Genomic DNA, 72,089 nt, shown 5'->3' on the forward strand with positions numbered 1-72,089 from the left:
CAACGACTAAAACGAAGTCATTAAAAACTGTTGAATCAGGCAGACAATTTAATCTTTGAAAAACACCTTGGATGACAGAAACTATTTAAAGCTCAAAAAGCGTTTCGCAAAGACTAGAAGGTACCAAATTCAACCTGTGGAATTGAATTGCCCATCACAGCAAATTCATTCACACCTCAAATGATGAGGTGAGAATTTCAAATGTTCTTTCATCTCAAGAAAATCTAAAACTTAAACCTCACCGTTATTTCCAACTAAAGTTGTCATTTCATTTGAAGCGGTTTAAACACATTATAAACCATCATAAGAGTACTAGTATTGGACTAATCAAATTCATCTTTAAATTTTGATGAAAAGTACATATTTTTCATATATCTAAAACTTCCTTATCTATAATTCCACATTGGATTAGCTATTGAATTCATCAAAATAATAATATAATATTATTTTTTTTAATAATAATATTTTATTTTTTTTCATATTTTATAATTACACTAATCATATATTAATTAATAATTTAATTTTATTCTTACATTATTATTACAAGATGGTTGGAGATTGAACGTGAATAAAAAAGACCATTAGAGATTAAAAGTGAATAAAAATATATTTGATGAGTGAACAGGAGCTCTTCAAATTTGAAGAAACATATCCATTTACTGTAGCTCAAAGTTTCATACTTCTCTCTTTGGCTAATTCAATGCAGCTCTTTTTTGATGAAATTCATCATATTTTACATTTGGCTAAGCTTTTGATGAAGCAAATGCCAATGCTCTAAGTGGCTACAATGTAGCCATTCAAACTCCATCAAATGGGCGAATACGCGCCGAATTAAACATCAGATTCATGTGATGTCCAAACATGCAATACTTCAATTACGTTTGTTTTCTTTTATTTAGTACATTGATTACAACGGCTTCTCTTTTTTGTTTCTATATTTCAATAATCATCTTTTCAACAGTATCTTGCACAACAAAGGGGGAAAAGTCAAATCCAGCATCTTATCGGGTACATTTTGAGTGAAGAAATAAAAAGTTAAGAAATTCTGATCAGAAGATGAAAGGTAAAACTAACCTCTGGTAATAGCTCTGTGTCCAAGGAATGGAGATCGAGCAAACCGGGGCTGAACTCACTGGCGGAGACTTGATCGTCGCCATTCTTTCTCAAGCTCGAGGACCGCGATCCGGTAGGAGTCGAAGGGTCCGCCACGAGGCTCCTGCTCATTCTCGAGCCCTGAACTCCGCCATAGAAACCAAAGTCCTGCACAAGAAATGACTCGTTTTTATGGAAAACATAAGCGCCGCAATCGCAGGTACCATGAGGATCAGTAAGTTTTCAAAAAAGGAAATAAAATGGAGCACCTGAGAGAGACTCGACGATTGAAGCCACTTATTAGAAGACGCCGTCTCGATGAAGTGGTCGGAGTACTGACGCTGGTGGTGCGACGACGAACTAGATCGGGACATCTGTCTCCCCACTACGTTCATCTTCCTCAACAGAACTCTTTCTACTACGATCTAACCGATGGGTTTTTGCTTCAACAAAATCACAACACTGCCGGCCGAGCACTGAAGATAAAAGAAAAGTTGTTGTCTTTTCTGCAGATTTAGCTTGAAGATTTTCTTGAGTGCTGGGAACAAAATGTATGAGAAGCTGGGTGTGTGACACTGTGAGCCCCTGAGGGAGGTGTTGGTTGGAGGATATATCGTCTAAATGAAAGGTACTAGAGAGAGAAAGAGCAGGAAAAGCAGCGAGAGAGAGGGAGAGAGAGAGAGAGAGAGAGAGAGGAAATGATTTTGAAACTTTGAAAAGAAAGACCGGGGACGGGGGGGAAGTGGAGGGGGCAATTCTCAAGGCGCGTATGTTCGTGTACACGTAGCAGGAAAGGTACCGGCGCGTGTCTCCCACTCGTTAATGGGGGCAGTAGGAGGAGCCAGTGGCGGGGCCTAAAGGGATTTTCCACGGCTTTTATATCATATCTTCTTACTGAAGTAGCTTGATATTAATGTTCATTGGATTTAAAAAAATTATTAAACAGTTAATTAAATTTTGTACGATAGATTCCTGTGTTTCCTTGTAGATATTTTTTCATGTCCGTTGGATGGAATACTAACGTGGCGAGACTCGAGTCTTGTCCATTGGGAAAACTTTACTTATCATGCCAGCCATTGTGTACTTCTTGGAAACACAAACCACTTTATTTTATTTCAAAATTTTTAATAATTTATTTCTTAAATATTGCTTTAATATAAATATTTTTCAATTTTTAATTTTTAATTTTTTCATCTAATAATCATCTAATTATTATAATTTTCTCAAACTCCAAAACAAAACACAAAAAAAATATAATTTTTTTTTAAATTTAAAACAAAAATAATATTAAAAAACTATATACAATTTTTTTCTCTCTTATTTTTCAAAACCCAATAAATTATTTTAACTCAAACTATTTTACTATTATTTACAAATTATTTCATTATTATTCACATAGTTCTCATCTCTTCGCATTCTCCAAATAACCTCACCACTATTATATCACTATTATGAGTTGACGTTATTCATCAATCTTTAAAATCTTTCTTTTGAAACATAAGAGATGGTCTAAGGATAATAGAAAGTGTCACATTTATAAAAGAAAATAGAACAGCTACAAACAGAAAAAGATTACACAAAAGTAGAAATGTGGTAGGTCGAAAAATCGTTGAACGCTTCAACTTGACCACTAGAGAAGGCGAAGGCTAGGCGTGGCGACCGTTGTAGTGCGATACCCTTTTGTAAAGGACCCGACACTAGTCTTCGAGGTCTAAGATAGCTCGAGTCAAACACATTGAAGAAGTGAAAGAATTTAACAAAATCATAAAAGATCTTAAACAGAACGGACTCGGGCTCTATTGATGAATGAAAGAGAGGGTTCATGAGCCCTACCATGATCAATATAGGTGTTCTTGGATTTCTTGTTTGGGCTTATCATATGTTTACTGTGGGCTTAGACGTTGATACCCGTTCTTTTTTGGAACACATAGGAGATTACAAACGCATCATAAAACACTTTGCAAAGTTGTAAAAGTGAAAGTTCAACCTTAGGATGTGATGAGTCGACATCGAGGTGCCAAGCGTAAGATGATTCCACATATCGAGGTTGAAATGGGATCGGTTGTTTTCACGTCTCACTATTGAAACTGACTCACCCCTGTCTTTCCTATTTCTCTTCGTGTTTTGTGTTGTGTTTACTTTGTTCATGACTTGAGCCCTCTAAAAAACAAACTTGATTATAAGTCAAATGTGTCTTTGTTGGGTATTTGACCCCATTAAAGACAAACACAATCCAAAAAAAAATATCATCACCTTGGTACTGAATACAGTCCCCTAGTCCATGTCGTGATAATAGAAAAAGTACAGCCTGGATGCAAATGTAGTTAGTCTAGCACTTCGCCCCCCAAAGAAGCTGGTGAACCAGGGCTCTGATCAAAACTAGGTTCTATTTTATTCAATCGAAATTGGTGTTGAGTCTGCCGAAAAAAAGAAAAGAAAATATAAGACTATAATTATCATCTACGCTAGAAAACTACAAGCAACTACATCAACAACTTCTTCTTATTGCCACAAACGATACAATCACTCTTTTATTTTATAGCCTGCCTCGTTATTCTATTCGGATATATTCTAAAGTTTGCACGTCACCTTTACCCATTTTTGTTTAAGGGAATGAATGGGAGGGAGTCCGGGAGCTATGAGTCGACGAGAAGGTTCTATTCCCTCTATGTCCCAATACCTTTCACTTCCCTCCGAAAGAAAATGCTAATGTCAACTCTACTTTCTAGCTAATGTAGCTAAGTTAGTGTGTAGGTGGCATGTTGCAATTAGGACCATACATCGGGCGAGTTTTCCCCTAATCGATAGCCAGTCGGAATGCTATCTCTTTTCTCCTTCGTCATTCATACATTAAAATATAGTATATAGTTTACATTATCTTTTTTTATATATATACAAGAAACTATACTGAACCACGTATCTATTTATTCTTTAACATTGTCCCGACTAATCAGCATCACTTAGGCCTTCATTATTGAGACTTTGCTAGGATCTACAACGCTTCAGTAGGCCCTAGGCACTGATGTGAGGTTAAAGTTTTCACCAATGCTTAATATTATCTAGTCTAAATTGCACTCCCATAATAATAAGTCAATAAAGCAGAAAAACAAGTACAAACATCTTATCCGGGATTCCTTTGGTGGTCTATCGTACATAAGATAAGATTACGGCTACATTTAGGTGTCATCTCAATCTAAATTGTTTGAAGAGGAATTATTCCCTAAAGCATCAGCCAAACTAACATATCAAGTTCATCCCGAAACAACGGATTCCTCACCCTCAGGAGCCCGAAGTAACTCATCCTCATCAGCCCCAAGCCAAGTAACAAATATGAATGCATATCTCCAGCCAAATTCATTTCATAAGACTTATCAAAAGAAGCAATTGGATAAAAATCATGCTCTGAATGAGCAGATGAGTCGATCGACGGTTCGAAGGAGATGCTTACACAAATGACCAGAACCTAACTCTACTTTTTTTTTCTTTCTCCTGCTGCTATCCTCTCAACAAGTTAGTCAATATCAGTAATGGAAAAAGTAGAGTAGTCCCTTGCCATCAAATTGTAATTGAATAATGCCAGTAGTGGCCCTCTTGCTTAGCGAAGTTAGCCTTTAATGGACAATGATAGGCAGACCAAAGCTTTCACATTGCAGTCTAAGCGTGCTTGCGCACCGGCACAATATAATTAGAATTCGCTGGCTCAAATGAGTGGTTCACTTCCTTGAGAGGGCGCTTATGGGGGTAACGATCCGATCTAATATCTAACCAACAAGCTACGAGTTCCAGTCAAGCTTGTAACTTAATGAATTAATGAGTTCGATCTTTAATTAGTATAGGAATATGTAACTGCATCTTTCTTGACCACTTTGACATATTAGCCCGGATTACACTTTCAAATCAATAGTTCATTGACCTCCATACCCCCTCCCCTCCCAAAAAAAAATGGGAGATAGCAGAGGAAGAACTAAGTATAAACACCTCTCATAGGTTCACCAGTGATAGCATTAGATATAGCCTTTTTTTTACAAATAAGAAAGGACCGATACTAAACTAGTAGATACGGTTGAGTCAGTTGTAGATCCAAAAGTAAAGAGGAAAAGGCATGACCATAAGAATTGTGTGAAATAAGTGAATTTATCCAGTTGAGGTACAACATTTATGACTTAATGGATGCACTAATGGATTGGGGGTCGCGTGGGCAATTCCTAAATATCGATAGAACGTTGATCATTATTTAGGAAAAGGCATCTCAGGTAATTCAGTCTTATGGTTCTTCATTATTTGCATATGGCCTAGGTGGTGCATGGTTGTCGTTAGCTCGTGCCGTAAGGTGTTGGGTTAAGTCCCAACGAGTGCAACCCTCGATCGATTGATTGGATTGAAGGACGAAGGAATAGAGCAAGAGATGCCCTTCTTGATGAATACAGTTTAATGAAAACAGTTTACATGGGGCTATTGTCGATTTGTAACTGCCCAAGTCACTTTTTTTTTTTCCATATATAAGGGATTCCTTCTCTTATCCTCTATTTAGCTCGTCTTTGGTCTCGGCCTTAGTCTTGGATTGATCTCACACTCAAATCCCAAGTTTGTTTATGAAGAGAATATGAAAAATAGGCAAGGGGTGGAATACCACAAAATACCATTCGGGGATGTCAATCAGGGCATTCCAGGAGACAGCAAGTGGGTTGGGACCAAAGCTTGCTATGCCGCATTTTGGAATGCACGGGAAAGTTCTGCCAAATAGATAGAATGGCAAGCTTCATTACCATTCAATAAATCCCATCGGTTGTTGGTTAATAAAAATAGGAATTTCGATAGGGCGAAGGATTGATACTATAAGTAGGACAAACGTAGTGAGGGAACTCCTCTATTTTTAGCTTAATATCTCAACCAACGACACTTGGTCTGAATTAGAGCAGCAGTGTTGACCTTGCACAGATGATCCTTACCTGTGAAGGCAGAAACAATACCTGTTGTTAACAAAATGGAATCTCAAAAACTCAATTATTGTATTTTCAAGCAGAGCACCAGTAATAGACCTAAAGGCCTATGAAAGTCATGTTTTACTTAAGAAAGATGGTGCCTTTGCAAGGATGTATTTAATCAGCCAATGCCAAGGCAACAAAGGTAGCATCAAACTTACCTGCCCTTTAATTCCTACAATCCCCGATGATAGAAGAAATATAAGCTAAAATGGGAGCTGGAGAGCCAAGAAGAAAGATTCTCACTTGGACAGGAGATGTAGATGAGTTTTGGTTTAGCTCCAAGAAGCCTGGGAGAGAAGGATGCAAGGCTAAACCTAAACATATGCATGGTTGAAAAGGACAAAAGGCCCATTCCCTGTGTTGCTTGAGAATTTGTTAATCCTTTTTATCTTTATCCTGGTGGCACTCTCTTACTAACTATTTGTTTTGGTGCTTTAGCCAGCCGTACCATCTATGAGACAGATGAGAGAGTGGGAAAGTGCGATGTCATGACTTTTTCCTTGAAAGACATCCTCTACTGATGAATCAATTTGTAGCCTACGATTCCCCTTAGAATGGTTGTGGAAAAGGATTCCAAATCAGGCTTTACTCACTTGAGCAAAAAGCTTTTCAGAAAGGAGGATATTCTAAACCAAGCACAAGCAATTTGTAGTCTCAAAGAGTAATGAAGTTGGATCAAGAAGACCGAAATCCAGACAGTAAAGCTCACGTTGTCGACACCTCAAAGTGGTGGATCGAACTTCAATCATGTCACGAGAGTGGATTCAGCTAGTTTCATCAGTCATTCTGTGAACCTGACAACTATCACTTACTAGTCAATGCAAGCAGGGTCAGTTTCAATCTTCTTTGGAGCTTGAAAGTAAAAGTCTCGTATATTTTCTTATGGAATTATTGCTTCAAATAATCATCCTCAAGAATTACAACATTGGCTTCTTACTTATCAATGGCTCTAGTCTTTATAAAACAAAAAGAACAATCTAATGACGAACATCTTGCATCATTGCTTAAGCTCGTTCCCTGTAGTGTTTGGCATGTAGCTCCTTGCCTTTAGGTTTAGAGCAACAAATACTGAATTAGAAGGAATGTAGCTCCTTGGTTGCCCGATTCCGATGTTGAGTGAGGCCAATAGGATCCCCTTCCTTGTTTAGTAGGGAACGAAGAATACATAGGGAATAAAGTAAATTAATCTCTTTATGTAGTCCCCCAGGAATACAAAGGAAATCAAGCTTCTTCCTTTCGCTTCACCTTCTCCTTAGTTTAGGGAATTAAGCAACCCGATCTTAAGTCCTTTATGTTGTAACCGCTGCTATTGCCCATAGCCTTAGTTGAGGGAAAGCAAACCGGAAAGAGAATTAAGCAATTTATGTAGCTGTTATTGGTCTTAGGGAATCAATAAATGGAGTTGAAGCACCAGACAGAGTACTAATGCCAATTAGACATAGAGAGAAGTAACTTATTTTTGTGTTTCTAAGTCCCTTATCCTTGTATGCACGCCTCCAACGAAGAAGGTAGATGACCTAATGAGCATGTTTAGCTTCAAAAATTCCTGGAATCCTACGACATTCTCACAAAAAAAAAAAAAAACAAGGCTAGTAGATAACTATTTTGTTATTGTAGAGAGCAATCAGTTCTACCGATCTTATTGAAGCTGGGAAAGGTAAGGTTTCCTTTATCCATTCCAGAAGTGGAGGAGCCTATGTAGAAGAAGTTGTAGAAGAGCACATCACGGTTCAGGTCCTGACACATGGGGTGGCTCTTGTGTGCCTCATTTTTGCGGGTGTCATATTGTACTGTATTGTGCTGAACACTAACAAAAGCCATGGCCTTCCACTATGTTAGACCTTCCCCTGGGCCCGCCCTGTGAGGCCAGAGTGGGCTCAGCAGTTAGGTCGGCCCCCATTCAAATTACATTACACAGCTTGATCTCAACCTTATTTTAATTTATTGAACTTGAAGACGCTACAAATCATAATAGAATAACTTCCGAGACAATGCCCAAATCGTTATGCCTTTCGTGCAGGTCGGAACTCCCGATAAGGAATTTTGCTACCTTAGGACTGTTATAGTTATGACCACCATTCGTTGAGGCTTCGGTCGCCAGCTCCCCTGTCATTAGGTCACCAACTTCCTAGACCTTTTAGCACTGGGTAGGTGTCAGCCCCCATACATGGTCTTACGACTTTGCAGAGGCCTATGTTTTTTGTAAACAGTCGCCCGTCTTTCCTCTGCCGAAAGATGCTTAGCCAAAAGTGACAAGGGGGGCTGAGGAAGGCCGACGACTAGATGAAGGGGAAGTTGCCGTATAAGCTTTGCCCCTTGCTTTACAAAGGGATCTTTATAGGCAACCAGTCTTTACTTAACTTAGTCCAAACAATGCCCAAAGACTCCCATGCCTTTCTTAGTTGGACCAACCTAACCGGTGATTTTCATCGTCCGAAATTAGAAGAGCATGAACAAGGCTCTCCTTATTATTATTTTTTTTTGGGGGGGGGGGGGGGGGGGAGCAGAGCAATCAAAGAATGAAGCAAACCAAATGATTGTTCTAGAATGGCTATTCCTCACAATTATTGTTGTTGATCTCTCCTAGGTAGAAGAATACAAAAGGCTGGGCCTAGATCAGAAAGAAAAGAGATGTTAAAGAATAAATTTGAATCATCCTAGAGAAAGGAAATTTTTAGGCCTTCAAGAGAGACCGTACGATTATTCTCGTTAGGTGGGCACTAGCTTCCTCAAGCAAGGCAACAGTTGATTGAATTAGATAGAGAGCTTACTGCCCTGCCCTTTATAGTTGCAATTGCTGTCATAGAAACAAAAGTCCACAGGTCGCTCCTCTAGTTGAAGTTTTAGACTCTTTTTTCGTTGCCCAGGTTACACCTTCGGAATACCCCAGAAGGGAATTTTGCTCTACTTCGCATTTCACTAGCCTGGACCCACTTTCTCTTGGGCAACAATGACCATTTACTTTCATTTTGACTTTACTAGTAGAGCAAGGAATTTAGAACCATGCACAATGAGGTTGCCTTAGACCATAAATTGTCCTATTTAGTTTACAAACACGTGTAGAAACCCACAAACTGATGTGGCTTGATAAAATCCGTTAGATCTTTTTTATAATAAAATTAACTTTATAATCTGATGTGCCATATCAAATACGTCAGTTTGTGGATTAAATTTTGTGTAATTTATTTGTAGTTAAAATATTTCTCAAAAGAAAAAAATGTTACATCCCCAAAGTAACCTCACAAAAATTTAAACTCACAAACTAATATAGCTTAATGTGATATATCAAATCTACATTTCAATAAAAAAAACTTTACAATTTGATGTACTATATTAAGCCACATAAATTTATAAATTTACTTTTCGTGAGATACTTTGTGGATGAAACATCTGACTTTATAAAATTAGATGAAAATAGGATAATAGTACAGTTTGTAGCATTACTCTTATTGAAATTTTTCTTAAAAAAAATCTTTTTTATTGTACATTAGGTATCCAAGAACAAAGTCTAGGCTAATCCTAGAGGTGCACAGGCTCTCGGCAGAAGTTTTTTACAAGTGCACTTCAAGTAACTTAAAAGAAAATCTCTCAATCTAATAGTCTCTAGAAATTATTTGCACATTAGATGATTATGGTACCACATCAATACAAAGAGATACATATGAGTATAGTATATAATATTTTATTTTTATTTCATTTAATGTGATAACATAATGCATAAGAACTATACACATATTAATTGCATGCATTCAGAGTTGATTTCAGTATCAGACAAATTTCATTGCATGCATTAAAATAATTTGATTTTAGCCGTATGGATTTAGAGTTTATTTCAATTTATCTAATCATTACAACTTTATCAAATTATAATTTAATTTTTTTTAATTTTAAAACAATAATAATATTAAAAAATAATATTTTTAATATATTTTATTTAACTTTTAACTTTTATCTCATTTTAAGTCATTATCCAAATCTCACATTAATCATTCCTCAATCAAAATTCAAAAGTAAGAGTTAAATGAATAAAATTAACATCCTCTCCTCTTTTTTAAAATTGAAGATTCCTCCCATTTTTGAACTAAAATATATACATGGTTTGAAACGGGATCCGTTGAACCACGCACATGGGATAGGCGGGTGTGTCCAAGCGCGCGTGAATTGTGGTGCTTTGAGATCTGACCGAAATGGTCCAAATTTTATTATGTATAGAGTGTTTGGTAAAGCATGGAAAGGGCCCGTGGGAGGGTGGGCGCAGAGCAGCAGGAGAGTTGGTGTTGGCCCGCACGTCGCCGAGTGCCGTGGCCCCGCGCTTTGAGTAGATCGCGGGCTGTGCGCTCTGCCTCTGCGTTGTGTGCACGATCTTTAGGCTTTGCTCAAGAGTTTCATTTTTTGGGTGGAGCCCACGTGCTGTTCTTTATGTTGGCAAACCAGTCGCGATTCACTCATTATAATTTGGTTTTTTTGGAGTCAGAATTTATTTTTTCAAGTCTTTGCTCCTTGCCTTCTTTTATAAGAGTGGGAAAATTCAATTTGAATTGAGTATTGCTGGTGGGAGCTTTCATTGTTTGTGACTTTGATAGCCAAATACAAAGTGATGGCAAAATAGATCATTGGTCATTCTTCTAAAATTTGGATGATAAATATTTTAACCACAGAGTAATTTTATAAAAATAAATTCACAAACTGACATCGTTTGAAGTGATACCTCATATTATAAAATATTTTTTATTATAAAATAAATCTAACAGAAATACAATATAGAGATCCACAATTGGTGGAAATTGGTGACATATAGAAAAACAAAATTCTAAGAAAAAAACTCCATAGATAACTAATTAGTAAGGTACAATGCAAGTCATAAAGATGGCAATGAAAGAATCCAGTAGCAAGTCGCCGTCCGTCGTCTAACGTCCCGCCATCCGTAGACTCTTCAGGATCATCAAGTACAAAGATTGTAAAACAATGAACAACGACACAGACATGAATCATGCGTGCATGGAATCTTGAGAAACATCAACATGCATGCTGGTTGTTAACTGTAGTGAACAGTCTTTGAAGGATTTTTATCGATAGAATGGAAAATGGTTACTGGGATACACATTATCATAAGAAGCCCTGTTCTGTAGGAAAGATGCATTTCTTTTGGGTTGGTGGTTGAACCGGTTGAGGGTTTTCATTGGACTTGGATAGCCTACGCAATTACATCCTAATGCTAGGAACCTGTTTAACTCATGAAATCTCAACTTCTACAATTCTTGTGCTTCTTGATCGGAAGTTGCGAGCATCCTCGTTAGTTTAATTAAATAAGAAGAATACTTAAAATTTATATAATTTGTGGCAAAAAGACCCCACATTGAGTTGGGCATATCTAAAATAATTTGGATTTCAGCTATAGTACTTAACCAAAAATAGAAGACTATTGTTAGTTCATCAAGCATTAAAATACTAGTTTCTTACTCTAAGCAAAAATACTATTTAGTTTGTAATTAAGAAATTTAGATAGAAATTTAAATGAGTTTAATAAAAAATATTTTTTTTATTAGAATTAAATGACTTTTAAAAATATGATTTTTTAATATTAATTTAATTAGAATATAATTATTATTAACATTTAATTGGCAGAATTATAAAATGTGATAAAAATAAATTAAATAAAAAAATTATTAAATTAATAATATTTTATTATTATATAAATAGTGAATGAATAATTCAACGTAGGAATTGAATTTAAATAGAATAGACAAATATAAAGAAGTGTGATATTAATTAAATTTTAAAAATAAATTTAACCAATCCAACGAAGATGCTCGTTCCAAACTATTTTGCTCTGTCCTAATGGCTTCCTTTATCTTTGGTGCATGAAGAAGACTTTTTCTTTAATAATATATATAGAAGTTATTATTGGAAGTATCCATTTTGTATAGATGATGTGGTATCATCTAGACCACACATCTCCTAAGTGAGTATTGAAAACAATCAACTATAAGCAGTTATATAGTGAGTGTAAAGTATACACTGTTATAATAACTCCTATCTAACATTACTCATATAAAAAAATAAAAAATAATTACTATTTCATAGCGAAGCTATGAAAAGAACAAAATTTTTGTGCCATCAATTATTTACACCATCGGCAAAATTCGACGCGAACCTGACACGTAATAATAGGATTAGAATTCAGGTTAATTTGAATCCACCCGAAATTGGTTTGATTAATAATTAAATTTAAGCTTTAGTATGCAATATGTATCTTAATATTAACCAATGCCTCTGCTCTCATATAGTACTATATTTTTATTTTTTCAGAAGTTTAAATTGAGATAAATTTAATAAAATAATTTAATGGATTTTTTTAGCAACTTTCTTATATAAAATGTTAATAAACAAATAGGTTAATAAAAATATGCCACGTAAGACTAGAAGAAATCTAAAAAATTATTCATTGATACCATGCAGCCATCTGTGACTGAGGTCGGTTGAGAGCATGTTTGGATATAGAAACGGTTTTATCTTATCTTATTATTATAATTTTTTAAATTTATATATAAAATATAATAAATAATTTAAATTTTTTAAATATAAAAATAATAATAATATTAAAAAATAATATTCTAATAATATTTTATTTAATTTTTAATTTTTATTTAAAATTATTTCATTTCATTTTATCATTCAAGTAAAACTAGTGTGGGCCGGAAAGGGTTAAAAAAAAAATAAGTTGAAGAAAAGAAAATTTAAAAAAGGAAACATAAAAAGGGTGAAATTTTGGGTCAGAATCGTAAATAAATAGAGTAGAGAGGCGGTTGGGGTATTTGTATCTCCGGTCCGGAGTCGGAGTGAGAAGGCAGGCGTTGAGAGATAGAGAAGAAAAAATGAATATGGCTTCCATTTGTCTCTCAATTCCCTCCTCCAAAACCCTAGCCAGCCCCTCTCCGTCATCATCTTCGTCTCCATCTTCCTCTTCATCTTCTTTTTCGTTTCCAGCTGCTGCGAGGGCTCACACATGCCGTCTCCTTCGATGTAGATGCTCTTTGCTCACCGTTCCTACGTTCCATTCTCTGCGCATCGTTCCAAGTAACCGCGGGAGGGCGAAGAAGCTGCAGGTGGTCCGTATGGCCCCCGACGAAGAGAAACTCACTCGCCGCAATCCTCTCGATTTCCCCATCGTATATCTCTCTCCCTGTCTGATTTGATGAATTCCTTCTATTTTATACTTAATCTTCGTTAATACTCGATGTTACATTACTGTGGATGATGATTCCCTGCTGAAACTCTACCTGGCATGTCTCAGACTCCAAAATATATTTAAAAAGTGAAATTCTTTCGTTAGAAATCTGTGGAATCCTTTAGAAGCAGCAATTGGAAGTTAATGCTATGATGCACAAAACTATAACCCGCAATTTTAGTTGTCTGTAAAATGTCTTGATGGTCAGAAACATTGGCAAAACTTCATATGATTATGCATAATTTTTTTTACAAGTATTTGATTATGCAATTTTAGAAAATCAGCTTTGAATTTTACCCCAGTCAAAGGACTTAGCTGATGTTGGAGCTTGAAATTAAGTAAAAAAATTTAGAATTGTGTCCATTAACAGTTGGTGCATCTCTACCTTTTAAAGAGAGATTACGTGATGGTTGTATTTGCACACAATCACTCTGCTCAGTGGTGATGTCAATTGAATGTTGGTTCTACTTGAACGATCACGTCTACTATTAAAAGAAATGCATTGTCATGTTGGCGATGAATTGCAAAGTTCCTATTCATTTAACTTATTTAGAAACTTGTTGCAGTTGGTCTATATTCGCTATGAATATTTTTTTGAGGATGGAGATCTGATAAATCACGCACTTTGATCTGCATGGCAGGAGTGGGATAGACCAAAGCCAGGGCGTAGACCTGATATATTTCCCCAATTCAGTCCTATGAAAACACCATTACCACCTCCGTTGCCATATGATCCTCCAGAAGAAGATGAAGAAGAGGACGAGAAGAAAGAGGAAGAGGAGGAAGATCCTGAAAAGGAAGAGCCAGAGCAGCCTGAGAAGCAGTAGAGCTCTGTCTGGCAAAGACATCGGCCTTTAACCTCTTTCAAAATTTTGTTTTTGTTTTTCTAGTTCATGTTACCTTATGCTTTATGTAGTGCAAATACATGATGGATAATAAGGTAATAGTCATTTAGTTAGAATGCTGCTTCAGTGATGTTATCGAAGTTTAGTCACACACAAGTGTTGTTGTGAAGTAGTTTCAATTCCTGTTTTGGTAAAACTTTAAAGTGACATAAGAGATTGGATTCAATGAATGATTGCTTCTGATATGGGAGTTGGGTTGACTGTTTTCGTTTTGGACTCTGTTTGTATCTTTACTCGTTTGGTACCCTCATTTCGGTTTCCCTCAACAACTTCAAAAGCTAGGATCGTTTTTCATAAGATAACTACGAGATGTAATGGCTTTGGATTGCATGTGCTTAATTACCTATTTGAATGTAAATGGTGTCCAGTGGATGAAAGGATTATGCAAAGCTCGTACTGGGGACTTTTTGCAGGCAAATTTTGAAGGGCAGGTTTCAATTTCTGTTCTGGTAAATCTTTCAAGTAATTGCTACACGTGTGAGGGAGCTTGCAATGTTCTCTCTCTCTCAAAGTTGTTTAGTCCATGTAGCAGATAAGTTGTTGTTTAAATTACCTATAGATCATTACACCAAGAGATGGACATTTTCATACCAAATTCTTTTTTGAAAAAGGGAAAGTGTTATCTAGTGAAACAAATTCAGTCTGATGAAAAGCCTGGGATTTAGAAAATGAAGGGCCTGGCTCTTAAGTCTTAACCATTGAAAAGGTAATTATTGCTTTTATTACTTTCATTTGGGTCTAGAATGAGAATAGAAAAAATCGCTAGGTTGCATGTAACACGATTTCTGCCTAAAGAGTTTTAAGGTTCCCGAATTTTTCAGGGGGATGCAAGAAAACTAACAGTATCTCTATCTTGCTTCCATTACAGATATGGATACACAATTTACCGAATTAAAGACCAACTTTCCATCAGGTAATGTTGAACCTGCTTCACTTCTGCCAATAGAATATGCGGGTTGTTTTGGTTCAGGTAGGAACATCCCCTCATTGGTGAACATGGGGATGATATCTGACATAGTTGGTCTATCTGCTGCACTTTCCTGCACACATAGGAGACCAACATGGATGTATCTGAAAACTTCAGCTCTGGGACATGAGGAGTCCAGATATGGGTCTATAAACTCAAGAATATCACCTTGCTTCCACAAATCCCATGCCTGAAATTATTTTCATTGTTTGTGCAAAATGTGAGTTATGATATAATTTAAAAAGAAAATTATTCAATTGTGACTGGAATAGGTATAAGGTTTATTCGAATTCTAACTTGTTCTATAAGGGCGAGAATGCCCGATGAGGAGAAGATTGTGTTCTTCCTACCACTCACAATCTCCAGCAATAGGACCCCAAAACTGTAAACGTCAGACTTGACAGAGAAAATTCCATTCATGGCATACTCGGGGGACATATAGCCACTGTATTAGAAAAAAGAAAGTTCAGAGATGGAAATCAAATTTTAAAAATCAGATATTTGCAAATTCACAAAATGACATGTTTGTGTGTATTCGTGCATTCGAAATGTAATCTTTACTCACTATGTCCCAACAACCCTCTTTGTATTTGCTCTGGACTCATTCTCCCCAAAAATTCTAGCCATGCCAAAATCTGATATTTTAGGGTTCATATCATTGCCAAGTAAGATGTTACTTGCTTTTAAGTCTCTGTGTATTATTTTCAATCTGGAATACTTATGAAGATAAAGAAGTCCTTGTGCAACCCCTTCAATAATGCCAGTGCGCATTCTCCAATCCAAAAGTTTCTTTTTGGTGGGATCTGTCATGAAGTAAAATGCAGAGGTGGTCAGTGGTCCCTGTTATGATCATACTCCAAGTAAATGAAAATTCAGGGTTTATTTTCAATTTTGCATGAGAGAAACTTATCAACAAACCGAAATTTATTTTCAATTTTGCATGAGAGAAACTTATCAACAAACCGAAAATAAAGGAGTCCAAGCTTTTATTGGGCATGTATTCGTAGATCAGTATCTTCTCGTTTTCGTGAATGCAACAACCCAAGAGCGTAACGAGATTCACATGTTGAAGTTCAGCTATTAGTGTAATCTCATTCATGAATTCCTCAAGCCCTTGTCCTGAATTTCTTGCGAGTCTTTTCACTGCAACATGTTGTCCATCTAGTAACACACCCTATACATCAATTTTCTCAATGTTAGAGAACAATTGTCTGCGATAAGCCTGATTCAATAATTTCAATAGCTGACCTTGTAAACTGGTCCAAAACCACCCTCTCCTAGCTTGTTGGACAATGAGAAGCTCTCTGTTAAAGCCGAAATTTCAGAAAAACTATATAACTGAAAGTTGTGGCCCTTGTCTGTGCCTCTTTTGATCTTATCCTTGAGTCTGAAGAGTGGCAGGGATCTTAACTCGATTAACGCCTTGTCTTGGCTTGTTTCTCCTTCTACTGATGAGTACAGAAATATACAAACTTGAGTTACCTATACATGCAACTGATAAATTATATGCCAACCGTGAATTACCTCGTACTTACCATTGTTTTGCTTTATCCTTCTTTTGTAGCAGAAGTAACCCACAAATAGCATTGCTAGAGCAGGTGCAATAACAACGATCCACCACAAATGCTTTATACTTCTCCCTGAATCTTCCTCTGTGCCTCCTGTAGGTGTACCCTCTGATACACAATCACAAAAATCAGCTCTAAGATCGTTGGACCAGTTGGTGATGGAATTTGTGCTCGAGACACATCTATATATCAGATAAGACAGTCATAAGCTTGTTTTAGGCAGTGTTTGAAATCATTACACAAACCCGTTATACATTTCTACCATTTGATATCATTCATCGCATGCAAGACCAGACCATTTATTGCGCACCATGTTTATTTGCTGTTGTTTGTTACATGGTTCACATTTAGATGTTCACATGATTTTGCAACTGCTGTTACTGATGAGATTTAGACACTCAGGTTCTTAGAGGGCCACTTAGCATTCAATAAAACCAGACGATAGAATGGCTAAAATGATAGAATAAAACGATTGGAGAAGGAAAATTGCAGAAGATGCACAATGTGAGATTCAGTAGCAATTGAAGGTAAATTGTAGCAAAGTCATACGTACCTGTACTATTTCCTTGCGATAAGATGTAAACAGCATTGAAGTTCGGATTCCGGATGAAACTTGCTCCCTTACTCCAAAATTCACATCCAGTCCCATTGTCAAAATGAGTTCCATAGGCAATGCAGGAGCAATTATTCCAGCAGCTAGTGTGACAATCACTGAGAGCCAAGCTGGAATTAGAGTTAGAAAAAACTAATTGCTGTTCTTTATAATAACCTATTGCTGGCACAAACAACTCAGAACTGTTTCTGCATTCTGTGGGATTCTGTTGTATGCAAACCGCATTTGGATGGTTCACATTGAATTTGCATGGACTGGTAGTAGTGTTTTGCCATGTAGTACCATCCGAAGCTAAAGTGAACTGCAAGATCTGCCCCCAAGAATTCAGCTCCCACCTTGAAATAGTAGAATTGTCCTTAACAGAATACGAGAAGTACTTTTCATCCTCATTTGACACAAAGCTAAATTCATATGTTCTTGAATCAGGGGCCATATTCTGAAAGCGCCCATTATTCCAGACTACACTAGTCCAGTATATATCCTCTCGCTTCCAGATGATCAATTGATTGGCACTACCGGGGTCCACACCGAGCCTGAAAGCTCCTGGTGCTGGAATTTGGTCACTTAACCATGAATTTAGTGCCCAACTATATCCACTCATTGGGTTCATGCCTAGTCTCATTCCAGGAAGTAGTGTATTGGTTGGATAATTAAAGCTTTCCCACAATACTCGCCCTACAGTGCCATTAGAATCTACCTCTTCTATCACTAAGTTCCCAGAATCCAAGAGGGTGGCAGTCACATTACTTGAGACTGCCTGGTTGGGATTTATCACAATTGCTTGCCCTCCATTTCGTGCTATCTTCAACAATCCTTGGTCGTCCAAGGTAAGAACCCCAGATGAATCAGTGATCGGATCATCCTGGTTTGCCACCCACACTGATTCTGGATGATGTGGTAGTTTGCTGTACCATATTCCTAAGTAATAGTAACTTGAAGAGCCAGGCTTGAAGAAGCCTAATTTGAAGAGACCTGCTGCAGAAAGTAGATGCTCCCCAACCCTGATCTGTTGGCCTTGCTTTAGAGTAAGTAAATATTCTTGACAAGAAGAGTATGGATATTCTATGCAAAGACATGAGATAAGGAAGAGCATGAGGCTTCTGAGTTTAGCCATTAGCAAATATTTTATCACCACAAATCTTGTAACAAAAATTTCCTGCAACTTTGTAGGTTTTTTCTTGGGATGGAAACTGGTTTGAACTTCAAACAAAAAGGCTAGTCATAAGGCAAATTGGACATTGAGGCATGCTAAAAGCGACTTCCCTAAAAAAATCAAAGACCAAGTTTTTTTTTTCTTTGTTTTGCTTAAAAACATAAAAACAAAAACAAAAAAACAAAGCACGTTTAAAGTTTTGGACTGATGACATGAGGGTAGGTTGACTTTTGCACTCTCTTTGAAAATCACTATAACATTGATCGTCAGACGATGTTTTATTTTAAATGCAAACAGATTCCGTAATCTGATTGCCCACAATTGGCCGGAGCCTCCAAAGACTCAATTTTTATTCAACTTTGAAGAATACTGTACAATTGTATAGTACATAAGTATTATGTAGTCGTTTTGAAAAAAAATAGAATTTATTATTAAAAAATTATTATTTATTTAATTTTTTCAAAGTGATTGTACGGCACTTGCATACTTATAACTGCAATTAAAATTTCTTTACTATTAAATATAATATATATATATATATATCAACTTTTACATCTTTTTGATTAGTAAGATAAAGTGAAATGTGAACTTCTTTATTTTATTTAGTTAAATAAAAAATTGAAAAAATGAGTATTTATGATTAAATTTTAACTTAACTTCAAATACGATAACCTCAATTCTAAGTTTTCGACCCTAAGGTATGACACTATCTAGTGCTACTTTTCGTGTATAAATCATTTCCCTTATTATAATAATTTGTAATCATCTTCATTTGCATTTATTTAAATGTTAATTGCTAAATTAGTACTCAAGTTTTTACCTTTTTACAATCCAAGGCCGTAGTTTTTTTTTCCTTTTTAAATTGATTGTTGAGAAAAAATTTAGTTGATTGACATATTCTTATAAAAATCTGTGTAAAATTGAGTTGTAACAAGTGTTGAAACGGTGAAACATGAAAAAGATTGAAGTGTGCTCAACACGACTCAACTGGCGCTCGAGCAGAACCTTCCAGAGAGGTTCGCTCGATGAAGTGCTTGAGCGGAACCCATCTAGAGAGGTTCGCTCGATGTGCGCTCGACGTGGCGCTCGAGCAAAACTCTTCCAGAGAGGTTCGCTTGTTGTACGCTCGACATAGCTCTCGAGCTGAACCTATCTAGAGAGGTTTGCTCGATGTGTGCTCGACTCAGCGCTCGAGCAGAACTCTTCCATAGAGGTTCGCTCATTATGCGCTCGACTTGTCGCTCAAGCTGTTCCTGAAAGACAACGTGCGCTAGACTTGCGCTTGACACCTCGATCGAGCCAATGTTCAAGACAACTTAAAATTCAGGGTTTTGAGCGCTATGATCAGTTAGGACTATAAAAAGAACAGCTTATTTCTGTTCTGTGGTGTGGAGAAACAGAACAAAAACCCTAGTTGCTTCAAGAGCCATAGAGAGAAAGCTTTCCTCACCTTGTGAATCTCTCTTGGACAAACACATCTCCACCACACCACACTCAAGATCAAATCTTATTCAAAGTTCATTGAAGTTGACATTTTGACTGGCCGGAAGAGTCCGGAGCTGCTGTTGATGCAGAAATCGAGAGGTTCTCGTGGGAAACTATAGAAAGGTTAGAGTTTCGGCACTACATGCTTGTAGAGATAGAGTGGGTCACTTGTGATGTTGCAAGCCAAGTTTAGCTACTAAAACGGTTTTGTGAGTGTCTCTAAATTGGTTGTAATAAACTTTTTCTATAGTGGATTTTAGGTGGTGCCTTACACTCGGAGTGGTTTTAGAATTTGAAGAAGTTCTTCAAATGAGTTTTCACTTCGTGACCAAAATCATTGTGTTTGATTATTTGTGGTAATTGATTAACTGTTTGTTTGTCTCTATTTTTTTAAAAGACTATCAAAATTGGATTACACCTATTCACCCCCTCTAGGTGTAGTGATTGGTAGAACCACTACTTTTCAGTTGGTATCAGAGCGGGTTCACTCCGCTGGAATTAAATTCCTAAGTGTGATCCTATTGTAATGGTTCAAATGGATAATTCTGAATCTCTCACATCGCCACCATATTTTGATGGAAACAACTACGCTTATTGGAAAGTTAGAATGAGAGCATTTATAAAATCTATAGATGAACGAGTGTGGGTTTCTATAACAAAATGATGGAGAGAACCAGATACTATCATTGAAGGAGTTCAAACCCCAAAAGTGTGGATAATTACTCTAGGGATGAAATAAATGAGTGTGGTTGGAATAACAAATGCCTGAATGGGATTTTCATGGCTCTTAGGAGGAGTTCAAGCGAATCTCCATGTGTGAGAATTGCAAAGAAGTTTGGGACATTCTTGAGGTTACCCATGAAGGTACCAAGGCTGTAAAGAATTCTAAGATTCAAATGCTAACTACAAGTTTTGAAGAACTTAGAATGAAGGATGATGAAACATTTGATGCTTTTTATGCCAAACTAAATGATGTTGTCAATTCTCGTTTTAATTTAGGGGACAGAATTCCTAAGAACAGAATTGTGAGAAAAGTCCTCAGATCTCTTCCTGAGAGGTTTCGCCCTAAAGTTACTGCTATTGAAGAAAGTAAAGATTTGGACAGTATGAGAATTGAAGAGTTGGTGGGCTCTCTACAAACATATGAACATACTATTCCTGTGGATAAGAAACACAAGTTCATAGCCCTCAATACCATTAGAGAGGAGTCAAATGAGTCATCCGATGAGTCGGCTATGATTGACAGAAAAATAGCATTTTATGCTAAGAAGTTCAGGAACATGTGTGTGGCTAGAAACAACAAGAACCAGAGGCTAGAGAAGAAAAAGTTTAAAAGGTATAATAGAGGCTCAAGTTCAGGGAACAAGGAGAAAAGCACTGAGAAGTATACTAGAGCAAATAAAGACAAGGTACAATCAAGGGTGTAGTGTCATGAATGTCATGGATTTGGACACATTCGTCTGGAATGTGCAAACTACAAAAAGGCAAAAGAAAGAGTTAAGATTGCATCTCTAAGTGAGAGTAAGTCAGAGTCGAGTGAATCATTAGATAACTCTTCTCCAATGGCGTTCACTGCCTCTGTTAGCAGCAAAAGTCAATGTAGTGAACCAGTGTCTGATGATGGGAGCATATTTGGAAATGAATCTGGGTATGAAGATCAGTTGCAAAAAGTCTACGAGAAGCTGTACAAGGAATGTGTTAAATTGAGAAAACGCAACAAAGCACACATTGAGGAGATAGACTTCAGTAAACAAGAAAATGAAGGGCTCCAAGGCAAATTAAATGAAGCCATTGGTCTAGCTGATCAGTTGAAAATGAGGAATGTTTCTCTAAAAGAAGAATTAAAAAATCAAGAAAGTGAGATGATTTTGCTGAAGGATAAACTGAAATCTTTGTCTATTGGGAAAGATTAGCTGAATGAAATCTTGAGGTCAGGAAAGCCTCCTGGTGACAAGAGTGGGCTAGGATATGATGCGGAGAAATCTGATGCAGCTACTACCTCAAAAGTCTCCTATAAAAATGGGAGGAAAACTGTGTTTGTTCGTGAATCAACCGCAAATGGGAATGCTAACCCATTTGACAAGGGTAAGAAATCCTCACATGTAAAAATGGGTATTCAGTCTCACGAGAAGTCAAGAGTTCGAAATACAAGCCCTGTTTGTCACCACTGTGATAAGACTGGTCATGTTGTAGTAGATTTTTTTAAATTAAAGAGATACACCATGTATGATCATACACGCTTTCAAAGTAGAAGTGTGTACTCTCCAAAAATGGGTAAAAATCCCATAACTGCTCCTAAGTATGCCTCATCTTTTAGGGGATAAAGAGATCGCAAAGAGAACTACGTGTGCCATAATTGTGGTAAGGCTGGTCACATTCGACCAAACTGCTATGAGTTTAGGAGGAATCCCATGAGAGATGGAAATAACGAATTAAGAAGAGGCCATTTGAATCTTTGGAGTCAAGTCAGAGCCTTAACTAGACAAAATGAGATGCTCAATGTCAAGATAGACCAACTGTCAACTAGCAAAAAGGACAGCTCTCCAAAAGTTAGAAACATGTGGATCAGAACTAGAGAAAGACACACGTGCCATGTGGCACACATTGCTCTAAAGACCAGAGACGCCTATATATGATACCTTGATAGCGGATGTTCTCACCACATGTCAGGTGATAAAAGTCTATTTAAAACGTTGAAGAGTACAAGTGTGGAACAATAACATTTGAAGATAGTGGAAAAACTGATATAATAGGAAAGGGTGAAATTGAAATACCTGGACTGCCCGTCTTGAGAGAAGTCCTGTTTGTTGATGGATTAAATGCAAATCTCCTCAGTATAAGCCAAATGTGTGAGAATGGTGTAGAAGTCCGTTTTTCAAAAGATATGTGCATTGTTTCAGATAATAATGGAAATTGCATGATGCTGGGAACAATGACATCTGATAATTGTTATGGCATCGCCCCTAGACCTCAGTACAGTTGCAATAGTGCTAAGAGTGAGGCTACTGACCTTTGGCATCAAAGACTTGGACATGTGAATCATAAAAATCTGTCTAAGATTGTCAAGAAAGAGATGGTGGTTGGATTGCCTGAGCTGGGTAAAGTAGAGACTCCTATGTGTGGGTCATGTCAATTGGGAAAACAAGTTAGAATAGCTCACAAGAACACAATGGTTATCCTGACCGAACGACCATTAGAGTTGTTGCACATTGATCTTATGGGACCCTCTAGAACTGAGAGCCTGAGGGGAAAGAAATACATACTGGTAATAGTAGATGATTTCACCAGATACTCCTGGGTAGAATTTTTGAGAGAAAAAGGTGAAGCTCCTAATGTGATTAGAACTTTGTGCAAGAAACTTCAGAATGAGCAAGGGAAAACAATAGTCAGAATTAGAGGTGATCATGGAAGAGAGTTTGAAAACTCAAATCTTGAGAGTTTCTGTGATGAAGAAGGTATCAGTCAAGAATTTTCTACCCCTATCACTCCACAACAAAATGGAGTGGTCGAAAGGAAGAATAGAGTTATTCAAGAAATGGCACGAGTCATGATACACAGTAAAGATACAATAGTTATTCAAGAAACGTCCGCTCGAGCGAAAACGTTTTAAAAGCCCTCGTCGTTTCCTTTTTTCCTCATTTCTTTTTCTTCCTGCGCCGTTTCCTCTCCTCTCTTCGTGCGATTTCTTCTCCTCTCTATTCTGTGTGCTTTCCACTCGTTTTCTCTCAAGAAAGCTTCTTTTAATCACGGTAAGTTTCTCATCTTCATTTCTTCTCAATCATTTTTGGTTTTTAATTTCATTTCCATCATGCATTTCCATAAGCATGTATTTCGGTGATTGGGGATTTGTTTTTGGATTTTAAAATGGAGATTTTATTTTGGGTATTTGTTGATTGGTGATTTAGGTGTAGAGTATGATTTTCTCACTCTTGTATTGAGGAGGTTCATGGAACTCCCATGGAGTTTTCATTTGGTTTTTGCTTGGATGCACTCCAAGTGCTTGGTGAAATGCCTCAATGGTGTTTTGGTTTCACTTTTTCATCATGCATTATCATAGGATTGTTCCCATGCTCATTTCATGTCTATCCTAGTGTTGGGAGGGTGTTTGCCATAAAATTGATTTGTGTTTAAAGATGGTTTGTGTTTAGGATGGCCATGGGACTTCCATTGGGTTTAAAACCCAACCTTGGCATTGTTTTTGGGCATGTGCATTATGCATTTGACGTGTGCATTGGTTTATATTGGGCATGTGCATTGTGCATTTTGAAATGTGTTTGGTAAAGGACATTTGACATGTACATTGGTTTACATTAGGCATGTGCATTAGATCATGCATTGGGCATTTTGCATTTTGGACATGCATACATCGGGTTTTAAATACCTTTAGCCTTGTCTAACGGTCACTGATTTTGTCCACAGCAAAAGTCATGTCTCGACGTGTTCGTCCGTGCCAAAATTCTCATGCCCCCGCTCAAGCACATTTCCACAACCCTCGGGCACGAGAGCTTTACACTCAAAACTTCTTTCACCGTTCGCCTATTGTTGAGCGTGAAGTCTCCCTTGGTGAGCTTATTGAGACTTTTATTCCACGTATTTTTGAGTCTCGCCAGTGGCAGGCCTTGACCACTGGTCATCCCACTCCTTCTGTGGAGTTGGTTCAGGAGTTTTACTTCAATATTTATGTCATCTCTGATGATGGCTCTTTCGATGTTAGTCTCTGGAATATCGTCTTCCGGGTGACTCCAGGGATGTTAGCAGACTTGCTAAATGCCCCGCGTGTGTCAAATCCTGTCCCTATACACGGACATCTATTCCCAGTCCGCTAGTCATTGCTCAATGTTTGTATGGTACGCCTACTAGTTGGGATGGTAAGTCACCACTTCTAACTGTGAGATTTCTACCTGAATATCTCATTCTAAGTAAGATTGTCCTTACAAATCTTTATCCTATTGGTCATCAGAGTGATGTGGGTTTTGACCGCGCCACTCTTCTGTATGCACTGATTAACGATGTCTCCATGGATCTGGGGAGTCATCTGTGCCGGGTTTTGCTTGAGGCTTTTAATTCTCCTAAAACACGGACTGGTTTGCTTTTTGCCTGCCTCATCACTTGGTTAGCCGTCTCCCAGTCAGTTGCGTTTCTTCCACATGAGCCTAGAGTCCCTCTTAAGGCTCCTATTGGCCGTAGGACCATGCAGTTTAGTCGTGCTCACATTACCCCTCACCCTCTGAGTGTTGAGCATCCTCCTCCCTCATCTCAGCCATCCAGCTCTCTGCCATCCAGCTCACAGCCTCATAGCATGGCACCATCCACAACGGCACCTGGTTTGACCGAGCCCAGCCTTCAGTAGGTCTTGAAGTACCTTGCTCGCCTTGAAGCCCGGTTTGATAGCCTTGATGCTAAAGTTGAGAGTTTGCAGCAGCTTGTGACTCAACGATATAGAGGAGCGCCTTGATGATGATGGTGGCAGTCAGAGTGATGGTGATACTTTAGACTCTTGGCTTGTCGTGACAAAAATGGGGAGTAGTATATATTTAGAGGGAGTGATATAGATGTAGGGGGAGTAGCAAGAAAGCTGTAGGGGCGGCTTTTGTTTTTTTAGTAACACATTGTTTTGTGGGGGAGCAACTTTTGTTTTTGTATCACATGCTGCTCATGCTGCTATTGTTTGTCATATTGAACTCAATGTCTGATTAATTTCTTAATGAAAAGTCTTTTATGAATACTATGCTACAGACATTGTTTATGCTTATGAGATTATTTCTTGCATATTTTTGTTGGTACGTTTAGCCGTTTGCTAAGTGTTTGCAGAAATATCTCAACGTGTTCAAGACTATACCTGAATCATGGGAATCCTATTTAAGGTGTGTCAGGATTAGGTCCTATGTATAGGTTAGAGGTTTTGTCACATAAATGCCAAAGGGGGAGATTGTTGAGGGAAAATTTAGTTGATTGGCATATTCTTGTGAAAACCTGTGTAAAATTGAGTTGTAACAAGTGTTGAAGCTGTGTAACATGAAAAAGATTGAAGTGTGCTCAGCACGGCTCGATTGGCGCTCAACTAGCGCTCGAGCGGAACCTTCCAGAGAGATTCGCTCAATGAAGCGCTCGAGCGGAACCCATCCAGAGAAGTTTGTTCTATGTGCGCTCGACGTGGCGCTCGAGCAGAACCCATCCAAAGAGGTTCACTCGATGTGCGCTCCATGTGGCGCTCGAGCAGAACCCATCCAGAGAAGTTCGCTCTATGTGCGCTCGACATGGCGCTCGAGCAGAACCTTCCAGAGAGGTTCGCTCGTTGTGCGCTCGACGTAGTGCTCGAGCTGAACCCATCTAAAGAGGTTCGCTCGATGTGCGCTCGACTCAGAGCTCGAGCATAACTCTTCTAGAGAGGTTCGCTCGATGTGCGCTCGACGTGTCGCTCGAGCTGTTCCTGAAAGACAACGTGCGCTAGACTTGCGCTCGACACCTCGGTCAAGCCAATGTTCAAGACAACTTAAAATTCAAGGTTTTGAGCGCCGTGATCGGTTGGGACTATAAATAGAACAGCTTATTTCGATTCTATGATGTGGAGAAACAGAGCAAAAATCCTAGTTGCTTCAAGAGCCATAGAGAGAAAGTTTTCCTCACCTTGTGAATTTCTCTTGGACAAACATATCTCCACCACACCACACTCAAAATCAAATCTTATTCAAAGTTCATTGAAGTGGACATTTTGACTGGCCGGAAGAGTCCGGAGCTGCTGTTGATGCAGAAATCGAGAGGTTCTCGTGGGAAGCTATAGAAAGGTCGGAGTTCCGGCACTACATGATTGTAGAGATAGAGTGGGTCACTTGTGATGTTGCAAGTCAAGTTTAGCCACTACAAAGGTTTTGTGAGTGTCTCTAAATTGGTTGTAATAAACTTTTTCTATAGTGAATTTTAGGTGGTGCTTTACCCCCGGAGTGGTTTTAGAATTTGAAGAAGTTTTTTAAATGAGTTTCCATTTCGTGACCAAAATCATTGTGTTGATTATTTGTGATAATTGATTAACTGTTTGTTTGTCTCTATTTTTTAAAAGACCATCAAAATTGGATTACACCTATTCACCCCCCTCTAGGTGTAGTGATTGGTAGAACCACTACTTTTTCATTGATATTTTAAGAATTTCGTCAATTTATCATTAAAAATTGAGAGGGAGATAACGTGTCAATCTTTGATAAGATTGACTGACACGTAGCCTTAGGCCCTGTTTGGATATAGTGATATTTTCATCTCATCTCATCATTACAATTTTCTCAAATTATTATATAAAATATAATAAACAATTCAATTTTTTCAAATTCTAAAGCAATAATAATATTAAAAAAATAATATTCTGATAATATTTTATTCAACTCATCTAAAACTATCTCATCTCACTATCCAAACGAGCCCTTAATATTCACATCAGGTAATTGAAGGCTGGCATGTAACATACTATACTAGGGGCCAATTCTATGATTTTCTAAAGCCAAATTAATGAATGTAATTAAGTTTATGTATTAGTTTTATAAAAGTTGAAAACCAAATTGTTAATACCTGAAGATTTAATTACTAATTTTGCATTTAACTCTTTATTTAAAAGAAAAAAAAAAAGAAAAAAAACAAGTTAAGGAAAGAGCGCTGAACCTGTTTGATTTTTTTTACGCGGCATTCTCTGGTCATTTTTTTTTACCTTCATGAGTTATATATGCAGGCGATTGTGTTAAATATTTTAATATGAACCTTAATAATTGGATCTTTGATTTTCTATGATCCACAATAATAAAATAATGATAATTAAATACGTACCTTTCTCCGTCTGTTTGATGAAAAATTTAATCTGACTATGAAAAAATGATCACCTTAGCAACTTAGCCTCACAAGTGTCTCCCGATGGCTAGAGGCACTCTAATGTTGTATGTGAGAACCCTTAACCCCTCAGTACTATTTATAGACTTCTGGCCATTAAGAAATCTAAGATTTTGTATTTGACTGTGATTAGAGATATAGAGTTAATCTTATCTTTTAAGAGTTTTGTTATCCCATTATAACTCATCTATTAACTGATAAGTTTTGATATATTACAAACTCTATCAAGATGGATGTGTGGAATATTGAGTTTAAATAAAACTCTTACATTCTTCCACTTGGTCCATATGTCCATAAAATAATATTTTCATTTCATGGGTTTATTACAGGAAATTAACCATACTGCGCAAACTCATATCCATGAAACATTTATAGCTCAAAATACATTTCATGAGTTTCGTAATATCAATGCTAAACTAGCTACTAATGTGAGTCGTGGAGGTCCTCTGTTATATAATCAACAAATTCCCTTCCATGTACCACAACACCAGTAACTTAATTTAACACGATCTTTAATTGGGACAATTAAGGCTACTACTGTAATACCTTGGGTTCTAATTCATGTCTATTGTAGACATTATCTTGTCATCATTTATTCTCACAATTTAATGTATATATAAAATGGAAAGACAAGAAAACCGAAACAAAACAATTATAATAGATATCATTAATTGTCCAAATAGAATTAAAAAACATCCATGAGCTCATTAACATGTTCACATCATAAGACCCATTCTATCAACATGTTCTTTAAACTGTTTCGCTATTAGACCTTTCGTTAATGGGTTTGCTATCATAAGCGCAGTACTAATATGTTCTATGGACACTGTTTGTTTCCCATGAGATCGCTCCACCAGTCAACAGGAAAACATAACCTGAAGTAGATTTCTTGCTATCAGAGCAACTAGCAAAACCAGAGTCTGAGCACCCAGTTACCTCAAAACTGTCAGTTCTTCTGAAGGTCAGATGGTAATCTTTAGTTCTTTACAAGTATCGCAATGCCCTCTTTGCTCCTTTCCAATGAGACATCCCTGTGTTACTTTGGTAACACCCAAGCATGCCAACTGCAAAACTAATGTCTGGCCTCGTGCAAATTTGTGCATATATCAAACTCCCCACAACAGAAGTACATGGGATTTTTGCCATCTCTTTACGCTCCCACTCAGTTTTATGACATTGTGATAGGCTAAACGTATCACCTTTTGATATCGGAGTATCCAGTGATGAACAACTTTTCATGTCAAATTTCTCAAGAACTCTTTCTATGTAACTTTTTTGAGACAATCTCAACAGTCATTGTTTTCAATCTCGAAAAATTTCTTAGAGATTTTTCTTTCATTTCAAAGTTCTTAGAGAGAAAACCCTTGTTTTCATAAAGTAAGCCAAGATCACTACTAGCTGACAATATATCATCAACATACAGGATAAAAATTATGAACTTACTCCCACTAACTTTTAGGTATATACATCGATCAACGATATTTTCTTTAAATCCAAAGGGTAATGATATCATTGAACTTTAAGTACCATTGTCGGGAAGCTTGCTTAAGTTCATATATCAATTTATTAAGCCTACATACTAGGTGATCTTTGCCATTTTTTGAGCAGCCTTCTGGTTGCTCCATGTAGACCTTTTCATCTAAACTTCCATTTGAATACTGGATGTGAAAGAGTCATTTTTAGATACTTGAGAAAAGGTCTCAATGCCTTCTTTCTGAGTGAAACCATTGGCAACAAGTATGGCCTTATATAGTTCAACATTGCCTTTTAAGTCACATTTGATCTTGAAGACCCATTTACACCCGACTCTTTTACTCCCTTCAGGCAATTCAACAAGATCCCAGACTTGATTCTAATTCATGGATTTCAACTCTTCTTTCATGGCATCGATTAATTTACTAGAATCACTTCCCTCTATGGCTTGTGAAAACGTTAGTGGATCTTTACTTGTCCCAATGTCAAATTCAAACTCCTGGAGATACACCACACAGTTGGCTAAAATAGCAAGTCTCTGATCTTTCTGAGATATGCGTAAGACAACTTGTTCTGGTGACTCCGAACTTGGTTCATCAGTGGTATTATCATTTTGAAATGGGTGATCATTTACTTGTTCCAATGTTTCATTGTCATGATCAATTAGAGGAACCATTATCTTTTCTGAGGATGTAGGTATAGGAACATCTACCCATACTTCCTCGATGATCACATATCTGGGTTCAATTCTCCCACTGATCTCGCCAAGTTCAATGAATTTGACATTTCATGTTTCCACCATTCGCGGACTTTGATTAGGATAATAAAATCTATACCCTTTGGATCTCTCTGAGTACCCAATAAAGTACCCGCTTACTGTTCAAGGATCCAATTTTCTTTTATGTGAATTGTAAAGTCTCGCTTCAGCTGGACAACCCCAAACATGCACGTGCCTTAAACTTGGTATCCTACCAGTCCATAGCTCGAATGAAGTGTTTTGGAATTGACTTATTAGGAACTCGGTTTAACATATACATTGTCGTCTTAATAGCTTCACCTCACAAACACTTGGGTAATGTAGAATTGCTTACCATACTTTTGACCATATCCAATAAGGTCCAATTATACCTTTCAGCAACACCGTTCTGCTGTGGCGTCCTGGGCATCGTGTACTGTGCAACAATGCCACACTGTTCAAGAAGTTTGGTGAATGGGCCAGGGTTACGACCCGATTCGTCATACTTTCCATAGTATTCTCTACCTCGATTCGATTTGATGATTTTCATCTTTCTATCTAACTGCATTTCCACCTCTATGAGAAATACCTCAAGTACTGAAAAAAATTGAGATTTCTCATATAGCAGATAAATATATTCAAACCGTGAAAAATCATCTATAAATATGATAAAATACTTTTCTCTATCAAAACATTCAGTGAAGAATGGTTCGCATATATCTGTGTGAATTATTTCAAGAAGTTTCGTACTTCCTGTGGCACCTTTCTTAGTATGTTTGGTTTGCTTTCCTTTAATGAAATCTACACATACTTCAAGATTACTAAAATCAAGATGCGGAAGAATCATTTGTTTTACTAATTTCTGTAACCTTTCTTTGGAGATGTACCCCATTCTTTTATGCCACAAGTCATAAGAATTTTCATTCATCATGTTTCTTTTAGTTCCAATACATGTTTCATGGTATTGGGTATAGGTATTTTTAATAAATGTATTATCGATGTAAAGTTGATAAAGGTCATCAGAAAGAAACCCAGAACCAATAGATAAATTATTTCTAAAAATATTGAAACTACTATTATGGAACGAAAAAGAATAACCATAAGTATCTAATTTGGATAAGGAAATCAAATTACGTCTCACAGAAGGCACATATATTGTGTTATGAAGGTCTAAGTAATGATCAATACTCAAAACTAATCGAAAAGTTCCTATGGCTAAAACTTTAGCGTTATTCTCATTTCCCATAAAGATAAATCGCTCACTGGAGTTTGGTGTTTGGCTTGCAAGGTATCCTTGCATAATTATGGAAACATGAACATTAACACCCGAATCTAGCCACTAAGAGTTAGTGGGAACATTTACAAGATTTGATTCAAAACGTACAAAAGTAAGTGGCTTACCCTTCTTTTCAAACCAAGCCCTACGTTTCGGACACTCAGCTTTCATGTGTCCATGCTTTCCCATAAAAGTAGCATTTGCTACTATTATGCTGAACCTGATTAACTTTCACAGGCTGCTTTCCTTTTGGTGGTTTAGTTCGTTCATTTTGCCATAATGATACTTTTTCTTTCCAAGTTTCTTTAGTCACAAAATTAGCAGAGTAATGTCTTTGTTGTTTTAGTCTTGCTTCCTCCTGAACTACCATACTTGCCAACTCATTCACATTCTATTTATCTTTAATAGAATTATAATGCATCTGGTATGGACCATACTGAGGTGGCAATAAGTTCAGAATAAATTAAACAATGAAGGACTCTTTTACTTTCATTCCCAAGGTTTGTAATCTAGCAGCAATATTTGTCATTTCAAGGATATGTTCTTGCATTCCTTTAGCACCATCATATTTTATGGTGGTAAGTCTAGCCATAAGTGTTCATTTAGCACCATTTTGCATTCCTCTTCTCAGCATTTTTCAAAAATATTTGGGCATACATAGTACTAGGGAGTGAGGTTTTTATATTTTCGGCTATGGTTATTTTCTTGAATTTTAGACTCAACCTGTTTGATCTCTCCCACTATTTAGATTACTACATCTCATCTCTATTACTACTCTCAATGATTGCTGGTGGTTTTGGACTCGTAAGTGATGAGTCCAGGTCAAGGACTCCTGATGTGAACTTGACTCGCTCAACCTACTCAAAAAAAACTAGAGCCATTCAAAACAGGAATAGATGAAGTCTGTGAGTGTAGTGATGTATGTATGCTTACTGCAAGAAAATTTTGTCACATAATGCTTTGAGCTAGACACTTAATAAACAATAATCAGAATTTAAACAATTATGGATGAACTAGTAGTGTCATCAAGACCATAATTTGGGAGTAGATCTTGATACACAAAATGTTCTCACCAGTATTAAATTATGTAGATGAACTAGTTGTATCATCATAATTCTCCTTTAGAAGTAAACTCTGACATACAAAATGTTCCATTCAGCTTTACTTTTGATGGATGAACTAGTAGTGTCATCAAGACTCTCTTTTCGGAGTAGATCTTGACACACAAAGTGTTAACTCCATTATACCTACATTACTATGGAGTTTAATGATTTGTCACTAAAATTAAGAAAATCTTGTACCTTTAGAAAACCAATATTTTCTTAAATTTTGATGTAAATCATTTGCCCTATATTAAATAAACAACTATACATGGCATAATAATAAGAGCTAAAATAAATAATTCATACATGTATTTAATAATAATAATAGGGATATAAAATTTTAATATATGTGTATACCAATAATAACATGTATAGAAAATAAAATTTAATACATGTATTTAACAATAATAACATGCATATGAAAGAAGATAAAAATTTCGATTTTTTTAAAATAAATAAGTAATATTAAAATAATAATATTCTAATAAAATATAATTTGACCGGTCTAAGTCTGGATCGGACTGGTCCAGTAACCGAGGCCGAAACCCGATTCATTAGTGAGGTCGGTCAACACCCTGGGCTGGGCCTATTGTACAGGCCCGATACCTTCCCCTACATTTTTTTTTTAGTTTTCTATCAGGTTGGGCCACAATAGTGGCTCGTTTATTTTATGTTGGACTGGAACAAGACCCAAGCCTAGGCCTTTTAGAAGTTAGAATTCTTCTTCCTTTGGCAATTATAGCGTCGCACCACAGTCATGTTGCTCCCTTCGATTCAGCGCAACTGTGGACATCGCCGGCATGGCGTCCTCAACCCCGTCCCATCGCCAATGTCCACCTCCACTCAAGGTTCCTTTTTTTTTTTTTTTAATGTAACATCAATACTGAGGCGACCACTGGGCTTTAAAGCCCTCTACGCCGCCGTCACAGAGATGTCGTGGAGGAGGTTCCCAGCCTCTTCCTAGTGCCGACAACCAAAAGCCCCGATGAGATTCTCAATTAGGTAGGGGTAGCGCCGATTCGGGACTTCACAATCCCTCTGCGTTACCCTTTACGCCGCCAAGTTGCCAACACGGTGACACGGCCACCTTACACTGCATGCTGCCAATACATAGTAGCTCCACCATCATACATGCATGACGGTTTCTCAACCCCATTACCCAGCACATATACAATACAACAATGGAGAAATAAGAAGAAACCTCAAAAATCCGAAATACATACAAGTTTACAACACAACACTTGGCGACTCATGGTTTCTCTACAAGTAATAACAACATACAGAGAAAAGTGAAAATAAAACCCAAGCAAGATTAGAAGGAAAGACATGAGGGAGTTTCTCAGACTTACTCTTCCTCCAGCACAGACTCAATACGACAAAAGTGAAATTCAAAACATATACATAAAGTCACTTTTCGTGAAAGTCAAACACAACATAGATAAAAGAGAATACCATCGTAATTTCTCTTCCATATCTAAAAAGTAGTCTTTTTAGTCTTTTGCAATATGATAAAATCACATATACGAAAGCATATATAAAACTAAATATTTATTCATTGTATGCATTATTGAGATCATAAAAAATCTATAACCTAAAATTTTGATAGTACATATTAAATATTTTAACATAAATATTAATAATTAAATTTTTGATTTTTTATGATCTACAATAATAAAACAATGATAATTAAACATGTACATTTCTCTATCTGTTTGATGAAGAAATTAAATCTGATTATGAGAGAAGAATCATCCTAGTGGCTTAGCCTCACAAGTGTCTCTCGATGACTAGAGGCACTCTAATCTTATAGGTGATAACCCTGAACTCCTCCGTATTATTTATAAATTTTTGGTCATCAATAAATCTAAGACTTTGTGTTTGATTGTGATTAGAGATATAGAGTTAATCTTATCTTTTAAAAATTTTCTTATCTCATTATAACTTATATATTAATTGATAGGTTTTAAACTGTTTCAAACCTTATCAAGGTGGTTGCATGAGAGATAGAGTTTAAATTAAACTCGGTGCACGAGAGATAGAGTTTAAATTAAACTCTTAAATATTGTTCTTCGTACGAAACAGGGACCGGTAATTCTGAATGTCCGGTGAAGACGGTCAGTAGAGATACAACACCTCCAACACAATAATAATCTCTCTCTCTCAATCTCGTGATTCAAGAATCCATTTCCAGTTTGCTTACTTTCTCTCTCTCTGGATTCAAGAATTCATTTCCAGTTTACGTTCTGCCTCGGCCACTCCTCCTCATCTCCCAATCAAGGCCATGGTACGTACCGGCCTCCAATCTCTTTGGCTTTTAATATTGCTAATTTATCAAAAACATGACTTCATATATGTATGCATTCATGGGTCTCTGCAATTTTATGTTTTCAGACTTTGATTCTCTCTTGGCTTCTCTCTCTCTCTCTCTGTCTGGTTGTTGCAGTCTCTCACACCTTTGATGTTTAGGTCAGTGCTGAGGCTACTGGCATCGCTCATCAGTGAGCCTGCGGTTTCAGTCTCGACGTTACTGTACTACAGCGATCTTATACCTGAAAATAATATCCTTCTGGAGAGACTGGTTCGCCACGATTTGCTGGATGACGAAAACTATCTCTTCCATTTTCTTGTTAATTTCTTGAGATGCTTCTGGTAGCTATATTATCTTGCGTCAATTAATATTGGCCTGCTGTGATTTGACTGCTTATTTTCCTATGTATACACATATTGTTTTGAGAAACTTTCCATATCAATATGACCAAACTTTGTTTGAAGTTCGTGATTAATACTATAAGAAAATGTTTATTTGTCATCAATTATTTCTTGCGAAAATGATTATTTTCTATTAAAATGAATATATTTTCATCGTAAATAATCATTCTCGTTACAAATAATTCGTAGCAAATGTTGATTATTCTTATAATGTAATTCATAATCCTGGTGTTATTGTGTAAGAAGTCAAATTAATTTAATCTGCTTGAAAGGAAGATGATAACAACACATAATGTACTACAAAATTGCGGTACGAACATCCTTGAATTAACCCCAAAAACCAAAGGGGACAGAGAGAGAGAGAGAATGTATATGAAGAACCAAGACAGAAGAACAAAGATAAAGCGACAAGCTGACTTTCCTATGATCATCAGCCATATATATATTTTTACACCATCCTCAGACAAAAAGCCATATATACATGTATTGTCGCTTCAGAAGAGAGCTCCCATTGGAGTGAAGGATCGATCGATCCTCCAGCTAGCTAGTGACACGACATGATGACCCTCCACGGCCTGTTTTATACATCCTAAAATATTATTCAGAAGTTGGGAAGTGGATCGATATCCACTTGATCAGAAAACTGGTCTGTACGTACCCAAAAAGGCAGTACTACTCGATCTTTTGATATTAAAGTCAGTCGCCCAGGTCTTGTTTTTGCTAATACGTTAGTATTTTGAACTTCTCGAAGTCTCTAATATTTAAGGCTTAAAGCTAGCCTCCTGTTTCCCATTACTTTCTTTTTGCGAATCGATCAATCAAGCTATATATTTAAGGCTTCGTTCAAATTGTCCACAAGTAAATTGAGATATATAATTGATGCATATGGCCGATTAATGCAACTAGTTACCGCCAATGACCCTGTGTTCCAATCCAAAAACTGTATTCACACGGCGTCGATATATATGTCTACAACCATGTACGGGCAGCCTGAATCAGGCTGTTGGTGATGTATAATGATTGTAGACATCATGAGCAGCCTCATTAAACCACCGATGATTGCCAGAAAATTCAGGTTAATTTTTGTCGTTAGGATGGCAATCCCACGAGGTTGCATTATTGCTTGCAAGCTTTTTTTTTTTTTTTTTTTTTTTTTTTTTAATTTTAAAAAAGAGAAATTCTCTTTGTAGTCTCCGGGACTGCGTGTGCAGAATTAAACGGGAAAACGCACCGTTTTAGGGAGGGAAAAAGGCACCCTTCCCCTTCCTCAGCATGAGTCCTTCCCCCTTCCTCAACGGGAAACAGTCACAAAACAAGCATAAGAATTCAGTGGAAACGTTTGAATCAGCTGGGCTTTCCTCCAACATGTCCTAAGCAGAGAAACTTTCCTCTGAAATCGAGCCAAGATCAAGCTCACCACTTCATCGTCTCATGGGTTATTCCTCACCCAGCGAGGTCATAATTGGCTCGAGGCCGTCTGGTATGTAGTTATAAGCCCAGTCTCCAACCAAAAAAATGCATGAGGTCAAGGAAATGAGGGGTATTGTTTAGTATTTCGTGAGCAGGCCATGAGTTAAGCCCTATAGAACGGCTATATATATGTTGTTCATAGAAGGGAGTGATTCGGAGAATGTGTGGTAGGAGTGTGATAGCTGTATCCATTGCCTGGAGGCTGAAGCATTGAGCATTCTGAGAAACGAACAACAATTGTTGATTTCTATACTACGTGTTTTGTTCTGGTTAAAACAAGATTCACTTCTTCATTATAGATTATACTGTAGAAGTAGAGACGAAAGGCTTTGATTGTTGTATATGTAGTAGATATTCACCCAGATTTCTATCTAAATTTGTATATTTGGGGGGCAGCTAAGATTGATCGTGTGTAATGAATATTCAAACTTATTATACGCATTCGTGAGCGTTAATTTTTTTTTTTTTTTTTTTTTCCGCACTGACTATGAGTTTTTGGTTGGTTGCTTGCAAAATGGAGGTGGGGGAGCAAAAGAACGTGGATTGGATGGTGGGTTTTGTTTTGCCCACCAAGTGTTTGGTTTTAGTCTTAGTTGGAAAGGATCACTTGTTTTCTAGACTAGAAGTCTGCTAGAAATGAAGGAAATTCGTCATTTTGGTTTTATTTTCAAAATGTTGCAGCCTAGAGAATTCATCAATCTTTCTCAAGTTTCATTCAAGTTAGAATCCTGATCAGAAAATTAAGTTGATTTCAGAGGAAAAAAATCGGATTTCAAAGGAAGAAGGAGATTTTGACTGAAGAAAGTGTTTTAGGGATATTGTTATAATTTTAAAAAAATTTTAAGGATGAAACTGTCCAGGCCTGCATGGGCAGTCCCCTTGTACGCAGACGATCTCTTTTAAAAAAAATTGACCGATGGCTTTTAAGTTTTTAAATATATAAATTTCGTGCAAGTCTTTTATAAAAAAAATGAACCTCACTATAAAAAAAATAAGAAAAAATTATTTTTTCTAATAGGATCTATATTTTTACAAAAAACTTCCATAAAACTTGTAAACCCAAGTCTTACACCTAACATGATTGGTGATAGATACAATGGCATAGCTTGCTTCAAACTCAAGACTTTAGAGGGGATTTCTTGGCTTTATTTGTGTCTTGCACCTTATATAATATCTACATTCAAATGCTCCCCCAAAGACACAATTAAAGCACACTTGTCTAGCTAGTATGCTTTCGACATGCTATTATTTTTAGTGTCTTCGAATGTTTCTTTTATTGTTAGAATAAGTTTGCCGGGGTGTAACAAAGATGAGAGGAGTCATGAATTTTAGGCCTGATTCGTTTTTACAAACTATCTCATCTCATCTCATTTTATTTAATTTTTGCAAAGACACTCTTTTTATCAAAATAAAATTTGCCAGGAAGAAGTCTTAGATAAAATCATGGCTCCCAACATGTGTCGCATAACCTATATATATTAACCTAATCTTATGATACACAGTTGGAGTATTTTTTTCAACCAATCTTGAAGTAAGTCATGCGTGCTTAACGTATTATTTATGCTATCTCCATGATGTGATCCTAATTCTAATTGTTTCCTTTTCCACTGTTAAAGGATAGAGTTTTAGATAATTACTAATTGGAAGACAAAACCCAGTCAGATATTGGCCATTTTCTACGCTCATATATAAATTATACGAATCACATTATCCATACATCTTTCTAAGCTTGGATGAAAATTGAAAATTGATTTTAAAGAACAAATCTTATTATATACGTCATAGACACATGATAACATATTTTCTTAAAATTATTATAAATATGGTTAGGTTTATTCTACAAATTAAATATTTTTATAAACTATAAACCAAAACTTATTATGTCAATTTTTATAAATAGATTATTAAGAATATAATAAAAATAATTAATTCTACTTATTCTTATTAGGTTAAGTGGTCACACGTGTGGAAAAGTGTTCTTCACATCAATTTAAAACTTGTGAGTCGTAAATAAATCATAAATAATTTAGGGACTACTTAGGCCTTGTTTGGATATCAAGATACTTTCATTTCATCTAATCTCATCTTATGTCATCTCAATATTCAAATACAATAAACATAAACATTTTTCAATTTCAATTTTTCAATTTTTTCATTTAATTATTACTTAATTATTACAACTTTTTCAAACAAAATATAAAAAATAATTCAACTTTTTCAAATCAAAAAATAAAAATAATATTCTAATAATATTTTAACTTTATAATATTTTTATTTAACTTTTTCTTGATAGGGGTTTTTTTTTATTGTCTAAAAAAAAGAAATTAAAGAGAGAAATATTTGCTTTTAAACCATTAAAACTTATATATATTGGGGAAATACCTTATAAAAAAAGTGTTCAAGTTCTAAAATGCATATAAAAAAAATTTATTTTTATAATAGTGGAATCTATTTTTTTAAAATAAAATATACGAGACTTGCATTCTCCATGACTTCATTTAAGTTAGCATCATCTCAAATTATCAATAATTTGACACTCTTGTAAAGATCTGACCTTCAAAATTATATTAAGTGAGTTATTTTTCATTCATTTCAATAATAGAATTGAATTAGAATACAAAATATTAACTTTCTATAATTCAAGAGTTTAATGAGTATTTGAAACTATTAAAAAAAGATATTTATAATTTTGAATTGTGTAACTGTCGCATAATCATTTTGAAAAAATTAAATAAAATATAGAATCTATATAAAAAAGTTAATTTTTTTTATAATAAATTTTATTTTTTTTAAAAAATTATATAATATTTACATGCTTTACGTTTGTATATAAAATTGTTAATAAAATATCGGATGAAAATAGTCATAAAAGTCCTTACGTATATGATTTGTAATAATTTAAGTGAGGGAAGTAGTGGAGGGTGGATTTGGGTGAAGGTGGGTGAGGACCAGTAGGAGGTTGATCGAATCTCCACTGCTCCGCTGGACCGCATATTTTCTTTCTTAATTTTTTTTTTTGAAGCGTGCTTACTTTATTATGGCTTTTGCCTTACTACAAGGGCATACTCGTTGACTCGGTGCACCCATCGTTTGAATAGTGGGAGTGTTGCATTTTATCTTATTTTATTATTATAATTTTTTAAAATATTTATATAAAATATAATAAAGAATTTAATTTTTTAAATATAAAAATAATAATAAAATTAAAAAAGTAATATTTTAATAATATTTTATTTAATTTTTAACTTTCATTTAAAATCATCTTATTTTATCTTACTGTCCAATTTGTATTTAAAAAAGATTGCGCCCCTATTTTTACTTTTGGCATTACCAATAAATTGAGACTTGATTTGGATAGTGAGATGAGATATAATTATCTGTAAATAATAATAAAATAATTTGTAAATAAGATGGTGCTAGCGAGTTGACGTACCGTTAGTTATAAATTTATTGTTCTTTTTCTTTTGATTTTCTTTCAAGTATGTTTTTTAACATTTTTAATCATTAAAAAAATAAAAAAATATATAATTTCATTAATAATTATTTATTTAATCATTAGGTAAAAAATAAAAAAATAAAAAAATTAAAATACATGAGAGTAAGATTGAGCTGTAAGTTTGAGAAACTCTATTAATATTTTTTTTTATAAATAATAGTGAAATAATTTAAATAAATTTTTATGAGATTTTGAAAAATAAAGAGGTAAATTTATTAAATTAAATTTTTTTTTAAAAAAAAGTCTTGGAATCTATCTGCCGCGAGGCGCGAGCTACGAGACCATTGGACCCCGACGGAAATCCTGTATTCCCCAAAGTACCCTGTCGACGTTTATCAGATTATGAAAAGGACAAGGACATTATGGTAAGAAAGGATAAACCAAGAAGTTCTTTCAGAGCAGGGAGTCAAGAGAGAGTAGACGAGTGTTTCAAAAGAAAGTGTGAGACTCTGACGCACTTATAGCGGCTTTTGATGGACACAGACCTTTTTTGATTTTTGTTGAGAGCTGTGTTTTCGTTCATGTCGAATCCTTCTCTGACTCCAACTCAGTACTGAGAGATCCACAATGTTAGACGGACTTCTCGGCCGCAGCTTTGGCTCCAAATGGTTTTTTTCTTCTCTATCTATCTATGGCTGTTTTAATGTAAAGCTTTTGGGTTCTTGGATTTTGATTTGTTTCCTGGATTTTGGTTTTTGTGTGTGTGGTTGTAGTAAGTCGTTGATTAAATCGACCAAGACTCGGATCGATGTGATTCGGAGGAAGAGAAAGGCGACTGAGAAGTTTCTGAAGAAAGACATCGCCGATTTGCTTGCCAATGGCCTTGATATCAATGCTTATCAGAGGGTAATTCTTCGTGCTCTTGACTTTTCATTCTGTTTCGTTCCCTTCATCCGATTGGATCTTTCAAGTCGAATGTTTTAGTGAATCTCGTTCACTGTCAGTTTTTGGCTGCCGACAAAGTTCAGCCAGAGAAGAAGAAATATAGATCCTGGATTTTCCAGTTTAATTATTTATAAGAAAAAACGACAGACAGCAAAAAAGCTCACTACTTATCCTAAATTGTAGATTTTTTGGATGCAAAATCGTCTCTTTGAATATGTATATCTATCTATCTATCTCTATATATATATATATTTATCCTCTCTAGACTTAAAAGTTATTTTTCATTTTGACTTTATTTTCACCTGCGTAGCAACTTCTATGGTCGAAACAGAGTGTGCTCTCTGTGCTTCATATTTGACAAGTAGTTGAAATGCAAGGAGAGCGTGGGCTAACAAAAGCCAAATGAAGATTAACCTTGCTTGAACAGTAATAATACGGACTTTCTTCATAATTTCATGACACTGGTGCAATGGAGTTATCTTTGTTTACTATGGAATTGGATTTTAAGCTGGGGGGCCCACAAAGGACTCATAACCTGAGCCACTTTCAAAAGAGCTACTGCCTTTTCTTGGTCACTCATGGCTTGACCAATTGCAGAAACGCGACCTCATGTTTCTTTGGACAGTAGAAGAGACTCAGAATTCTTGGAGGGAACTTAGAATTTTTTGAATGACATATAACTTGTTAAGTTGTAAACACCGTGCAAAAGGTTCAACAAGTGCATTCCACACCTCTGTTGAAGTGTAAGTCCCACAACTAGTCAAAGTGAGTCTTCATGCAGAATGCTGGTGATCCAGCGTCAAACAAATCAATCTGAATATTTTTTCCCTTGTGGTTATGTAGTCTGTGTTATCAGAAAGCAAATTTTCTCCTGCACCTGCATAGACGGACTATACATTTTCAGCCATCGGAAATCATCCATCAAGAAATCTGGTCATCTCCTGGCTCTCATTCTAATCATTCTGTTCGTTTCCAGATTAAGAGTTTAACTCATTAGCTAAGATCCTGTATCCCTTATTCTGATCTGGTTAAGTAATGGTAGAAAGTGGTGCTTTTTGGGACATCGGACTTGGTGGATTTTTCTTTTTTGGATGGATGATTGGGACCTGATTGCACTTGTAGATTGTGCCAATGGCTCTGTTTTTAAATCTTCTAATAGTTTTGTTTTGAGTACCTTTGCTCAAAGAACTGTTATTGTTTCTTGCGAGGTGGTGAAACAGGCTGATGGTCTTCTAGTTGAGTTGGTGCTTTCTTTCTGCTATGATTATGTTGAGCTATCATGTGATCTCGTGTTGAAACATCTTTCAATAATCCAAAAACTGAGGTAAGGTTTGATTTTTATTGTTACAGTTTTAGATGAGCTGTTTGGTGGCCTCTAAGCATAGTCAAAATTCCATGGTAACCCAATATTGTAGTCTAGCTATGCGATACGTATGTGTTTAAGATATATTTTATATATGTGAATCCATATTTCAAAATATATTGGGCACATACCAGTGGCTAGATTAATATTCAGAAAAACAATTTATGAAAGCTTTTTTTTAGGTGGGTAACACTTTTTTCAAACAGCTTGCACGCACTTGTAGTTTGCATTATTCTAATATCAAATGGGTAGAAAACACAGGATAAGAGTATACTATAAATTGCAAATCTATCACTATATCATACTCTTTATATTTAGTCATACCGATCCAAGGATGGCCCAAACTACATCTGGGCCCATACTTCAAAATGACTATTCAATGGTATAATTGGAGCCTATTGGAATTATTATAAAAAGCAAGAACTTCTCCCTCCCAAACAATGTAGGATCTAATTCATCACCTATACTCACTCAATAAAGATTGTTTGATATTCATCCAAGTGAGTATAGTTGGTGAATGAAATCCCATATTGTGTTTGGGTGGGACAATTTCTTGCTCTTTATAATGATTTCAAGGGGATCCAATTGTACCATTGACTAGTGTTTTTGGAGTATGTGGCTCGGGCCTTGCTTGGGTTGTTACATTAATGCACCATATTGGCTAGAAAATCCACTTCATATGCCAAAATTTGAGGTATGAAATTCTTTTCCATTGACCTTAACTATTAGCTGGTTAGCCGTCATCTGATGATAATCACCTATGGAGCTCATCTTGTCTGCATACTTCCTTTAGAATTAGTTTTTAGCTACATGTTATATTAAGCTCATCTTTTATCTATTGCACATGTAATACCATTATGTATACGGATAAAAAAAAATAATAATAATACCATTATGAATTGTTTACCTATCATGTAACAATTGGACACCATGGATGACCATTCGAATTGGATATATGTTATGTACTATCTGTTATAGGATTATAGATTTAGACGAAATCTAGTGGGTGTATTTTTGTGGGAGCTGGCATATGAAAAAGTCGGGATAGATGCAATATGGCTGCCATTCTTTTAGACAGCTTCCTTTTAATTGGATATCAAATCTTTATGTCTTATTTATATGTATAATTGCTGGGTAATTATACCGTATAATTATTGGGATTGCTTGATCTATTTTTTATTTACTCTTTGCTGCTAAATAAACATAATAGAGTTACTGGGTATTGGTTGGTCATCTTAGGAATATCACCTGGTATAACATGTTGATTTCATAGGTAAATGTTTATGAATAGTTGAATACCATATATATCCGAAATAAATCCTTATTGAGATTCGCAATTAGTTCCTAATCCGAATGTATGCTTTTTTTTTTTTTTGATAAGTTCCGAATGTACACTGCCTGGATGTGTTGTACTTTTTCTTGCAAACGTAAGGATGCTAATAGGTCCTCTCTCTCTCTGTCTCTCTGTCTCTCTCTCTCTCTCTCTCTCACACACACACACACACACACACACACACACGGTGAATGATTAACTGCCATATGATACCAAGCTATTTAACTTCAACATGTTTATTTTTTAGTAGAAGATTTCCTTTCAAAAAATAGAATGAGAAGTCCAATCTGTTTGTTTGGATGCATATCCTCATAATGAGTTTGGCATTAATAAATTTCTGGTGGGTCCTGTTCCACTAGACTTGCATGTTTTGATATATGAGTTATGTCCTACTATTTTGAAGGCTTGGTCTCGAAGGCCAACGTGAAAGTGAGTTACAGTTTTTGTTAGTTGATCTTAGGCGATCATACTATTCTTTTCTCTCAAAACATCATTGTTCAACATTTCTCTTGCTTCGCCATCTTCTCCACAGGGAATGCCCTGAGGATTGTAGGGAGGCTGTGTCATCCCTAATGCTTGCTGCTGCAAGATTTTCAGATTTGCCAGAATTACGTGATCTTAGGCAAATATTTCAAGAGAGATACGGGAATTCCCTGGACTTAATTGCGAATCAAGAGGTAATGCTTTATTAACTTCAAATAAAATAATTCAACATTCACAACTGTTCTAGTACTAATTGGCTGAGCTGCTCATATATAGTTTGTTCAGAATTTGACTCCAAAGCCATCTACATTGGAGAAGAAAGTTCAATTAATGCAAGACATAGCACTAGAGTTTTCAATAGTATGGGATTCCAAGGCTTTTGAGAAGAGGATGTCTATACCCCCCACAAATGTAAAGGTGTGTCCTGCATTCTATCATTCTGGATATTAGTCCTATAAAAATAAATTTTCTATGGATATTACTGGCGGATAGAAATAGAGAGCAGACCCTGGGATTGTTAGGATTACTGGGACGACTCATTTGCTGAAAAGCATCCTTTTTACTTTTTTTTTTGAAAATTTGAAGTCATATTGCTATCCTCAAAATTTCTTCCACACATTTGAATTTACTTGCAATTTCTGTGCTTACTGCAGGTGCAACCTAAAATCTATGGCTCTTTCAACGTCACTGTTGATGAAAATAAGTCATATAGTGGTATGGGAACCATCCCAAGGGGAGAGAAGTCTGATGTTTCATTTAAAGAAAGACGTGAACTTACTAATGGGCGTGGGTTGTGCAATGGCCATGAGGGTACTGTATTAGAAAGAGAACTGGACTCTCGGTCTAGACATGAACTTTCTGGTAAGGATTACAAGGGCCCCAATGGCAGAGAACGAACTATCTTAGAAAAGGATGGTCATCACCCTTCATACCAAGGACGGCAAGAGGTTGCCGATATCAGACACGAAGCATGGAATTTTAAAGGTGATGCCACCCTGAAATCATTTAGATCTGGCACTTCATCTCGAGGAAAGCGAGTGGAAGTCATTGATGGTGGACCCGGGTTGCTTATTGGTAGGGAGAATACCTCCCCCGGAAGAGACTACCCGGGACCTTTACTTCATGGACATCCAGAAATTTCTCGTAGTTGTATAGGACAGCAGTCGAAGGGCAATGGCAAAGAATTGTTAGCTGGTAATAATCATGCTCGTCAACATGATATTACAAACTCACTGAAGAAATTTGAGGAGGAGGATGTAGTTCACAGTGTGAAGCCCCACTATAATAATGTCATCCCTCCTCCTTATGTTAAGCCTAAAGCAAAGGCTAGCAAGTCTGGACACAATTTAGGATCTTCACTGGTTGGTTTTGACAGCACTGTAGCCCTTACTGACCCTCCAATGCACAAGAAAGGCAATGGGGGTAGCACTTCAGTGAGGATCCAATTAGGATCATATCATCCTGTCCACGAGAGGCAGGTTGTTGGAGCTGCAAGTGTGAATGGTCACGGTCAAGAAAAAGATAAACTTTATCAGGATAATGTAGCTGGTAACACAATACCAAAACCAAGATCAGCCCGAAGGAAACACACGAAACCACATCCGAGTACAATGATGCTGGCTATCTTGAAGATACAGCGCTTGTTGCAAGAAAATCAAGAAGCAAGACAAGGGACCACTCAAGACGTGGCTTGCAAGTTTTGTTTGATGATGAGCACTGTCAGAAGGATGAAGAGGAAAGGATATTGGACAAACTGCTGATGCAGTATAGTAAGAAACCGTCACCTTATGAACCAGGAAGGGTGAGAAAGTCTAAATCTCGTCGGTCACATCAAGCAAGCACTGATGCGAGTGTATCCCCACTGACTAGCAGAGAAGTGCATGATGAGAAGCCAGAGATGGTTCCTCCTCCGCCTCGGTCAATTTCTCTACCTCATGAGCATAGAGAGCAATCAGAGGCAGCCAAAGTGTTTTCTCGTGCTGCTTCTTTTCAGCCTGATAGGTCAAACCCAGCTCGGCATGTGCATCCTAAGCTGCCAGACTATGATGATTTGGCTGCCAGGTTTGCGGCCCTTAAGGGTAGGTAAAGGGGATGAACGTGCAGATTCTCTTTATCAGCGCGAGTTCAACCATTCTAAACTTGCCACATTTGTTTCCCATCGTGCTTCTGGTGCTGGCACAGAAGAAAAGTAGCATGGCTATATCTTCATAATTGGATCACCGTACAAGTTTGGCTTTGTTGTTGCATTTATGCTACTGAGTATAGCTCTAGTGTATGGCTGGGATTGCTGTTTTTCTGAAGTGGATGGATGGACAATTGCATCTATGGGTCATATATTTTGGTACAGGTCCTGATCTATTATTGGCTGTGAGAGTTGTAACAATGCTGTGTAGCTTCAAATACTAGAGATTTTATTATGTTTCGATAGAGGTTGGGGATTGAGATTGCCTACATTGAAAAATAGTCGCTTTGTACCCAAAAAAGAAAAAAAAAAGAAAGATGCTAGAGTTCCACTGTCAAAGATGAAGGCTTGTTTCATGGTTAACTAATTATAATTTCAGTTTCGTTTGAGCTACATTGTAGTTGCTTTATTCAGGGTAAATTTTCAAATTTTCAATCTTTCGGTCTTGTATTAAGTACTATAAAGCTAATTGCTAATGCCAAATTGACCTATATGACCTTAAATTTCAGAAAATCCCAGTTAGCCCAGCTAAAAGAAAAAATCTGGAGAGCAGTCACTGTTTGGGAGTAGCCGGATCACACCTTATGTGACTTTAAGTGAAATGACCAAAAATTTCATACAACAAAATCCATTTTCCGCATGTTCCCTCTTATTTCATTCATTTCAAATTCTTTTTACTTCCTCTCCCCCCCCGCCCCCCGGGTTTCGCCCAAGCCCATCCTCCCCCTGCTTGTCGCCCATCTTCTGCCCCCACCCGCGTCGCCCAAACCTCCTTGCTCGCTGCCCATCCTCTCCCCCCACCACCACTACCTGTGTCGCCCATTATCTCTCCCATCCCCTCCCCCCCTCCCCCCACGTCGCCCATCCTCTACAGGATCTAAAAGGGGTGGTCATAGGGAGGCTACAGTGGAGTTGGTGGTGTTGTCGACTGTTGAGGTAGTGGCATGGTGGTCCGGTGGTATAGATTTGGCCATAAGGGAGAGAGGACCCGTGAGGGAGAGGGAGAGGGAATGTGAGGGAGAGAGGAAGGTCGACGTGGGCTGGGGAAGGAGGGTATGGCCGAGGGGTGGAGGTCCGGCGTGCAGTGTGCTCGTGGGCGGCGATGAGTGGCTTTAGGTGGCGGAATGTGAGCCGCGACGTGGGGAAACTATGTAGAGAGAGGGCGTGCGTGCGAGGGAAGAGGGAGGAGCTATGGGCCTTGGGCTAGGGAAGGAGGAGGGGCTTGGTGGTGGTGGTCCGTGGCTATGGTGGGAGGCCCAATCGACAACAGCGGCAGTGGATTTGGGCTGCGATGGGACACGTGTGAGAAGATAGAAATGGGAAGAAGAGGGGGAGGGGCTGCGAGGACCGGTTTTAAGGAAGGAAAAAAAAAAGCAGCAGCCACGTAGGATGTGCAATGTGTGCACCGCTATAGTGGCTGCTCCTTAGAAGAACTCCAGCAAAAAAGCATTTTGACATTTCTTAAAATCTAGAATCCCGACGTTCGATACCCCTTTTGAAGATTCACTTTCATTGTCAAAGGTTAAACACTGTTACCCCAAGATAAATTATGAAAGATTCTTTTATAACATTATTTGTTGTTTTAGGTCAATTATAATTTTTTTTATTATATCATACGCAATATATTTATTCAGTATATTTGGTTAAGATATCTAAACTTTTATTTATGCACTCTCATCTCGCTATAATGAAGTGATATTGTTTATCAACTTTTGATTTTTTTTAAAAAAGAAATAAAAGACAATGTAAATAATAAAAGCACTATATTTTACTTAATACAATAAAGTTGAGATAAGAATGTGATATGTTACATTAATATTTTTTAACATTTGAGTGTTTGTTTTGCATCTAAGCCTGAAACAAACAAAATCCGAGCAAAGTTGCAGTAGCTGCACATTGAAAAGTACTATAAATACAAAAACAGAAAAAAATTCCAAATAAAAGTAAACCCATAACTAACCTAGGTAAAAATGATATATTAGATTTATTTTATAATAAATTTAACTTTATAATTTATCGTATCATATTAAATTACGTCAGATTATAAATTTATTTTTTATAAATTTTATTGTGGCTAAAATATTTCTCTTAATAAATTATACCAATCATTGGTCAGGAATTTTTTGCAAGAAAAATGATAAACACATAACACTTTATACAACAATATTTTAAAAAGAGGGACATTTTTATAAAATACTTTATAAAACTAACATTATTTTACAAAAATATTCTTATTTTATAATATGTATTGTAAAAAGTATTGTTTAAAGTGTTGTATATTTATATCTACTCTTTTTGCAAAGCAAAAAGACTGGTTACTCGCTTTAATCCCCCATACTCATAGTGCAAATACAAGTGCGCGCAAATTGGCAACATGGAATCATGGATCGCGTCGTTACCCCCAAAGATGCATTCCGGTAGAGCTTATCCCATACGCCATCTCCTCCCACAGGGAGAAGACCCCACCCTTCGCTAATTTATAATATTGCAAGTAGTTTTATTAATAGGAAAATAATACTTAACCCCATGGAATTTTCCTCTGAAAGTTATCGTTTGGATATTTTAATTTCTTTTAATGATTAAGAAAGTAAATATTAATAAAATTATATATATTTTTTGTTAAGAATGTTTAAAAAATATTTAAAAGAAAATAAAAAATAAGAAGTGCAATTTGCACTAATAGTAACCTTAAGGGAGGCAAATCTACGAGATTGAGTAAAGAGTGCTGCTATGCCTACCGAAAATTTGGTACCGAATAGTGTAGATTGTTTTTTTTTTCCTATTTTCTTCAACCATTTTTTAAATCCCTTTAAATATTTTTAAAAATAAAAAAAAAAATACAAAATCATTAAAAAAATAATTTCTTAATCATTAAGTAAAAAAAATTAAAAAAATTCGGTACAAAATATGTGAATGTCATTTCTATTTATATTTGCCAGAAAAAAAAAAAAAAAAAAATCTGACACCCGCCGTGCTCTTTTTGCCTACTTTTGATAAGGGCGAGTCTTGTTGTTTCCCTTTTGATGATCATAGGGCACCATCTAAGCTGACAATACCACCTTGGTCCCCTTGTGAGATCCCTGATTTTCTCTTTTAGTTCTCCACCTTAGTGGCCTGTTTAAGGTACTGTTCATTGGCTAACAAAGAGGAGGAAATACTATAATAGTAGTAGTGGTAAATGATTCAATTCACATATTCCATGGACAACTTTAGGGACACTCAGTTATTTCACAACAAAGAAGAGGTAAAATCATGGCAGGTATTTCTCATTGTTCAAGTACTTTGAGTCCCTCCACGGCTTATTTGTCTGCACTGCTCATTGCAAAATCGATTCCCAGGTCATTTGTATGCACTGCTTAATAGTTATATTGCATACAATTAAGTAATCAAATTTTGCTCTTTACCTATCACACTTCTTACTTCAGTGGTTTATTCACTTTGTATTCAATAATCATTGTCTCGGCCATACAGAGTTATGCAAGATGTCTGAAAGTGTCGCAAATTGTTTTCTAATGAGATCTTAAAATGTACATAGAACAAATGTTCTTACAGCATGTTTGTGAAGCTTGCATGTCAGTCTGCACCTTTGATTAGCCACAATGAATTTCCATCTGATTGAGTGGTGATGTCCTTGAAAGTGATCAAGGAAAACCTGCTATAAGATGGGAGCTGGCAAAATAAGGGAAACAAAATATTTCTTCCTGTCAATATAAATTGTTTTGAGATATTCTATATATAAGCACTAACTAAATACATCACCCGCAGGTAAGGTAGCTCGATCACTGACGGATCAAAATAATGAAGGAAATCTGGACAATCACTTTGACTTCATGTTTTCAGATAATAAATAAAAATGGTGACTGCACAATAACTAATGGTAAGTTCGCAAGATTGCAAGCATTACATACAGTTGCAGAGGAAGTATGGGCATCATGCAGAGCAGCAAAACAGTCTTCTTCCACTTTCTTGTGATCTGCCCTGTAACTTCATCCCAGTTGTACGTGAAGGGTTAGCTTTCGCCAGTCTCTTTGCTGCAAAATAGCTCATCTCTATAAGCACGAAAAAGTTCTGGGTAAAACAAAGAATCAAATTTAGTTAACAGTTGGTTGATGTCACCATACATGGATAAATGGCAGAGCCATATTAAAAAAAAGTTGTCACCAAAGGATGAAGCCACCATTGGACATAAACTAAAGAAGTTGTTTTGAAGCCATAAGTGACCTCGCCCATCCCCCGGCACGTTTTAGGATTCTTATTTCTTGAATTTTTTTCCCTTACAGGGTCAAATATTGGGAATGCCATAAATTTGAAGCTTGAGTCAACCCTCGATCTTAAACAGAAAAAAAGTAGCTAAAGTTACCTATCTCATAGAAGAGCTCGTTCACATTCTGTGCAGTTTTTGCAGATGTTTCAACAAAAACCAAGCCATTTTCTTTAGCATACTGATCACCATCCTGCAACCATTATTACAGAGGATTGAAATTTTTTGTTTTTGGCAATTGCATCAAGCAATGGACTCATTTGCAATAATGATCATCACAACCAACATATAACCTGCTTGAACAATTAACACAAATTACAAATGTCAAGGTGCAACCAATGTGCCATTGAGTACACTCAACTACAAACAGTATCAAGGTGCAACCAATGTGCCATTGGGTACAATCAACTACAAACAGTATAAAGGTAAGAATATTGGACTGTAACAGTGTAGCTACCTCTTTTCTTTGGTTCAATGGTTTTCTGCAATAGTTTTAAAGGGAGGGAATATTCATGAGTTTTTACTTTCTTTTCAGCTTTCTAGAATGCAATTAGGTGTCTCTTTTGTATACTTCCTGTGTACATGGGCTTTGCCTAGTTTCATTTGATCAATAAAGTTTCCTACTTATCAAAAAAAAAAAAAAAAAAAAAAAAAAAAAAAAAAAAAAAAAAAAAGAAAAAGTGTAGCTACCTCAGCTGCCACTTTCCTCTTCCCTTCCAAGTCAGCCTTGTTGGCAGCCAAGAACATTATCAAATTTGGATTTCCTGATTTGGTAAAATAAGAAAGCAGGTTAGCTATTGAACTAAATTCACTTGAATAATCAGTTTATGTGCATAAGTGGTCATAATATCAAGTTGAAGGATCCAGCCAATAGATGACCTTAAGTTTGATTTCTACATTAATTCTGTTTATGGTTTTCATTAAATCCTCTATAACTCGGTCAATTTAAGGGGTGGTCAAACATATAAAAGCCTTGGGATGGAAATTTTTCAGAACTGATAAATACTGTCAAATTGAACCCAAAGGGTCATAACAATAGTGGCAAGTCTTTTTCCATGACCCCACCCTCCACTCATTTTGTAAGTTGAAGAGGTTTCATTTGAGCTATAATTCATTGGCTATAATGAAAAATTATATAATAACAAAAATTTATCTTTTAAGGTATCACCGAAGCAAAATTGGCCCCTGCATATTGTGAAGACAGCAAAACATGCAGTGAACAGATTGTAAAATAGAGACTACTATGGTTCCACAATAGAAGAAAATATAGAAGGTATAAAGTAACAAATATAATCTCACTCCTAAAGGAAAGCAATCCCAGGCAATTTATTGTACAGGAAACCACCCATGGATATGGGCATACATACATCCCATCTGGGTACCACAGGGGCCTCACAAAATGGATTGTCTGGATCAGTGCATCTCAAGAAGGTTAAAGACTTCCATTGCAGGTGATTCGGTCCTGATTTGAAGTATTTCAGCTTGAAAATTTCATACACAGATTGATGATGGGGACAATGATTGAAGAAGCAATAGAAAAAAGAAGAAGATTATACAGGATAGTTTTAGTCTCGGCTTGTATGTGTTGAATTCATTATTTTCTGTCAATTACCTTGTCTTTGCAATTCCTGAACCCACTTTTTGGCTCGTACAAATGAATCCTAAAAAATAAGCACATGCATTTAAAGAGTCAGATACATCCCTAGTTTCAGATTACATAACTCCGACAAGTTCCTTTTTTTCCAAAGAAAGATAATTTAATTGGATATACAATCCAAGCCACAAAGTAATAAAAGAAGGGGGTGGGGAACCCTAGCTATAAACATCCCCAAAAAAAAAACATTGCAGGTAAAATGAGAACCAACTGAAAAAAGTTCTTAATGAAGATTTTTGTTGCTCTTACTACTTGAAAAAAGCATTCACAAAATCACAGATAGATCTCAAGATTATAATCAACGTGGGTAACTTCAAGAGAGGACACACAGGGCCATCTGAACACCACAATGTTCAAAGAAATGGACACAAACACTAGAGAGGATTAAGGTAATTGGCTACTAAAGCTTAGAATTGACGTTCGAAAACCTGCTTAAGTTTAGATCACTACTAACGATATTAGTTGGACACAAGAATGAGTATGTGAGAGGCTAAAAATAAAACTAATTCTAGATGAAATTGACATGTGAAAAGCTAGTAATAAGGTTAGTAGATTCTTGTAAAATAGCTACCATGCTTGTAATGTCATAAACCACAACAGCTGCTGCTGCACCACGATAGTACATAGGAGCCAAACTATGATATCTCTCCTGTCCTGCTGTATCCCAAATATCAAATTTAATAGTGGCCTCATTTAGTGACAAGACCTGTGTGAAGAAGGCCGCTCCAATGGTTGATTCCTGCATCTTATACTCATGTTAGAGGTTGTACACTATCATGATTTTGAGGAAGGAAAAAGAGAGTGCAGATAAATAGTAACGAAATAGATAAGGAACCTGGTACTCAGAAAATTGGCCTTTTACAAATCTCAACACCAAACTTGTTTTTCCAGCTCCCATGTCCCCAAGAAATACCTAGGGTAAAAGCTTGATAAAATCAAAAACAACAAAAGCTTTCTCTTTCGCCAATGATCCATAACCATTCCTATCAATTTCGAAATTCTTATATGTAAGACAACTAATAGCTAATTCAAAAACTTTCTTGCATTTGCAGGGGATAAGCTGGGATCATACCCTCCACGCCACAATACGATTTTAACAATCTATAAATCGTATGTCATTGGAAACCAAGCTCATGAAGTCCACATAATCTCGGGGCGACGACCAAGAAACAAGAATGTCTCACAAGACGGATGTCGATTTTAGTGGCAATCATGCATAAAAGCTACCTACGATCGTAAAATCATACAGTTCCCTCCTTTCTTCATACAGCTACGTGTAGTAATTAAGGCATATGATTACTTATATATAAAAAAAAAAAAAAAGTTATTAAGGCATACGATTTGGCAAATAATTATGTTAATCAGCATTTATATATCTATAACAGGTTGTGTAGTATGAAAAGTCCGTATTCGAAGGTACCCAAAGCAAAAAATTTCAGATGCTACATATCAAAGTTGTTAGATTCGTGTCTCAAAAATCTTATCCATGTGAAATAAAGTTAAACCCTTTTCATTGTTTGGGCGAATTCTAAGAAAATAAGGAAGACATACCCACCAGCTTGGCTTGTACGTTCTTGTTGCCCGTCCTCGCCATTCTCAATCTAAAGTATAAAAAACTCTTCAAGATTTTAACCAAAGGAGAAGCAGGGCTGCGCGCAGAGAGAAGTTAACAGTTTTGAAAGCGAAATCTGGGAGAGCGAAACACCTGTTACTGCTTTGGGAAAGGTGTAGACGAGGAGGAAAAGGAGATGGAAATTGCTATCAGCGAAGAAGTGTTTCTTGATTCCACGAAAGCTTGGATCAGTCTAAACACACGTAGGAAATGAATAGGTAGTAGCGGGTATGGAATGGGACTGGTAGTTTTGTCCGTTGACTGGTTGGTTTCTGATTTTTGTCCATTTTTTCTTTTTTTATTTGCCTGGTTCCTCAGTTCTCACTCTTTTTGTCTTCTTCTTTTGTCCACTTTGTGGCTCAGGCGGATTTAGCTTGGATCAAGATTCTCTTGGTTACAAATTTTACGTTTTTGAGATTTTGATCTCTTGATTCCAACACACTCTTCTTATATATTATGATTTTGAATTCATGAATCTTGTTTCTCTTCATTCGTATAATCTTTTTCTTATGAGGTTAGATAACATCATGATCTGCATTTTCTATGAATAAAGTCTTTGATCAGTTTTTCTAATCTAATAAATGTTTTGATTTTCTCAATTTATGTTTTTTAAATGGGAAATTATTTTAATGGCACAAGTTCTAAATACTCATTTCTGATATAATTTATTACTTAATTGTAGAAGAAGTTTACTCTTGATGGATAAAGTTACTTCGATACATTCTATGAAAGACTCGTGACATTGAAGCAAAATTTATAAAGTTTTCATTGGCATACAAAATAAGAATGTAAGGGGAGAAAAGACCAAGGTGTTCAACCAGATTAATCTAGTGATCAAGATGCTAATATATATAAGAGAATTTATTAAAAGATGATACAATACCTTTAGAATCTTAGGGTATTTGAAATGTTGAGTTGATTCTGAAATACTTTTTGAAAATTAAAAAAAATAGGAATAAGAAATAAAAAGGAAAAAATATATAGTTTTAAAGATTTCTAGAAACTAATAGGGAAATTATATAAGGCTTGATGTATATATGTTTGGCTGAGAGAAATGTTGAGAATGTTTGAAAATTGATGACTTTTTTTAGATGAGATGTTTATGGGGTTTCATGGAGGTAGATATGAAATTATATATATATATATATATAATATTAAATTTTTTGTGTTGAAGTTTGTAAAAATAGAAAAATAGAATTGAAAATTTGTTTATATATAATTTTCTAAGAGCATTTCTATTTTAGTTATTGTAAAAGTTAGGAGTGGGGGGGCGAGTTAGCCGCACCTGGCCGTTCGGCCCGGACGATCTGCTCGTCCCGACAAACTTCAAGTTTACAGACTCTCTCTCTCTTCTAATCTTTCTCCCAATGCTTTCGAATCCCTTTCAGCTTCTCTTCTCCCAACCATCTTCTTCTCATGCTCGTCTTCTTTTCTTTCTTTTCTTTTTCTCTTGCTCCTCTTCTTCTTTTTCTCTTGATCATTCTTCATCTTCTTCTTCTCATTTGGGTAAAATCCCCAACCATGGCCGCGGGTCAGTCAAGCTAGATCTATATTTTCCATTTGTTTTTTTTTTTTTTTTTGTGTTCTTGACCTAGATCTATATTTTCAAACTAGATCAATGTTTTGTCGTTTGAGTTTTAATTTTAATTTTTATGTAGATTTTGGTTAGATCTTTATTTTGGTATTGATCTTATCCAGGTTAACGGGTGGAGGGGATAAAAAACTGATTCATCTGGTCAACAGGGATGGACAAACCAAACAAGGGGGCGGGGGACCATATAGGGCGGGTAGCAGGCCTAGTAAAAATTGTATTATTTTTTTCCCTAAAAAATCTTTTGATGCAAGCTTTTACGACAACCAAATCAGTGAATGTATACAATTGTATCAAGTTGTCTAAAACTCTACTTGTGAACTTCCTTATTTTACTTATTATTTTGGTGTAAATGGTAGTTCCTCCGCCTTAGCGAGGATCTTGCAATTAAAAAAAAAAAAAAAAGGTCTATAACTCTATTTGTAATCCGGTACTTTCTCAGACTTTATATGTTACCTTTACCTAAAAAACCAGAAAGCAATACACTCCGCCACCACGAGAAGGAAGAGGCCGAAGGAAATTACTGTGAAACAGCTACTTGATCAACTGAGATAAACAAAGAACACCGTCGAATTCAAAAAGCTCGTGTAGAACAACCGTAAATACCGGTCCGAAAGATATTATTGCTTGATGTATTTGTTCTTCCGCTGTAGATTATTATGCACCGACAACATCTTCAACAATAAGACTACTAATTATAGTAATGGTGACCATATATAATAACAAGGTTTTACCATTAATGTGGGCGGTGGCACTAATCCTTGCCAATGACTCTCTGTTCTCACATGCTGGTTCTTGGTAATAGTCTGTTTGGAGGTGTTCATTCATGACTTGTTTAATGATAAATGACAGGAAATAAAGAACGGTATTTATGTGGTTCGACTTGTCCACTAGCTTTATATCACATCTTCCCTTTATATCTGATCAAGCATTGTCCATTGTCAAACCCTCTTTTTCTCATTTCCTTCTTTTTCATAGTAGGCTTTCATCTTCATAAGTCTTCAGTGGGCATTACACTTGCACTCATTTTATCCTTAAAAAATCATTATAAAAATTTCTTTCAAGGAACATGAGTTTGTAACATTTGCCCAATCACAACATGCATGAGCACGGGCATATTGGCTGAGTCATATGCTAGTGCATGTTAGCTAAAACTTAGCTAATTAGACGTATAATCTCTCTGCATTGGATTAGGCATAATCATCTCATTTTGATTATGAGCAACAATCATTCAACAGACTTATATATGAACAGTAGTAACTCAGACAAACGCTATACAATATTGCTCTGGTGTACATAGTTTGGGAATTTGTTTTCCATTTTTGTACATTGTGGTGGACATGATTTTTATACATTTTGATTTCTAGGTTGTTGGATATGAGCATGAAACTGATTTTGTACATATTTTGATGCCTTTTACCGTTTGAAAATGATGTTAATTTAGGTTGCTAGATAGGTTTACATCAAACCACCTCAGTAATTTGTAGGTTTACTTTTATGTAATTCATTTGTGGTTAAAGTATTTTCCTATATATTTTGATGTATATGTTGTTGGAAATTATTAAAATAAATATAAAAAAGTATTTAAATAACAAATAAAAGAATGCATTTAAAAGGAGATAAAAAATAATATTTTATTATTATAGAGAATGAATATTATAGAGAGTAAGATAATTAATCTAATATCGAGTTCAAGTTTTGAGTGGGTAATCAAAAACTAAAAATTGACATATTAGCCAAATTTTAATTAAAAATTTGTATCTTAACGACTATATTAATGGACAGAGAAATTTAGGAGGTTCATTGCAGAGCCTGGTATAAGGTCACTGTACAGTCATACACTCTCATTGGCCGATAACTAAAAACAGTTTTGTTATGTACAAGCAAGTTGACATATTAATTTGTGTACTAATGTTGTTGTCTTCATATTCTAAATTTAAATTAGTACTGTTTTCAATAAAATCTACTTTCTAACTAATCATATTGAATGGGTGCGCGTATTAATACGTAGAATTGCTTACAATTAGATTTTTTCAACTAAAAATGAGGTTTAAAGCTCAGTACCTGTTTGAAAATCAGTCGATAATCTCATTGGCCGTTTTAAAATACTTCTGGGAGGCTATTGTCGTTGTTGCTAACTGTTCCAAAAGGCTAGTTCGGTGACGTTTTTCTTATAACGTACGTACAGGGATCAGCATAATATGGTAAAGATGGAACTGAAAGATGGATAAAGTATGGGGAAACAGTCCAAAATGATGATTGATCCGCACTTCAAGGCTAAAGGGCTTTTAAACTGATCATGGAGCTAGAGTTTCTGCAGCATGAACAATATGCATGCCAGTCCCGCGATCTATATAGGGTCCCATAATCATGAGATCAGAGCCACCAAATACTCCCAACTACGCGAGAATTATATGTATATATGCCAAGGTTGCCAAAATCTGTTGGCAAATTACTTTGTGACCAGGAAATTATATTAAGAAAATATGCCAAGTGTACGTACATTCAGCCACATGTAATATCGACGGCCCACAATCACATGGTAAACCTCATCTCTTCATGCAACCCGTCGCAGCATGCACCACATCATGCGCACCTTTTGTTTCTTCTGCTTTTTTTTAAGGTTGTGTGATTATCATCATCTCATGCAGTTTCCCAAAGATAAATGTTTTTTTATTTTTCCATAATATTTGTTTTACTTAAATTACACAAAATATATAGGGATCTAGCTAGGAGTACTGTATGTGGATGCCCTCATATCTTATAAGTTTGAAATTAGCTAATATATATGGAATTAAGTTATTACCAAACTAGCTAGTTAAAGCAGAATCCTGATCTTTGAACTTTGACTAGAGATAGGAAGGGAGCTTTCTTCTGCTTTGTTACTCGCACTATGGACAAACAAGGAGGAATCAAATTTGGGCACCAATTGATTGCATTATTTGCTCTTACCTCACACTCTAAAAGGATAATATTAGTTTGTCGTCTTCTCTTATATGCTTAAAATAATTGAGATCCTCTCCCATTGGTCTTATCAAATTGAATGGACTAATAAAAAACCGCAGATATTGCATATGGTTAAATTCTTTTTGAAAATCTTAAACCAATTGAATACTAATGGCTTATTTGGTTATACAGTTCATATGAGATTATATGTTTTATTAAAAGTTAAATAAAATGTTATTATAATATAATTTTTATTTTAAAATTTAAAAAAATTAAATTATTTATTATATTTTGTGTGAGAGTCTGAAAAAGTTATAATGATTATATAAAATAAGATAGTTTGATTTTATGTAATCAAACTAACCTAAGACTCAAATTATATGTTTATCTCTCTCATGAATTAAACTCTCTCTCTCTCTCTAAGATATCTATTCACAAACACATATATAGGTGTATAGATAGAGTTTTGTTATATACAAGCAAGTTTGCGTACCAATCTGCGTACTAATACTGTTATCTTCATATTTTAAATTCAAATTAGCACTATTTTCAATAAAGTCTACTTTCTGACCAATCATATTGAATGAGTGCGCGTATTAGTGTGCAGAATTACTTACAACTAGATTTTTCCGTATATATATTCCTCTTGTCTGTCTATCTTGAAGCTAGCTTTGCATATTAAGTTGGGGTTTCTCCATTCTCTCTCTCTCTCTTAAACAAAGATATATAATATAACATATGGCTTCGAAAAGTGGTAACGTTTCCACGACTCCGAAAAGTGGCAGAGGAGGAGAAGGCGCCGTCGACGCAACAAGTTCAACAAAAGGAGGCCAATGCTTGTGTTCACCAACGACGCACCAAGGGTCGTTCCGTTGCAGGCTTCATCGGTCATCGGCTAAAATGATGAAGCGATCAATCTCCATGCCCGCCAATACCTCTTCAGCCGCGCCTGCCCTCTCTCCCAACTCTGTCGGGTCTACGTAATGCATGCTAGCTGATCTATATCTGCCTTCAAATTAAACAATTGTCTTATATATATAGCTCCTTCAAAATTCATCTAGAACTCAAGTTGGGATTCTGTCTGCTTGTGATTTATTTATGTGAAGCTCTTAAAAAATCACAGTCACACACACACACACACACAAAGCATATTGTTGGATCTATAATATTGTTGTTTGGTAAATATGATCTCTTTTCTTTTATTCATGAAAACATTAACATATTATGATCAGAGCTGTATGCTTCTGTGTGTGTGTGTGTGTTTGTGTGTGTGTGTGTATATATATATATATATGAGGCTATGCAGGCTGCAGCCGCTAGCACTAATTTCTCTCAACCAAATGATATTGACTATTGAGTTCTAAGAAAAATGGCTGACAGCTTAATTTCCAAGCAAGTTTATTATTCAAGGTAATAAAATTCCTGCGAACCTTGAAACAATCATCATATCTTCTTTTACCTCACAACTCACTGATCATCATAAACTCCTCTGAAAATCAGTGACATTTACGATTTCTTTTTGGTCCAAAAAATATCAGCCAGCTGCTAAGTACCATTAGTGGTCTGAAATTCATATCTGGAGATCAGATTGCATCCATTGTAGTTGTGGGTGGGTGAACTACGATTTTTCAAAAAAATATCAAAAATTCGGATTACGATGAAATTATGGTCGTGAATCGAGATGGGTTTTGAATGGCCAACGAATTTTAGTCATTTTATATTTGGTCAGAATAATATCATTGATAAAATCAGAATAATATCATTGATAAAATCCACAAAGCCCCATGTTTTGTTTTTTCAATATATTCAACAGCCAAAAAGGTGATGTCCCTCGATAATGACTCTGAAAGAAAATTTGACGTGCAAACTGATTTTTCTGTAACATATTCTCTTTCTTTTTCCTTGATCTCTACTGGCCTTATTTTCTTTGTTGCCAAGCATTTTACATAGCTGTTACATGTCACTTTCTCAATACAAATATTCTTGAGTTCACCTTTAGCAATAGAGCAATTCTATATGCAGTCGTTAGATACGCAAACGTCGTGCAATTACTTTCAAAAAGAGTGGGGCCCACTATTAAATTTTTAAAAAAATTACCTAATTATTTTAATTAAATGTAAATAATAGAGTATATATGAATGTATGATGTATTAACTATTTACATATAATGATATAAATTATCACATGATTTATGATTTATTATTAATTGATAGCATATATTATTTTATATTTTATATGGTCAATGATAATAAATTAGATGAAAATTACATCATTAACTTATATAATACTATATAAAAATACTATATTAAATTATTCAAAATATTTTTAAAAAATATATACAAGGGTTCGGTCCAATTCAGTCCAATTCGGTCCAGTCCAATCCAAAATTTATAAACCCTGAGACTGGACCGAATGTCATCGGTCTGCATTTTTTGGGATCGAGACTAACCAGTCCATAATTCGGTCCGATCAGGTCGGTTTTGCCAGTTCAGACCGAATTACTTACAACCTTATTTGAAACCAAGAAAATTGAAATCGGCAACGCTAATTGTTTGTTCCTAAAAATAGATATTTTGAAAGTTTAGTTTAATATGAACTGGCTTTAAGATAGGCACGTCGGATCTCATCTTGCAAGTTAGTAGGAAATTTTTATATTTGTGGATGTAATCTGGGATCACGTTCCAAAGAGGTAGCATATATCTCTTCAGGTTTGATTCTTGAAATTTTAGAAGGATGCTCATTAGTGACAGAAGCATCATGTTTCATTGTTACCGAACTCTCTAAACATATATTACTCTCAGAATTACCCACCTATTTCTTTTTTTTTTTAAAAAAAAAAAATCAATTATTCTCGGCTTACTTATATTTTTCTATACATTAAGAAAAATTTATAGAATAAATCTGAAAAACACCTAATAAGTAATGAAATAAAGTTGTTAGATTTGTTTTTGTATAGTTTGTATTACTTTTAATAAGTGAACAAAAAAAAAAAAAACATGTGAATAATAAATAAATTTCACAAAAGCAAATGAACAAAAAAAAGAGCATGTGAGTCTGTCACAAACAAAATCACTAGAGCACTAACGGCCATGACTCAAAAAAAAAAAAAAAAAAATACTAGGCTCAAGATAATCATCATGATTCATAAACTTTTAGATCCATGCATTTAGAACATTAACGATGAAGATAAAAGGAAATAAAATATAGTTGTTCTTGCAAGTAAATAGTAATATTGTATATCAGTACACATTTAGATTAACATACTAGATCTATATCTAGTGTTATTGGTGATAACTGCTTTCAGAGAAAACCAACTGGCAATTGCACAGCTGTGCTTTGGCTCTAGTGTTAGTGTTGTAAAGAAGGAGAAGAGTGTTTAAAGAGATTATACGGGATTGCAGAGAAAGAGGGATACACGATATATCATATGGGTAGTGATAGATTTACTATCTTTTTACTATTAATTTATTATTTATAGTGTATTTTTTTAAAGTATTTTTTTAACATCTTTAATCATTAAAAAAATAAAAAAAAATATAATTTTATAAATATTTACTTCTTTAACTATTAAGTAAAATAAAAAATCAAACAATTATAATAATAAATAAGTAATAAGAAGATAACCCCATCAATTTCTATATTATATATGTGAAAAATAATGAATTAAATAACAGTATTAGTGTGTAGAATTTAAAGTCAGAATATCAGATCAAGCCCATGCCGAACGCCGTACTGGGTTGTGTTCAAATAAAAAGTTTGTGTTCACTTGGTAGTATGTCAAATCAATCCTAGAGTTAGAGAGTTGATGTTCATTTGCCTAATTTTTTTTTTTTTTTTTTTTTTAAGTATCCACATTTGCCTAACTGAAAGAAAAAATAAACTGTGATTCTAAACATTAAAAATAGTTTAATATATAAGAGCAAAAATACTGTTGATTCATGTTCTTCATTTATTATGAGATTTAAATTATGTTAAAAATTCTAATTAATTAGATAGTTTTATTCTCTTAAAAATATCTAACAAAATTTCATCATTTATTTAATGATGAAAGATTAATATTTTATAAATTAAAGTTGATTTTAAGTATATGATATAATATTTATATTTTAATTATCTATTTTAAATTAGCTTAAATCAATGTTTAAACTTCTACCGTTAGATTAAATTTGGATATTCAAGATGAATGGTTCAGATTTAAAATCTCAAACCTAGCCTTTTTCCCTCACTTTCCCTTTCTCCCCCTCTCTCTCACCTTCCCCTTTAGCCGCATGTCTTCCCTCTCTCTCACCAGATCTCCTCCCTCAAGCAGCCCAACGCCGCTGTGCGCCACCCTGTGGCGTAACTGATCACCTCACCGGCTTCCCCTCACGCCGATGACTAAACGCCACCATCGAAGCCCCTTGGCAGCTTTTCCCTCAGTCGCATGCGAGTAACTCGAAATGGGTCTCGACGCATGGGTTCTCCACCCTTGCACCACCGCGGCTTAGCCTCAACTCCACCAAGCACCACCACCGAGTTCCCCTCACACCATGGACCACTTCCATGGAACCCACCACCTGTAGTTCTTCCCTAGTCCCACGCACGCAGCCCCTCTACATGCACGGGTTTTTCCTCGTAGCGCTACCATTAGCGACCGCCACGCCACCGCATCACCAGCAGCAGCCTCCTCCTTCGCCGACAACCCCTCCATTTCCTCATTTCCTATAGTCGAAGCCCCAGCTCCTCTCATACCCTCTCTCTTCATGGAATCTATTGTGTGGTGATTTTGTGAATTGTTGTGTGGTGATTTTGTGATGATTTTGCGAAAAATATTGCTATGAGGATGTAGAGAGGGGCATTACTGTGGTGGGTTCCATGGATGCTGTAGTGGTGCGGCGTGATGATTTTTTGGAAGAAGAAAAGTGTAAAATAAGATTACTCTTCATTACTGTTCATTAGGCGATAGACGCTTTTAAAATATATAAATATATATCATATTAATTTTTAAAATTTTTGGGGCCGGGGGTAATTCAATTATTTAAAGAAAAATTATAAATATGTTATATAGTATATTAATTTTTAAGAAATTTTTGGGTCCCCACAGTTTCGCCTCTGGATGCATGGTTTTGAAAAAGAAAAAAGTGGCGGGCTTCATGAGACATTGAGAATTACATAACATTAATCAAACAAATGAGTTTTAAAAAAAAAATGATTTATACGTAATATTTTTTACAATACTTTACACAACTATATTTTAAATGAAGATATTTTTATAAAATATCTTATAAAAATAACATCATTTTATTAAAATATTTTCATTTTATAATATTATTGTATAATGTATTGTATAATATAGAAAAAAAATTAGAGACAAAGGAGAGAGAGAGAGTAATGTTTGGTCCATTAGTACGAAGAAGAAATTGACACATTATATACTTGGTCTCTTCGAAGAGAGAGCGTTTCTTCTCAAATTTGCTAGCGGAACCGATGTATGATTTTGAAAGAGGTCCTAACATCCTGTAAGCCAGTGCAAGGAAAATATAAAATGGAGTTTACAAACGGTGTGGGAAAGACACAGCTCACTTAACATCTAAACATAAGAAAGATAAATACTTTTCAATTTAAATTTTTAATTTTTTTTATCTAATTATTACTTAATTATTATAATTTTTCAAAATTTTCAAAAAAAATACAAAAAATAATTTAATTTTTTAAAATATAAAAATACAAATAATATAAAAAATAAATATTCTATTAATATTTTAACTTTATAATATTTTTATTCAATTTTTTTCCTTCATTTTTCAAAACTCTACAAAACATATTAATTCAAATCATTTCACTACTATTCACAAATTATTTTACTACTATTTACATATCATTTATTCTCATCTCATCTGACTATCCAAATGAGACTTTAATGTGAATGGAAAAGAGGCATAAAGAAATCTTCATTGTATAATAGAGACGCGAGAGATTTGAACTGTTTTGAAATTTGGACATCTAATTTGAAACTTAAGGTCTTTTTTATTTTTACAGATGAGATGAATTGAAATTAAAGTTAAAAATTGAATGAAATATTGTAAGAATATATATTTTTTATATTATTTTTATTTTGATATTTGAAAAAGTTGAATTGTTTATTTTATTTTATGTGAAGATTTAAAAAAATTATAATGATTAGATTAAATTAAATAAGTTAAGAGAGATTGTGAAAACAAACGAGATCTAAATAACTCCTCATCATGTTTAAAAATAAGAATATATGAACCCACAAAAACGCACCACATCTCACTTCGTTTGGTAAACATTTAACGCACGCATAATCAACAAATATGGGATGGAAAGGTAACTCGGATATCCTGAAAACGATTTTAAGTAGTGCTATTTGAAGTTTTCATATTATATATCATTTACATATTATAATTTAATTATTAATATTTAAAATTTAATATTTAAAATTTATTTTTTATTTCTTTTAAAACAATAAATTTCATTCAACAAACACTATGGCCTTCAGCCATTACAAAGTTGAGTGCAGGAACCGACACAACATTATCAAGGTTCACATCGACACCAAAATGTACAAGGTCAGGAACTGAAACTAAACCCAAATTTACAACATTAACATCAGACTGAACAAAAGCTATTCCATCTTCACACAAACTTGATTTTTGTTTGTCAACCATAACCTGATCACTTATAACTTGGTTGATGCAGTCAATATCCGTGATTTCACAATTTTGATAAAGTGCATTCTGTGCTAGCTGGTGTGCCACATTATTAGCATTCCTTTTGACATGTGAAATTTTCCAGTTAATACCTGCCAAGATCGAGTGCACATCTTCCACAAGGCATTGTAGCAGACCATTAGTCTGAATGTTTTGATTTACTGCATCAACAACCTGTAGTGAATCTCCTTCAAAGACTACTCTCTACAAACTAAGCTCCTTACACCACTTGGCTGCTGAAATTAAGCCTCTTGCTTCTGCTAAATCAGCTTGTGGGCAAAATTGAAGTGGTTGCATGCATGAAGCCAGCATGTCCCCATCAGCATCTCTAATAGCAATCCCAACTCCAATCCGAGAACCCCTTTCTTTAACTACAACATCCCAATTGATTTTGATCCAATCTATCTCTAGAGGTTTCCAATAAACGCAATCTGGTTGAGCTTCTCTACTGTTGTTTCTAGAGTTGAGTTACTTCTCATTTTTTGCTTCCTAACATCCACACATCCTGCGCAGATGGACAATTCCACAGGACATGAGATGGAGTTTCTTCCACCTGCTGACATATAGGACATAGAGGATCATTTACCACTTTCCTCTTACACAGATTTTTCTTTGTGGGTAGAGCATCATTACAAGCACGCCAAATAAATACTTTGATAGCATTTTTGGTATTCATTTTCCATATTTCCTTCCATAGTTCTTTGTGTAGCCTTTGTGTTGAGGATTCCCCCTTTTTCTGATCTTGCCACTGCTTACACAGATGATAAGTACTCTTGACTGTAAAGCAGCCATTTCTTGTATACTTCCAAACAATCTTGTCCCTTGAGATGTTGGTCTGAGCTACATGTATTTTAACAATCTGTTGCACATCTTCTTCCCAGAAAATATCCTTAATCATCTGTATATTCCACCATCTTGTATTACGATCAATAAGTTCAGCCACCTTAGCATTTGATGATAGAGTGTTCACAGGAGACATAATTGTACCAGATTCATTAGTAGGAATCCACTGATCTTACCATATCTTAACATTTTCTCCATTGGCAATTCTCCAAATCATTCCCTGTTTAACAACATTGATTGTTGAGCTAATGCTTTCCAAGTATAAGATGGTCTAAAACCAGTTGTTGCCTGTAAAATAGAGCTATGTGGGAAGTAAACAGCCTTGAGAATTCTAACTGCCAAAGTTTTCGGATTATTGAAAATTCTCCAGACCTATTTGGCCAATAAAGCTGAATTGAAGGCCACCAAATCTCTGAAACCAAGTCCCCCACCTGCTTTATTCTTGCTCAAACAATCCCAACATTTCTAATGAATCTTTGCAACACTATCCTGAGTGCCCCACCAGAAGTTGGAAATCAATGAGTTCAACTTATTACATAAAGTTTTTGGAAGAAGAAACACATTCATGCTATAAGTAGGTATAGCCTGTACCACTGCCTTGATTAGAATGTCTTTGCCAACTTGTGACAGAAACTTCATTTTCCAATTTTTCACTTTTTTACTCACTTTCTCTATTATGCCTTGAAAAGCTACTGATTTTGACCTTCCAATAACTGATGGCAGCCCCAAATATTTCTCCATGTTTGATAAGGCTCTCAAACCAGCCACTTGCAGAATATAAGTCTTTGTTGCTTGCTTTGTGTTGTTGTTGAAATATAAGGAAGTCTTGCTTCTATTGAGCCTTTGTTATGAGGCCTGCTCATATCGATATAAGATTTGATTCAAATTAACCCACTCTTGGATATTAGCTCGACAGAAAAGCATACTATCATCAGCAAAAAACAAGTGGGTCATCTTGATCTATCCTCTGGCCATAGGAACCCCAGTGATCTATCCTTTCTGTTCAGCTTCCATTAACTAATCTGTTAGCACTTCAGCACAAATGATAAACAAGAAAGGAGACAAAGGACATCCTTGCCTAAGACCTCTAGTGGGTTTAAAATAATCTTGAGGGACACCATTTACTAACACAGAAAAAGAAGATGAAGAAATACACCTCAAAATAAGTTCAGTCCATCTAATATCAAACCCCATTTTCAACATAGCTTCTTTGAGAAATTTCCACTCAATTCTGTCATAAGTTTTACTCATGTCAAGTTTCAAAGTCATGTAGCCCTTCTTTCCTTTCATCTTAGTTCTCATGGAATGTAAAATCTCATAGGCAGCCAAGATGTTGTCAAATATAAGTCTTCCTAGTACAAAGGCACACTGGTTTTGAGAGATTATGGATGGAAGTATCTGTTTGAGTCTATTGGCAAGTAATTTAGTAATGATTTTATAAAGAACATTACAAAGACTAATTGGTTTGTAGTCAGTAATGAGCTTTGGGTTACTGCATTTAGGAATCATCACTAAATAGGTAAAATTGATATCATCCATTCCTTTATCAGAATTCAAAAAATCAAGGATAGCCTCACTGACCTCTTCCCCAACCACAGACTAGTATTTTTGATAAAAACAAGCCCCATAACCATCAGGTCCTGGTGCTTTGTGTGGTCCCATCTGAAACATAGCTTTCTCAATTTCCTCTTTTCGAAATGGTGCCAAAAGAGATTCATTCATCTGGTGACTAACCTTTCTTTTAACTGGCCTCATCAAGTCTTCCATGTTTAAAGGATTGGAAATAGTAAAAAGCCCTTTGAAAAACTGTGTAAAAGCCTCTCCAATTTGCTTGGAATTTGAAATAGTTCTCCTAGTCTCATTAATAATATTAGATATCCTATTTCTCTTTTTTTTTTTTTTTTTTTCACACAGATGATAGAATCTAGTATTTCTGTCTCCTTTCTGCAGCCAAATTTCTTTTGCCCCTTGTTTCCATTTTACATGCTCCCTTTCCAACTGTTGATCAATGTCTTTCTGTAAATCCCTAAGGTACTGCACAGATGTTGCTGTGACAGATTGTTGCAGAGCCTAAAGAGATTTCCTTTTCTGCTTTATACTTACTCTAGACTCATACTCTTTTTGGTAGCTCCAATTTTTCAACACCTGCAAGCAACTAGCCAACTTTGTGTTTATCTTTAAGAAGCCATCTTTATTTCTACCATGAATCTGCCAAGTATTACTAATTACATCCTCACAATCAGAGAAAATAGACCAACAATCTTCATATCTAGAGATCTGAAAAGGTTGCCCATTCCAATCATTTTGTTTCCCAACAGTCATCAAAATAGGACAATGAGCTGAAGAGTATGATGCTAAAACTTGTACCTCACCTCCAGCAAAAGCTTCACACCACTCAGAATTGGCAGTGGCTCTATCAAGCCTTTCCTTTGTGAATTTATGATCTTCTCGCAGATTTGACAATGTATATTTACCTTGGATACAGCCCAAATGTGACGCCCCGACTCCCACGTATAGGGATGCGAGAATCGTGACATCGGGATGATGACAACATGGGTCACGCATCCCAACGAAATGTGCCCAAGTGTGTGCAACATGCAAAAGTGCACAACAAAAATTGCAGCGGATAATATAATAAGTCAACTAAGTACCAAAAATTTAAATACAGGTATCCAAAATAATTTATCTTTAAAAAAAATTATACAGTCATCCCAAACATATTACAAAAGGTAAATACATAAAAGACTAGGATAATAACTATCGATGCACGAGAGCAATCCCAGATCGCTCTCTCAATGGAGCCAAAGCCTAAGACTCATCATCCTCATCTGCATCAAAATCTGCGATACCATAAAACGGTACCGCAGGTAAGTAATAATCCAAACAACCTTCGAGATAAAAACGCATTAAAGCAACCAACTAACAAATCCCAAAACCTCATTTTTTCCTGAAAACAAGTACTTTTCCAACACACGCTAAAAATTCCATTTTTAGCCAAAACATATAATCCAACATTTTTCCAAAAAATGATTTACACAAAACTCAACAATTTATTGGACACTGTAGGCGGGAATCACAGGCGAGACTATACCACCATCCCTGCTTACCACTATTCCTACCGCGTGCACCGTAGGCGGGAATCACAGGCGCGACACAACCACCATCCCTGCTTACCACCATCCCTATCACGTGCACCGTAGGTAGGAATCACAGGCGGGACTCTACCACCTTCCCTGCTTACCATCATCCCTACAGTCTCTTTTCCTTTTTCTCAAACCAGTCAATCCAGTCGTTTCAAACATGCCTAAAAATCATTTCTCACATGAAAACCCAGTTTTTAAATAAACACATGAACATGTATGCAATCATGCGAAAACCCAGTTTTCAGTTACAAACATGAACATGCGTGCAAATGCAGTGAACAAGACATGACACCAATATCCAACAAATGTCAACACAATCCAATCACAAACCAAACATACAATCAATTTCGTCCGCAATCCATCCGACCATCGAACTCCTCGAACTCAGTCCGGCATAGCCAACCAGTTCACAGTTAAAATGAGTTAGTGCAAAAATACATTTAAATCACGAAAGTTCTTTGAGAAAATACTTACAGCGCTATAAAGCAATTTTCGAAGGATCACGAAGCTGTAAGAAGTGACGTCTGAGCAACGGAACAGTGTAAAATACACTGTGGCCGTGGGTCACAAATACCCACTTTCAAACGGAGGCAAACGAAGACCCAAGATTGATAGGGTAGGGCCTAGGGAGGTCGGTGAAGCTAGTGGTGGTGGTGGTTTGCCGTGGGTGGCGGCGCAAATGGTGGTTTTAGGCCGAAAATGCCGAAATCGGAGATGGGCTTGGTTGTGCTTCACCGGTGACGGATCGGAGGTGGGGTTGGGTCCAATGGGTTGCCAAGATGTTGGGGATGAAGTGGTGTGAAGATGGTGGCCGGAGGTGGCGCGACGGCAGCGTTGGAGCGAAAGTGGCGCCGCGGCTTTGAAGAGCTGGTGATGGTTAAAGGCGGCGCGGATGGAGGTGAGGTTGGTGGGGTGAGGTCGCCGGCCGGTGGGGAGCACAATGGGATGGGCGGTGTCGCGCACGGCGGCGCGATGGCGGCGGGCTGGGTGAGGAACGATTGCACGGAGAGAGAGAGAGAGAGAGTGTGTGTGTGTGTGTGTGTGTGTGTGTGTGTGTGTCGCGCGCAGGAGATGGTTGAAGGAGAAATAAGGGGGAAAAGAAAAGAAAGGGAAAAGAAAAGGAGGAAAGAAAAATAGAAGGAAAAGAAATGAGGTCCAATCCTCATAACTTGGGTTACAAAAATGATCCAACGGAGACGATTTTAAAACTATAAGTTCAATAAAATAATTCAAACGCAATGGTAAAGTCAAATTGAAATAATTAAATCACACAGTAATTAATTTAAATATTAAAAGTAATTTAAATGCATAACAATAAATAAATATTAGGAAAACACATAAAAATAATTTTCACCAAATTAAAATCATAGAAATAAACTCACTAAAAAAAATCCAACCAATTTTAAAATAAGAGGATAAATTTTTGAACAATAAAAAATAATCATTCAGTAAAAATACACTAAAACACGGGGTGTTACACCAAATCTTTCAACTAGCATCTTGTAAAACATATCTGAAATCATCCATCTGTTTTTTACCCTTTCTAACTCCTCTATACTTTTCACTATGATATAAGATTTCATTAAAATCACCAATACATAACCACCTTCTAGGCTGGAGGAGACTCAGATGTCTTAAAATTCCCCACCCTTCATGTCTCTTATCAGTTTTAGGGTTACCATAAAAACAAGTCAGCATCCATTCAGCATCTGGTTGCACAATCCACATATTAATGTGTCTCTGTGAGTAGGAGCTAATATTAATCTGAACATCATCTGCCCATAATAGCATCATACCTCCACTTCTTCCCACACTATCAACTGAAAATAAATATTTGAAACCCAATTTTATTTTCAAACCATCTAAATTCTTCTTGTGCAATTTTGTTTCCATGAGAAACAAAATGCTAGGCTTGTGGACCTTAACCAACAAGTTAAGGTCTCTAACTATCCGAGGGTTGCCAAGCCCTCGACAGTTCCAACTTAAGAGCCTCATTTCTCCCGGCGGGGCTGACAAACAACCTCTGCCGATAATTCAAGATCAGATATTAAAGCTTGCTTCTTACCCCTACTATCTTGCTGATTTTCTTTTATCATCAAACTAGATTCTTCATCATTTTTCCTTTTCCTAGTAACATAGTTGGTAGATTGAATCAATTCAGTGCTTTGCTATCCCCTTGCTCTCCTTTTCCATCCATTAATACAAACCTCATGTACTTTCTCTGTTTCACACGCCTTTGGTTGATTCTGCACCCTTTCTGACTGATCAAGCTGAGTAGTTATCACCATTGGCAATGAAAGTTGACTTGCTGATTGTTCCAATAGTTCCTTTGAATTGTCAAAAATTATTTCTTTTGATGCTGCCTCCCTGTTAATCACAGATAGATCATTAACTTGAAGATGGCCAACAGTACTACCTTCATTAACCTCTTCTATTGTATTTTGATTCAGCAGTTCTTTACTTGATTCACCTGTCAGCGGTTGAGTTTCTTTTTGTGCTTGTTGTTCCACCTTATTACTAGATCCTTGCTTTAGTGCAGAAGGACGTAGAGGACCCGAAGTGCTACCATAACTGGAAACTGCAGCTGAACTTGAAGCACGTAGCCATGATCCATATTGTTGCATGTTGTAATCTTTGTTTTCTTCCTTCTGTTTATACATCCCCACACAACCTTGTACTCCATGCTTAATAGCCTCACATTTAAAATAAAATCTAGGTAGCCTTTCATATTTAAATTGAATAAAGCTTTTCTGGCCATGCAACTCCATAATCTTCCCTCTTATTAAAGGCTTCTTTAAGTCCACCTCAACCTTCACTCTAATCCACTTACCCCAACAATTCCATCATAATCAGCCTCCACCTCAATAACTCTACCAATAGTGGATCCAATCCTACCTCCAATATCCTCCTTATTCATGCAACCGAGAGGTAAGTTATGCAATTGGACTCACAAAG

General features: G+C 36.0%; 5 protein-coding genes and 1 long non-coding RNA gene across 12 annotated transcripts in view; 3 read left to right on the forward strand and 3 right to left on the reverse strand.

Moving 5' to 3' along the window:
• LOC121250622 (kinesin-like protein KIN-13B) overlaps positions 1–1,805 on the reverse strand; it is a 6,375-nt gene extending 4,570 nt beyond the window's left edge. For 3 of the 4 annotated variants that reach the window (XM_041149797.1, XM_041149796.1, XM_041149794.1), the window contains exons 1-2: positions 1,362–1,805; positions 1,075–1,260 (exon numbers count right to left, since the gene is read on the reverse strand). In XM_041149797.1, the coding sequence (XP_041005731.1) occupies positions 1,075–1,260; positions 1,362–1,487 (312 nt within the window). In that variant the 5' untranslated portion in view covers positions 1,488–1,805. The remainder of the gene's footprint in view (positions 1–1,074; positions 1,261–1,361) is intronic. The other variant, XM_041149795.1, reaches the window with a different exon arrangement.
• Positions 1,806–12,839: 11,034 nt separating this feature from the next.
• LOC121250489 lies at positions 12,840–14,395 on the forward strand. The gene is made up of 2 exons (XM_041149622.1): positions 12,840–13,246; positions 13,947–14,395. Exons 1-2 carry the CDS (start codon positions 12,953–12,955, stop codon positions 14,130–14,132), a joined length of 480 nt encoding a protein of 159 aa, XP_041005556.1. The 5' UTR covers positions 12,840–12,952; the 3' UTR covers positions 14,133–14,395.
• A 565-nt stretch (positions 14,396–14,960) lies between these two features.
• On the reverse strand, positions 14,961–18,553 carry LOC121250488 (G-type lectin S-receptor-like serine/threonine-protein kinase CES101). Its single transcript, XM_041149621.1, has 7 exons — positions 17,299–18,553; positions 16,713–16,853; positions 16,426–16,625; positions 16,141–16,351; positions 15,743–15,980; positions 15,475–15,622; positions 14,961–15,367 (listed from the first exon to the last, which is right to left on the reverse strand). The coding sequence occupies exons 1-7, from the start codon at positions 18,470–18,472 to the stop codon at positions 15,059–15,061; spliced, it is 2,421 nt and encodes an 806-aa protein (XP_041005555.1). The 5' UTR covers positions 18,473–18,553; the 3' UTR covers positions 14,961–15,058.
• Positions 18,554–34,538: 15,985 nt separating this feature from the next.
• Positions 34,539–35,224, forward strand: LOC121250653. Its single transcript, XR_005937830.1, has 2 exons — positions 34,539–34,737; positions 34,897–35,224. It is a non-coding gene; the product is annotated as an uncharacterized LOC121250653 (long non-coding RNA).
• A 5,310-nt stretch (positions 35,225–40,534) lies between these two features.
• Positions 40,535–46,767, forward strand: LOC121249935. The gene is given in 7 exon segments (XM_041148806.1): positions 40,535–40,736; positions 40,842–40,974; positions 42,234–42,337; positions 44,242–44,386; positions 44,469–44,609; positions 44,846–45,785; positions 45,788–46,767. Coding segments are annotated over 7 exon segments (1,995 nt in total). The 5' UTR covers positions 40,535–40,695; the 3' UTR covers positions 46,279–46,767.
• A 3,027-nt stretch (positions 46,768–49,794) lies between these two features.
• On the reverse strand, positions 49,795–54,129 carry LOC121250347 (ras-related protein RHN1-like). 4 transcript variants are annotated; one of them, XM_041149457.1, is made up of 8 exons: positions 53,845–54,110; positions 53,125–53,202; positions 52,861–53,028; positions 52,248–52,296; positions 51,326–51,399; positions 50,735–50,828; positions 50,283–50,405; positions 49,795–50,026 (listed from the first exon to the last, which is right to left on the reverse strand). In XM_041149457.1, the coding sequence occupies exons 1-7, from the start codon at positions 53,881–53,883 to the stop codon at positions 50,305–50,307; spliced, it is 603 nt and encodes a 200-aa protein (XP_041005391.1). In that variant the 5' UTR covers positions 53,884–54,110; the 3' UTR covers positions 49,795–50,026; positions 50,283–50,304. The 4 variants fall into 4 exon arrangements, with proteins under 4 accessions (XP_041005391.1, XP_041005390.1, XP_041005392.1 ...); XM_041149456.1 differs by having other exon boundaries at positions 49,795–50,043; positions 53,845–54,108; XM_041149458.1 differs by having other exon boundaries at positions 49,795–50,043; positions 53,841–54,108.
• Between the last annotated feature and the right edge of the window lie 17,960 nt (positions 54,130–72,089).

This window comes from Juglans microcarpa x Juglans regia, chromosome 2D (assembly GCF_004785595.1).
Source record: "Juglans microcarpa x Juglans regia isolate MS1-56 chromosome 2D, Jm3101_v1.0, whole genome shotgun sequence".
Taxonomy (NCBI): domain Eukaryota; kingdom Viridiplantae; phylum Streptophyta; class Magnoliopsida; order Fagales; family Juglandaceae; genus Juglans; species Juglans microcarpa x Juglans regia.

Bases quoted from the DNA above. Each gene is read 5' to 3' on its own strand.
- LOC121250489 (XM_041149622.1), top strand. From the start codon at position 12,953: ATGAATATGGCTTCCATTTGTCTCTCAATTCCCTCCTCCAAAACCCTA. The intron at 13,247-13,946 runs GTATATCTCTCT...TCTGCATGGCAG, and splicing joins ATCCTCTCGATTTCCCCATC to GAGTGGGATAGACCAAAGCC.
- LOC121250488 (XM_041149621.1), bottom strand. From the start codon at position 18,472: ATGGCTAAACTCAGAAGCCTCATGCTCTTCCTTATCTCATGTCTTTGC. The intron at 16,854-17,298 runs GTACGTATGACT...ATTGTGTATCAG, and splicing joins ATCGCAAGGAAATAGTACAG to AGGGTACACCTACAGGAGGC. The intron at 15,981-16,140 runs GTTTGTTGATAA...ACTTCATGACAG, and splicing joins CTTGGACTCCTTTATTTTCG to ATCCCACCAAAAAGAAACTT.
- LOC121250347 (XM_041149457.1), bottom strand. From the start codon at position 53,883: ATGGCGAGGACGGGCAACAAGAACGTACAAGCCAAGCTG. The intron at 53,029-53,124 runs GTTCCTTATCTA...TATAAGATGCAG, and splicing joins GCCAATTTTCTGAGTACCAG to GAATCAACCATTGGAGCGGC. The intron at 50,829-51,325 runs GTAGCTACACTT...TAATGGTTGCAG, and splicing joins AGAGGAAAGTGGCAGCTGAG to GATGGTGATCAGTATGCTAA.